The 53,429-nt window shown below is 54.3% G+C and overlaps 4 protein-coding genes across 5 annotated transcripts in view; 2 read left to right on the top strand and 2 right to left on the bottom strand.

Moving 5' to 3' along the window:
• Window positions 1–3,158: 3,158 nt before the first annotated feature.
• Window positions 3,159–11,656, top strand: ITPKA (inositol-trisphosphate 3-kinase A; the record flags this gene model as incomplete). The annotated part of the gene is made up of 7 exons (XM_082618014.1): window positions 3,159–3,647; window positions 9,511–9,607; window positions 9,690–9,906; window positions 10,047–10,251; window positions 10,490–10,591; window positions 10,889–10,960; window positions 11,064–11,656. The coding sequence occupies 7 exons, from the start codon at window positions 3,159–3,161 to the stop codon at window positions 11,265–11,267; spliced, it is 1,386 nt and encodes a 461-aa protein (XP_082474140.1). The 3' UTR covers window positions 11,268–11,656.
• A 409-nt stretch (window positions 11,657–12,065) lies between these two features.
• LTK (leukocyte receptor tyrosine kinase) lies at window positions 12,066–19,171 on the bottom strand (the record flags this gene model as incomplete). The annotated part of the gene is given in 21 exon segments (XM_082618761.1): window positions 12,066–12,356; window positions 12,458–12,477; window positions 12,480–12,547; window positions 12,623–12,663; window positions 12,667–12,754; window positions 13,074–13,128; window positions 13,131–13,174; window positions 13,374–13,545; window positions 14,337–14,489; window positions 14,883–14,929; window positions 14,931–14,979; window positions 16,139–16,295; window positions 16,531–16,549; window positions 16,551–16,662; window positions 16,810–16,973; window positions 17,586–17,634; window positions 17,637–17,703; window positions 17,707–17,750; window positions 17,848–17,869; window positions 17,871–17,992; window positions 19,168–19,171. Coding segments are annotated over 21 exon segments (1,788 nt in total).
• Window positions 19,172–20,470: 1,299 nt separating this feature from the next.
• RPAP1 (RNA polymerase II associated protein 1) lies at window positions 20,471–36,926 on the bottom strand. Of its 2 annotated transcripts, none has more exons than XM_082616720.1 (25): window positions 36,872–36,926; window positions 35,619–35,875; window positions 35,171–35,319; window positions 34,799–34,888; window positions 34,224–34,344; window positions 33,397–33,618; window positions 31,937–32,116; window positions 30,803–30,918; window positions 30,401–30,499; window positions 29,195–29,296; window positions 28,811–28,978; window positions 28,374–28,556; window positions 28,113–28,247; window positions 27,843–28,013; window positions 27,197–27,354; window positions 26,602–26,760; window positions 26,248–26,449; window positions 25,712–25,821; window positions 25,234–25,429; window positions 24,886–25,038; window positions 24,516–24,658; window positions 23,171–23,927; window positions 21,292–21,468; window positions 21,097–21,156; window positions 20,471–20,989 (listed from the first exon to the last, which is right to left on the bottom strand). In XM_082616720.1, exons 2-25 carry the CDS (start codon window positions 35,797–35,799, stop codon window positions 20,840–20,842), a joined length of 4,182 nt encoding a protein of 1,393 aa, XP_082472846.1. In that variant the 5' UTR covers window positions 35,800–35,875; window positions 36,872–36,926; the 3' UTR covers window positions 20,471–20,839. The 2 variants fall into 2 exon arrangements, with proteins under 2 accessions (XP_082472846.1, XP_082472847.1); XM_082616721.1 differs by having other exon boundaries at window positions 36,818–36,899.
• Window positions 36,927–44,806: 7,880 nt separating this feature from the next.
• Window positions 44,807–53,429, top strand: part of TYRO3 (TYRO3 protein tyrosine kinase) — an 18,090-nt gene continuing 9,467 nt past the window's right edge. The window contains exons 1-6 of the mRNA XM_082619052.1: window positions 44,807–44,958; window positions 46,677–46,860; window positions 47,097–47,197; window positions 47,972–48,142; window positions 49,570–49,656; window positions 50,441–50,556. Coding sequence (XP_082475178.1) covers window positions 44,817–44,958; window positions 46,677–46,860; window positions 47,097–47,197; window positions 47,972–48,142; window positions 49,570–49,656; window positions 50,441–50,556 — 801 coding nt within the window. The 5' untranslated portion in view covers window positions 44,807–44,816. The remainder of the gene's footprint in view (window positions 44,959–46,676; window positions 46,861–47,096; window positions 47,198–47,971; window positions 48,143–49,569; window positions 49,657–50,440; window positions 50,557–53,429) is intronic.

Raw genomic sequence — 53,429 nt, 5'->3', positions numbered from 1 at the left:
AATATTGAAAAAAAAAAAAACAAAAAAACAAAAAACAGATGGCCCATTCATCCTCTCTCCCACAGGTGAGAGGCCCTGCCTCGGGGTCTTGGGAAGCAGAAACTGGCATAGAGATGGTAAGTGGTGACCTTGCTCCTGCCCCTGGGGCCACTGGTGCTGCCCTGTGGGTTGCGTAGAGGAGGAACAAAGCTAAATGGGCAGGCTAGGGAATAAAACCAGAAGCACCTCACCTCACACACCCCATTCTTTAGGCGCCCCCTTCCCCAGCTTTTGTGCCCCAGGGTTGTTACCCCCAGGAGGGATGTAGCCCTCATGCATGATAAGTCCTGAAGGACAGGGAGAGGGGTGAAGGCTCAGACACCCCAGGATGCAGGCCTCTAGGGTTCAGGAGGATCCCTGAAATGAGAGGCCACAAGAAGAAGAAAGATCAGTTCTCTCCTCAGACACATAGCTGACCTTGTGGATAAGGGACTCCCATGGCCCATCTCAGGTCAGCCACCTAATGACCATCAAAACCGTGAAACATTCTTCTTTGCCCTCATACCTCTATTTTTTTGCAGCACACAAGAGGCCATTCCTCCACCTAGGTAGTAGTCAGCCTGATTTTTCCACCCCTCTCTACTCACATCCATCTACTCAGCTTCAAAGACTGGGAAAACTGAGGCACAAAAACAGGATTCTAGGATTTGAAAGGTCATTCCTGGCTCACCTAAGAGGACATGAGAACCCTTTGACCTTGTCCCACAGCTATATTGGGACCCCTAAACCCTGCCCCCTTATGCTTTCTGCCTGTGGTAGGTGGAGGCAGACTCTGCCTTCACTGGATAAGGAACTAGGGACTGAACTACAAGTTGTTAATTTAAGAAACTGAGCATAGCACAGGAATAGAAGTTAGGATACACTCTGGCTTTTCCACCAACTAGCTGTGTGGCCTTGCACAAGTGCCTTAACCTCCTTGGTTGAGTCACTTAACCCCTTTGTTACTTCTGCTGTACTGTGAGGATGATAGAGGCATCTAAAAGTACTTCCCACTCTAAAATCTATGAAATTAACTCTCGTTTCAATATGCAATTCCCAGGTTTGCCCTTACCTTCCCAGTGATGAACACCTGGGCAGGTGCGGCAAAGACCTCTTCTTTGGTTGCTGGCCTCGGACAAGTGCCTAATACAAGAAGAAAAAGGAATTGCCCTGAGTTTTCTTGTGGCGGCCAGATTGACACCAGCTCCCAGCCTGCTCATGCCTCCAACGTTGCCCATCCATTGACTGGCACACAGGTGTGGAGTACATGTTCCCTCCTCTCGCTTCTCTTCCCACCTTTCCAGTTCTGACAGGTCCTTGCTGACTCTCTCAACCCTGGATTTGCCCCCAGTCTCCTCTCTGAGGGCAGTACCTTCCCAGCTCCCACCATTAAGCAGGGTAGCTCTGAAGGAGGGAGAGAAGTGAGAGCAAGAGACATGGGTGTTTCTGGGCCTTCAAGCCCTTGAGTACTCCCCTCACCCAAACACCCAGGCTCCTGAAGACCTCTGTGTCCCAGAGAAATAGCCATGTGTCTTCCCAGGTTCTCCACAGAGGACTTAAGTATTCAGACTCCTGTATTTCCTTCTTTCTCTCACTCCTTCATTCCTTCAGTTTCTCCTCCTTTCTCCCCCTCCCACTCTTTCTTCCACACTTTACCTTCTTCATCAATTCCCCCCCCAGGGATCTTCTCCTTTCTTCTTTGCTGAAGGCTCCCACTGTCTCTCTGAACCCTCCTTTTCTCTCCTCCTGGGCCATCCTTGAATTCTGGCTGAAGGGAGATAACGAAAGTAAGCTCCTCCTTTTGGCCTTCATCAGCTCAGAGGCCGTCCTTCTCAGGGCAGTCTCCCCAGAAGTCCCCCAATAACCCCTAGGCACCGGGCACCTGATGAGGGATTCTCACTCATGGCATTGGGGGGAAAACAGGAAATGCTGTGAAATGCTGACTTCTACACAAAGCAGCCTTTGCAGCTCAGCTGACCGCTAACATGCGAAGTGACCAAAGACCCGCCACTATGATGCCACTGCTGAGAATGTTGCAGTGTATGAGATCCTTCACCACCATTAGCACCCTCTTCCCAGTTTCACAGCCACAACTCTGTGGGTCAGGTGAGGTTTTCCTACGTTTACAAGTAAGAAAATGGAACTTAGAAAGGTGAAGAGACTGCCTAAAATCACATCTGGGGTGTGGTGAACCTGAGGCTGGCTCTTTCTACCGCTCACACTAAAATTACCAACGTTTTAGAGATAGCACATCTTTCATTTCATTCTCACATCAATCCTGTGAGGTGGACAACAACCCTAACAAGGAGAATCAGCAGTTCAAAGGAGGTGAAATGACTTGCTTACAGCCCCACAGCAGACTCCAAGCCCCGAACTCCAAAAGGAAAGGAGGAAGAAGGGCTCAGCCCTCGCCAGCCAGCAGCCAGGGATGCTGCCCAGGTCTCCACCAGGAAAACCTGGAGAGATTCAGGTCCCGCCCCCTGACCTTGTACTCTGCCAGCCGGGAAGTGGGGAGCTGGAGGGGTAGGGAGGGAGAGAAGCCTCAGCTCGTTCCCAAGACAGAGTCCCCACTTGGGCACATGCCCTGGGGTGAGGCTTCTTTGGGAAGCCGAAGGCCTTGAACTCTGTGCCGAAGGGGCCCCGGGCGGAGAAAAGTCCCGGAGACCTGGAAGCCCTAGCCCAGGATGGGTGGAACGCGGAAAGGAGCCCGAGGGACTGGGTGCGAGAGCAAGAGCTGGATCAGTTCCTCCCCTGCGGGGTCGGGGCCCTTGGAGTTGCCAGGAGGAATCTCCCGGGGACGCGGCACGGCGTGGGGCGGAGCAGCCCCTCCAGTCTTCTCGAGAGTGGGCACTGAGAGGCCGCGAGGGCCAGGCCCGGGTTTTGTGTGTTTCCAGGAGGTCTGGGCTTCTCGGCCACCCGGAGGAGCAACCGGGAGCCTTCCCTTCTGGGCAGGAGCCCAAGGAGGCCCGCGCTTTCTCTGAAAGTGAAAGGAGTGGGCGGGGGGCGCGGCCGAGGCGGGGCCCAGGCGAGCGGCCGCGCAGGCTCCGCCTCGGGGCAGTCTCAAGCCTGAGGGGCCGAGCGGCTCCAGTACCCGCCGCGCCGCGGGCTGGTGGGCTCCCCGGCGGCTCTCTTGCTGGGAAATGACCCTGCCCGGGGGCCCGACGGGCATGGCGCGACCGGGAGGCGCGGGGCCCTGCAGCCCCGGGCTGGAGCGGGCCCCGCGCCGGAGTGTCGGGGAGCTGCGCCTGCTTTTCGAGGCGCGCTGCGCCGCGGTCGCTGCCGCCGCCGCCGCAGGGGAGCCCCGGGCCCGCGGGGCCAAGCGGCGGGGGAGACAGATCCCCAACGGGCTTCCGCGGGCTCCCCCTGCCCCGGTGATCCCGCAGTTGACTGTGACGGCCGAGGAGCCGGACGTGACCCCGGCCAGCCCCGGGCCGCCCAAGCCGGAGGGTGGCTGCCTCCCGGCCGTGGGCTCGTCGCACCTGCAGCAGCCGCGCCGCCTCTCCACCTCGTCGCTCTCCTCCACTGGCTCCTCGTCGCTGCCCGAGGACTCGGAGGACGATCTTCTGAGCGACAGCGAGAGCCGGAGCCGCGGCAACGTGCAGCTGGAAACGAGCGAGGACGTGGGTCAGGTACTGGCCGCGGGGGCGGGGCCAGCGCGGGGCGCGGGGGCTGCGTGCGGGGACCTGCGTTGAGCTCTCTGCGGACCGACTCCTGCCCTAAGCTCCCTCCCCGGCGGGTCCCATTCTCACTCTTTAGGAGGGCATTGGGGTCAAAGGGAGGCGCCGGGCCGACCCCTCACTTTTACAGTGGTCACCCCGGTTCCACAGGCGAGTCACGGCCCGGGCCCTGGGGCGTCTAAGAGAGTAAGGAGGAGTCTGCGACCGGCCACTGGGAGCGGGGAGGGGGCGGGGGGGGAGCGTGACTTGCTGGCTGAGAGATGGTTGGAGGGATCGGAGGGGCTTAGCGCTGCCCCACGAACTCTCGGAGAGTGGGGTCAACGAGTCTCCCTCTCTGCCTCCCCCTCTCCCGCGCCGCGGCCCCACCCCCCGCCGTTGCCACGGTTTCCCTCTCCTGAGTGGGAGTGGAGCCGCGCTCCAGGCTCTGCTCGCTAGCCGCCGCCGTCTGCTCCCGGAGCCTGCACCAGGCGTGGACGCAGGGAAGGGAGGGGCGCGGGACTGGGAGCTCTGGCAGGGGGCGGAACGCAGCCCGCCTCCGCTTTACTCCTCCTAATTCTGGCCCGGGAGAAGGTAAACTGAGGCCGAAAGGGTGGTACCAGCCTGCTGACCTCCGCCTCTGGTAGCCTGGATGTTCCGGGGCCAGGTTTGACCCTCGGATAACCCAGGCTAGGGTGCGGTGAAGTCATTCCCGGTGCCTGCCCCTCCTGCATGTGCCGCGCCTAGGATAGCCGTCTTGTTCCCCTGGTTTTAACCAAGGCCAAATACTTCACATAACTATCCGCGGTCAACGCGAAAGAGTTGCTCTAGATCCACGTTATGCAAGTGTCCCTGTAGTGGAGGGAGAGGCGAAGGGCGCCCCGCAGGCTCTGGTGGCTCGGGGCCTGCCCAGAAGGGCGGTGAGGGCGGCGGACGCGCGCCGGGGTTGCCGGGGCCTGCTGGACCTGGGCTCCCCCCGCGCTCGGATTGGACGAGGCGCGGGAGTCACTGTAATGACTTGCCGTGGCTCCGTGACTCAGTTACCCCTGAGACTTACATTACCCAGAGGGCGGCGTGGTTTGTAAGTGACACAAGAGGAAGAAGGGAAAAGTCTCATAGAGCAGGAACACACTCCGCCACCAGGTGTAGGGTGCGGGGAGTCCCTCTCTCCTCCCCCGGCGTACCCTGATCCCCGATCATTCCTGGTGCAACCCTGGCGCCTGAAAGGAGGCGGGTGCCGCCCAGTGGTTTCTAAGGCGGTGATGTGGGGCAGTGAGAGTACTCCTCCCTCCCCACCTCCGAAAACCCAGAGCAGTAGCTGTGGGCCTACCGCTCCCCCGCTCAAATCTCTGACAGCTGAGAGGCGGGCGCTGGAGGAAGGGAGCCACGAGGGGAGCCCCCAGCTTCGCTCTTCCTCCCAAAGGCGGAGGAGGTCCCGCGGCCCAGGACCGTGTACAACGTAGACAGGCCAGCCTGGGTCAAGACTCCGGGGACCAGTCGCAGCTCTGTCTGGGCGTCTTCGGCCGGCCTCTCCCACTCTGGGCCTCGCTGTCACCCGGCGCGGCAGGAGCTGGAGCAGATGGCCGTTGAGAGCCTTTCCAGCTCCAGGGCGGCGAGTCCCAGGCCTTCCCAACCCCCAGCACGCCGGGGCCTCCCCGAAGGCAAACAGCCGAGGCAGCGGCGGCAGATAAGCCAGGGGCTGTTGACAGAGGCCGCCTGCGTCTGCGTGGAGGGCCCGGCTCGGACTTTGCCTCGCGGCCAGGCCGGGAGCAGCACAGTGCGCCCGCCCAGGCTGCCTTTAGGGCTTCCCCAGGTAGGAAGCAGAGCCCATCGGCTGGCTGACCGTGAAGGATGCACCTGGGAGAAGGGTGCTGAGGCAGTGCTCGGCAGCTTCCAGCTCGCCAGCCCCTTACAACTCAGGCCTGGGTGGACAACGGGAAGAGAGGGGAGGCTCTGCCCGGCTTGTACATCCTTCACTTCTCTTCCTAGGAGCTACGCACAGTCTTCCCAGAGCCTGGAGCTGGGCTCCCCGCAAGGTAGTTGGGACTGGGCAACCTGCCTCCCTCCTGGGTCCTCTCCTACGGTAGAGGGAAGAGTCATGGGCAGGGAAAACCATACAGGCCAGGAGAGGAGTTGGGGCCCTATCCCCAAGGGTGGCTGGCATGACTGTATTCTTAGGCCTTGTCTGCCTCTTAAAATAATTTTGGGGTGTTGCTCTAGCAGAAGAGAGGGTGTTTGACTCTTGTTCGTTTGGTTCTCTTCTCTCAGTGCTCCAGGATGGGTAAGGAGACCTGGATTCGATCCTGTCCTGGACCCAGAATTCCCACACTTCACTTCTCACTAATTATAGAGCAGAATTTAGGTTAACAGGCTTCCTTTTTAAAAAGCAAATGCCCCTGGGAGGGTGAAGTCGTGGGTCACTTATACCTTAGTGCAAATCATCTTATAAATTTAAACGGATTGTTCTCATCACCACCGCCACCAGGAGTGCTTATTTGATAGAGTATTGGGAACATGGTGAGGGGGTTGGGTGGTAGAGAGCTTTAGCCAGAGTCTGGATGGCTGGAGGTAGGGAGCAGAAGTCAGGAAGGATGGGGATGAACACCAAAGACGAAGCAAAGGATCCGTTCTGGCAGAAGATACACTGAATATCTGGTGTGATATGAGAAGGAGGAGAGTCCTCAGGGCTTCCAAATAGAGCTCAGACAAAGGAGGGTCTGAGGCTAGTATCCAGCTAAGCCCTGCCCAGAGAGAGATGCTCCCTGTCCAGCTCCATGAGTGAGGAAGTATCAGAGGGTCCTCCTGTGACTTCATCAAAGACTCTTTCACATGGTCAGCTCTCCTGAGCTTTTTGTCCCAAGATGTCTGGGTAGCCTCTTGGCTGTGAGTGGCTTTCCCAGACTTCTGTGGTGGAATAGACTGTACCAGAGGATGGAGTTTTAGCCCTCTTTTCAGCTAGATTTCACTCTGTAACATAATGAATCTGCTTTCTGATATTCATACAATAAAAGCCTTACCTGCTCAAAAATATATTCCCTGCTGTTGTTCGTGTGCCCAAATCCCCACCCACCCACCAAAGAATGATTCTCCCAGAACCTTTTTGGACACATGCATCTTTCTATGCATTATGTTCCCTGGGGGAGGTAGCTCCCTAAGATGGAAGACTACAGAGTTCCATGATACTTGCATCAACTCCTTCCATGTTTGACCATATGCATTACTGGCAGAAGAACTAAATCCTGTCATTACCAACCAACCTCAAGAGGTGGCTGAGAGGGCTGAGATGGCATTATGGGTGTGAAAGCCCTTTGTAACCCACATGGCTGGAGCCAGCCTTAGTCTTTGCTGCTCTTCGCTGATATGGTCCTCACAAAACTGTGGTGGGGAGAGTGGAGAGATGACCCCATGTTACCTCAGCTTGGGAGCAAGTCAATGCTATGTTATCACACATCAGTCAAGTGTCAGTAGCCCAGGACTGCAGGTACTAAATCCTCTTCTACCAGGCACACCTTCCACCTTCCAGCCTCACTCACTGCTCCCACATGATCCCAGAAGAAAGGATGATGCCGTTCTCCCATCTCACCTAACCCAAGGCTGGTTCCTTCTTCTACTAGGGTGGCTACAGAACTAGATGTACCCTCTGATGAAGTCCATTCTGGTCCCACTGTCCCCCAAACTCTGCCAGTAAGTCCCTAAAGCTGCCCGAAGCCCCACCATTAAACCCATCCCTTTGGATGAAGGGAAAGTGTCCAGCCAACAGAGAGGGGTCCCCAAACAGATCTCAGTGTTTCCTCAGTGATTAAAACATACCAGCTTGTGGCTGCAAATTGCTTCATCTTGTACAAAACTCTTTCTCCTGCAGGGTCCCCTTTGACCCCTAAAGGGAGTCTGGGTGGTAGCATGGATTTTGGAACCTGCTGGGGCAATTGAAGCATGAGGAGGGGGTTGAACTGGAGCTTAAGGCAGAGACTGGGGGCTGGGAGCAGGGATGGAGGGGATGTTAACTCTCTGAACTTTGATTGCCTTCCGTAAAATGGCAATAATTACCACCTCATGCACTTGCTCTGCATGTGCAGCAGCATAACGAATCTCAAACTGAGTGTGGGGGAAGAGGGATGGTGCCACTCAATACACACAGCACATACATCTTCCTGGAATTTTATTTGAGGATTTGGAGGTGGGAGAGTTTTATAATAAAACTTGGATTTATTATGCAGCATAATGCAAACCTTGCATGTATTTAAAGAGTGAAAAAGGGAGTTTTGAAAGAGATGTCATGCTTCTAGTGGGCTGCTTCTGGCTACACCCCCAGATCCCCAGGGATTGGAAAAGTGATCACACCCTAGTGTGCCATGTAGGGACTTCAGTAGGCAAACAGGAGCAATGCTGTCTGATGGAGATGAGAAGTGCCTGGCATGCAGTAGGCGGTCAGTAAATGGTGGCTCCTGTTATGGCAACAGCTAGGTCCAGAGGAAACAGGCTCACACAGATGAAATTCTCCCTTGGGTTCACTCAGATAGAAAGTGACAGAGCCAGGACTGGAACCAACTCCGGACTCCCCATCCAGTGCTCTGTCACTAACTTCCATCTCCTCCCCATGGAAAGGGGTTTTATGGTCATCAGCCTCCCCTGCTTAGGCCAGCATGCCAGTTCTCCCTCTCCCTGTTAGAACACCCTCTGGTCAGGGAAGCTGGATTCCTGGGTTCCACGCTTGTGGAGGCACACGTGTAACGCCTCTAAAAGGCAGGCACCCTGGGAGGAGGCAGCAGACACACTGTTTGGAGGAGCAAACCTCTGCACTTCAGTGGGTAGACACAGGACTGATGAGTTTGCGGTGGGAAGAGGAAAGGTCCAGAGGATGAGATACTCTCAGGACTGGCTGAAGGCTAGACACAATGGTCAAGAGGCAAAAGGTACACCAAAATCTACATTTCCCTCCCAATTTCATCTAAGATGACAGACCCTCAGCTCTGTATCCCATTTTCAAAGCCCAGGTTTCTGGGTCCAGATCAGGACTAAGGGTGCCCTGGGCCTTTTCAACTGGCTAGGAGTGAGATGGCCTCTAGGGATAGCAAGAGGACCTTGGGGAGCCCAAAGCCACTCTTTCTCCAGGCCCTACCAGGCTGGCCTCCCTGCCCTGGGCCTATGTAATGGTTTGTTTCCATGTTTGTCTTTCTCCTTAAATGAGAGGAACCAATGGTCCCAAGTAAATGAAACAATAATCCAGATTTGTCCAGCTACTGCTTCATGCCAAGGAATGGGTTGGGGGTGGGGGCATCTGTCACACTCAAGCCTCATTTACTACTCACAACAACCCAGCGAGAGTGGTTATTTCCCCATTTTACAGATGAAGAAACTGAGCTCAGAGGCTTCTCAGGCCGCAGAATATCCGGAGGCATTGGTAGAAATGCACATTTTTGGTCCCACCCCAGACTGCTCAGAATTTCCCTGTCGTGGACCTGAAAATCTGCATTTTTTTAAACAAGAGTGACCACCGTGTGATTCTCATGCTCACAAAAGTCCTAAAACCTCGACAGAGCAGTTTAGTAACCTGTCCATGCAGCTTTGGAGCAGCAGAACTGGGGTGCAAACGTGAGCTTTCTGACGCTGAGCCCAGGGCTCTTTTCAGCACACTGAAGAGCTGGATGTCTGTCAACTCCATGTGCTTGTCTCAGGGTCCGCCACACAGGCTCACAATAAACTTTCCCTGAGCGAATGAATGATTGACTCATCAGGCCCTAGCTGCTTATTGTAAGGTTGGGCTGGGCGAGACCACGTTCCAGAGGAAGGAGGGCTTATGCAGACGCTAACTTACAGACCGGGACCGTGTCGCTTTCAGAAAAGCCACTGGCAGAAGATCCGGACCATGGTGAATCTGCCCGTCATGAGCCCTTTCAAGAAGCGCTACGCCTGGGTGCAACTGGCGGGGCACACGGGTGAGCACGGGGCAGGCACGGGGGAGGTGGGTGGAGGCGGGGAGGAAGGGACTAGGCAGCACTAACTAGCGCCTGCCCGCAGGGAGTTTCAAGGCGGCGGGCAGCAGCGGGCTGATTCTGAAGCGTAGCTCAGAGCCCGAGCGCTACTGCCTGGCACGGCTCATGGCGGACGCGCTGCGCGGCTGCGTGCCCGCCTTCCACGGCGTGGTGGAGCGCGACGGCGAGAGCTACCTGCAGTTGCAGGACCTGCTCGACGGCTTCGATGGGCCCTGCGTGCTTGACTGCAAGATGGGCGTCAGGTACGCGTGCCCTACCGGGCAGGTGGGAACCTGTAAAGGGCCCGGGGCGGGGACGAGCTCTCTACGCGTGCCCAAGGCCGCGCTTTACAGGGTCCGGGTGTGCGCCCGCGCAAGCCCCGCCGCTGTCTGCGCCTCCGTAGGACTTACCTGGAAGAGGAGCTGACCAAAGCCCGCGAGCGGCCCAAGCTGCGGAAGGACATGTACAAGAAGATGCTGGCCATAGACCCTGCGGCACCCACCGAGGAGGAGCACGCGCAGCGCGCGGTCACTAAGCCGCGCTACATGCAGTGGCGAGAAGGCATCAGCTCCAGTACCACGCTTGGCTTCCGCATCGAGGGCATTAAGGTGAGCCAGGCCCACTTCGCCTTGCACCTCCCGAGCCCTTCCCCCGCCCCAGCCCCACTGGGCGGTGTCTGTCCTCCATGTTGACCTCCCACCCTGACAGTCCCCGGAAGAGGCAACCTCTGGCGGCAGTCTCGCTGTCCCTGGCATTCAACGTCCCGGAAGGTACCGCTGCTCTGGCCTGATCCTCTCCCCTCGGGCGGGCACGGGACCCCTGACAATTTCTGCCCACCTCCTACAGAAAGCCGACGGCTCCTGCAGCACAGACTTCAAGACCACGCGAAGCCGGGAGCAGGTGATTCGCGTCTTCGAGGAGTTTGTGCAAGGGGATGCCGAAGTGCTGGTGAGTGCGGGATCCCAGAACCCTGAGGTGTTGGGGAGCCTGATACCTAGGGGTGTCCCCAGGTCAGGTCAATTTATGTAGCACCCTACCCTATGTGACCCCCATCATAGCATTTATCGCATTGTGTTGTAATTGCTTTACATTCCTTCCCTTCTGGCTGCGCGCCACGTGGGGGCCTGTGCCTTCCTCACCACGGTATTTGCCAAGCCAAGCATGCATCATGGCGCTCCTCATATTCGCAGAGGTTCAACTGGTATTTAGTTAATTTGTTCTCCTCTCCTACTCTACCCTCTCCAGAGGAGGTATCTGAACCGCCTGCAGCAGATCCGGGACACACTGGAGGTCTCTGAGTTCTTTAGGAAGCACGAGGTAAGAGGAGTAGGCTCAGGTACCGGGTCTGTGGTCTGTGAGGGAACAGGGTGGAGGGCTTCTCCGGATTAGAGCCGTAGCCTGACGGTGTGGGACTCGGCAGGTGATCGGCAGCTCGCTCCTCTTCGTGCATGATCACTGCCACCGCGCCGGCGTATGGCTCATCGACTTCGGCAAGACCACGCCCCTCCCCGACGGCCAGACCCTGGACCACCGGCGGCCCTGGGAGGAGGGCAACCGAGAGGACGGCTATTTGATGGGGCTGGACAATCTCATTGGCATCCTGGCCAGCCTGGCTGAGAGATGAGGCTGGGCCCCGTCCCCACGGACCGGAGGGTCTGACAGAAGGACGTGCGCCTGCATCCCCGCCATGCATGCAGGCGAGAGACTGAAACCCCGCGGTGCGGGGCGGTTCATACGGTACTATAGGGCCAGGTGCCGACCACTACAGGACACACTGCACGCGCAGGGCCTGGCCCCCATAAAAGCCCCAGTGTTCCCAGAGCTGATGACACTAATTTACCGGGCGAGGGAGGAGTAGAAGTGGGATGAGTGGCTTCTTCTTCAGCCCAGCTCTTCTGAGGGGGCTCCATACCTCTCCAGAGAAGCCAGATAATGAACTTTATTTCACAGGTACTAGATCTATTGGTCTGACCTCCCACACTACAATGGACTCCCCTTCCCAATAAAACTCAAAGACACCAGCTTTGACTCATGCCTCATCCCCTCCCTCCTCTGGTCCCTTCTTTCTCAGTTCCCTGGCATCCCTCACATCCACTCAGATCACTGGAGGATATGAGAAGAGCTCTTTATTACAGGTATCTGTAGTGTTGGGGGCTGCCCAGATGGAGGATGCTAGTGGGGTAAAGGCAATCTAGAGAAGGCTTCCTGCAGGAGGCAATTTCAATTCCCCACCTACACCTGGGAGTTGGGGGAGTACCCTCTGGTCCCAAATATCAAAGGCTGGGAGTGGCCAGACTCTTGCCCAGGAGGCCTGAGACTGGTTTCCAGGATGGAGGGTCCATGGTGCCAGGCCAGCCCTAAGACAGGCCCAGACATACAGCACAGGCTGTGGGGGACAGAGGCTACTTGGAACATAAGCCACCTAGAAGCCTGGGGAGGAGTGCAGGGAGGAACTGCTACCCTCAGTGCCAGAGTCCTCACCCTCAGGGCCCTTTGGGACCCAGGAACCATAGGTGGGATTCCAAAGGTTCTGAGGTTGGAGACCCCTGGATTTGGAGGGCTTGAGGCCAGGGGCCAAGGAGGCTCCCTCCCCAGACTTGGTTCTTGGGTCTGTGGACATCTTAGGTCCCCCAAAGATAGGGTCCCCAGCCCCTTCCTCCTCCAGGATGGGTCCCAGTTCCACTGGAAGGGGTGAATTCAGCACATCAGGGTTCTGTAATGGGATGGTAGGGGAGCAGGGGGCCACAGTGCTGTTTTATGGCTTCCCTCTTGACCCCCAAGTCCAGGGTGGTCAGGACAGGTCAGGGGGCACACCTGAGTGTGGTATTGAAGACCTCCAAGATGCTGGCAAAACTAGGGTGAAGTTCAAGCTGATGCTGCCAGCACTGGGTCATGATATGGTACCTGGGGAGAGGCAGGAGTTCATGCCAACCCATGGCTGTGAAAGACCTCCCTCCTGAGGCAACACTCCATACTCACACAGGCCTTGGACAGCCCCTGAGGGGGTCCATCCACCCCCCTCAGATGACAGAGTCCAGCACCTCCTGATCGGTGTGCCAAGAGTAGGGCATGTAGTCCAGTGAGATCTCCCAGAGCAGCACTCCAAAAGACCTGCATCAGGGGCTTCCCTGGTGGCGCAGTGGTTGGGAGTCCGCCTGCCGATGCAGGGGACACAGGTTCGTGCCCCGGTCCGGGAGGATCCCACATGCCGCGTGGAGCGGCTGGGCCCGTGAGCCATGGCCACTGAGCCTGCGCGTCCCGAGCCTGTGCTCCGCAACGGGAGAGGCCACAACAGTGAGAGGCCCGCATACCACACACACACAAAAAAAGACTTGCATCATAAGTGGGAGGAGCTAAGTGAAGCCCATCAGGCACAGCTTCCCTTTCCCTCACATGAGGTGGCCCAAGGCAGGGGAGGGTGTGTTATCACCAGGAGTCTGTCTTGGATGTGAAGATGCCCTCCAGGAAGCCCTCTGGGGCATCTACTTGACAGGCAGCAGAGCCTGGCTCCCCTTGCGGTAATAACTGGCCCTACATGAGGGAGGAGAGGAGTGATGAAGTGTTTCAATGGCCCAAAGGTGCTGGTAAACTCCCTACACAAGGGGTTTGGACAAGATGTTCTCTGGGATCCATAATTCACCACAACAGGGAGCAGGATGGAGGGTGGGGATTCAGAGCGCACAGGTTCTCAGAAGGAGGGGAGGACGCAGCTGAGCAGAATGACATTTACTGGAAAACCTCTGTAAGCCCTGGGGGCAGAGGCCAGGACTGGGCTGGGCCAAGCCCCACCTGGAAGTAGTAGGGGTTGGGGGTTGTCCTGATGGTGGAGGTGAGCTTGCTCCGCTGGAGCTCAGGGCCTGGCAGCCTCATCCACCACAGGCCCTGCCACTTCTTACGGTTCACTGAGGGTGGGAGGAAAAACGGCATACTCTCTACCTGGCCATCAGGCCCGCCCTGACTTGCCCCCTTCCCAGGACACCTCTCCAGATGCCCATTAAGATAAATGTTGTCCTCAGGCCTCCCCAGCTGCTTCTACTCTTAGAACCCCAGAGGAGTCCACCACAGCTCTGCTGGGAGTAGAGGTCTTGAAATCAGCCACGTCTGCCCCTGGGACCCCACAGAAGCCCATCAGTTCAGTGGAGAAATCAGCCATGCTTGCTGGATGCTCCATACCCAGAATCAGGACCCCACACACCATAGGGAGTCTCAGTGTCAAGATCAACATCACAGCCACCTTCAGAATCAAAGGGTCTGAGGGGTGGGCAGCTCTAGAGAGAAAGACACATCTCCAGTGGGAAATGCCTCTCTGTCCCTCTACCCCAAGTTTTGCCCATGCCTCAAGACTCAGCTCAAGTGTTAACTTTTCCATGATGCTTTCCCCACTTATCCTAAATGAATGCAGCCTCTCCCTCCTGAGAAGCCCTAAAATACTTTACACCTCCCATGGCAATTGTCACTATGAGATATATCTAGGTATAAATGTAGATGTATATCTAGAGATAGTGATAGATATCTCCCCTCACACACTAGACCACTAGACTATGTGCTCCTTGAAGGCAGAGTTGCACTTCCAAATCCCCTGCCCAACACCCAACACGGTGCCTGGCACACAGCAGGCATCCTTCCCATGCCCTACTGCTCCCCACAGCCCATGGCCCCAGGAGTCCAGACCTCAGACACAGGCAGGACATACCCATGCAGGTGATGTTATCTGCAGCCAGCTCCATGCCCTCTGGGCACATGCATCTGGCCAACTGGAGCTCTGCCTGCCATTGGCAGATTTTCAAAAGGCAATGACCGCGATTGAGGTATAATCGAATCTCCACCTCTCCATGGCTCTCCATGACTATGAGTAAAAGAACTCACATTGCGGGGTGAGCATGGGGGGCATACGTACTTTTTCCAGCCTCATGGTTAATTTTAGCCCTGGACTTTGGAACAAGGAGCAGTGCCAGGCATCTAGGGTGGGTGGGAGAGTTCGGGGGACTTCTGTCAAGCCTGTATGCTTCCTCTTCTGGGATCCTTGAGCTTGCAGGTAGCTGAAGAGAATTCATAGCAAGAGATATTTGACAAGCAGACCAGAATGCCCCATACCGGCTTTACAACTGACAGCCCAGTTCCCAAGTATTCTTGTGCTGTGCAAGAACAGGCAGTTCACGGTGCAGAGTTGGTGGCTCAGATGGGAGGGATTGAGGAAAAGGGCTAGGCTAGCTGAAAGGTGGGGGATAGGGGCCAACACCTGGCAGAGGCTGCAGGTAGAGCTCTCTGTTGGGGTGTATGAAGGACCCCATCTTCCCCATCAGCCCAGAGGATGTCAGCCTCTGAGGCATTGCCCCCTGGAAATTGAAAGAGGGTTTAGCTACAAAATGGGGGATTAAGGGGCACACAGCTGCCTCACAGCTGGGAAGCTGGCTTATGAACAGTGGGGAAGCTGGAGTCTCCCAGTGGAAACCCCAGTGTGGTCTTCTCTACACTCACATTACAGTACAGGTGCTGCCAGCTTGCATGTGGGAGCTGAGGGGCCAGAGAAGTGGGAAAGGAGTAATCAGCTGGAATCTGAAGGCCTGGTTCACGTCGGCTGGGATGGCTCCTTGTCTGTCTGCACCTCTCTAATCTCATGTCCTCAGCTATCAAATGGAAGAGGCTCAAACCACATATTCCACTTCTGTGATAATGGAGACGATGCGTATAAAGTACTTACGAACAGTACAGCCCAGACAGACACAAAGGCTCTGTTTCTTTATAGCAGTGGTTTCCAAACTCTGGAGTGTATTAGAATCACCTAGAGGACTGACTAAAACACAGATAGTGGGACCCTCCCCTAAAGTCTCTGATTCAGTAGGTTGAAGGGGGCTGAGAATTTGCATTTCTAACAACTTCTTAGGTGGTGCTGATGCTACTCGCTCAGGGACCACACTTTGAGAACTGCTGACTTAAACTATCCCTGCCTTTCTGCCTCCCTGCTCAGCCTGCTAACTCAGCCAGCTGTAAGTTCCTGGGACTGCTGCAGATCGAGGACGGGACTTGTGATGACAAAGGTCCTGGATGTAAAAGAAAATCGAGGGAGTCCTATCTGCACGTGTGATTTGCAACTTATGTGACCTCCTTTTCTAACAGCTATTACTCTACCTACTCTGACCTGAAGCGTAGCTCAACACCTTTCCTAACTCAACTATCTCCCGAGGGACTAGGTCTGTTCTAAGGCTCTAACCCCACTTCACTCTCGGGGCTGCCCAGATGCCCTCCCCAAAAGTTCACCTACCCGGGTGGCCGCCGCCGTCTCCACTGAAGCCGCCGGCTGAGGCCCAGCCAAGCGTAGCCCAGGCCTCCCTGCAGCCCTGGCCACCCTCCGCTCCCTTCCGCGGTGAGCGGCCGGCCGGCGGAGAGGGGGCCCGCGACGTCTGGCCGTCCCCTCCACCTGCAGAGAGACCGCGGGATGGCCGGACGCGGGGAGGGGGAGCACGGCCTCCTCCCCGCCGCAGCCCGCGCCCTCACCCGCCGCCCCGCCTCTCCCGCTGCTTCCCGGCGCCGCCGAGCGGTTCCGCAGTTTTTCAGGGGTGGCCTGAGTCCGGCCTCGGTCTTCCCGCCTCAGGTACGCCCTACCGCCTCCTCCGGCCGCCACCAGCAGCGGCTCCAGCTCGTGGGCGCGCAGCTACGCGCAGCGGCGTTCAGGGGCGCGCCCTCTAGCCGTCGAGCGACGACCCGGGCGCTGGGTGAGGGGCCCCGAGCCCCACCCCGGGGACTGGAGTAAGCGAAGGGGCTCTCAGCCAGGCCCAGGACTCTGGGGGCGCCAAGGAGCTCGTGTGCGTGCGCGCCCGCGCGAAGGTTTGCGACCTCAACGCTGAGCGCTGGAGGCGGGAGCGGCCCGCGCCGAGGCAAGGAAGTACCGGAAAGACGGCGGTGGCAATCCCCATCCGCTCCGACTCCTGCCCAGCTCCGCGACCCCGGAACCCCTCCGATCCCCTCCGTCGCCGCGTGCTCCTCAGCGGCCGGAGACTCTCCGAGGCAGAACGAGCTGGCTCTCCTGGCTCCCCGGCGGGCGTCCAGGACCGGAATCAGCGGGGGTCCGGGACCCTCCGCTCTCAGTGCTGAGGTCTTAACCCCAGGAGCGCCCTCTCCTTCCACCCAGCCCTCGCCCTGGGGCGCTTGAGCCGTCCCCCTCTCACTGGCTCCGCTTACTCTCGGACAGGCGTCCTCTCCCTGCTGACCTACGAGGATGTAAGGCAGCTCCCCGCGACCAAGGGGGAAAACGGCGGAGAGGAAGACTCCATGCGCCGGTGACAGGTGGTTCTTGGCACCTTTGCCGCCCGCGGCTCCATAGGCTGAGATCCTGCGGAAAGCAGGCGCTGAGTCCACGGCCCTTGACCATCGGTCCTCGGCCGCCCGCCTAGGGCAGAGATTGCTGACAGAGGCAGCTTCAGAAGTTCTTATCTGAAGGACTTGGAAGACGTAGTCGATTTTGAAGGAATGGGGAGACTTAGGTATGCACACCATAAAATTAGATTTTACTTTTTTTTTTTTTTTTTTTTTTTTTTGCTGCGTCGCTAGGCTTGCGGGATCTTATTTCCTCGATCTGGGATTGAACCCGGGCCCCCAGCAGTGGAAGCACAGAGTCCTAACCACTCGACCGGCAGGAAATTCCCTAGATTTTACACTTATTTCGCGAGGCTTAATGGAGACGGAGGGAAGCTCAAGCCACCCTTGGTGGCTGGTTAGGGACACTCCACTTGGCAGGAACAGGCTCCTGGGTACGGCTAATTTGGTAGCGACTATTGCCACCTTTCCCCGGTTCCGCTGGAAGAAGGGACAAAGCCGCCCTGGCCGCTTGTCACTGCGGAATACCCCAAGACGCAAAGTGGTGCGTACATAGCCTTGGTTCCCCCGACCACAGAACCTCAGATTCGCAGGTCACCACCCTTATCTATTCCGGCTCCGCACTTACAGAGGCCGGCCGGCGCCCGGTGCCCACCACAACTGCACGCCTTTCAGAGGCCTAGCGGCCCCACTGTCACCACCACACTGCTGCCGGTGTAGTCCCAGCCACACTGTGTGGGCCCGTGTCAGCTGCTGGCCCTGCAGGTGGAGAACAGCCAACGCCCCTCCGGGCCTGGGAGCAGGGAGGGAGGAAAGGGTCAAGAGCACCTGCCCCGGCCTGAGGGTCTGCGGTGGTGAGTGGAGAAGGGAGGAAGGGGCTAGGAGCTCACCTGGGGGAATTAGGGGAGAGGTCTGGCTCACAGTGGCTAGGCGGTGTGGTGATGTTCAGGTCCCAGGGGCTTGGAACTGGCAGGGGCAAGGGTGAGGAGGGGGGAAAAGGTGCCTGGGACCCCAAGCTGGAGCAGAGAATAGCACCTGAAAGGTGACAGGGCAACAGAAGGGTTGGGAGAGGGCACAGAGGTTAACAGGATGGGAGATGAAGAGAAGGCTGCCCTAGCCTCTCACAGCCACACTCCTACCCCCACCCAGTCAGGGCACACCAGCACCTGGAAGCGGGCCCCAAGACAACTCTGGTCGCTGAAGGCAGGGCTGAGGGAGGGGGGTGGAAAGGGTGGTGGTGCCCGCTTTTGTCTCTGCAAGTTTTTCCCCTGGAGAGCCCTTCCCAGTGGATGCCTTGGGCACCAAGCTGAACTCGGTCCTTCAGGTCCCCCGTCTTTTCTCGACTTACCTTGGTGGTTCTGCCCCCGAGGCGGTGCTGAGACCCTAGGGCCTGTCCCTCCTTCCCCAGCCGATATCTGGATCCTCAGATTCAGACACCCCTGCAATTCTCTGCCTGCACTCCCCACACACCGACCCAGGAGCTTTGGCTGCAAGAGTTCGAGGCCTCTGCAGGAGCCACTTGGGACCCCTTCTGTCTCGACTGTGGTCCCCAAGCCTAGGAAGGTGCCTCTAACATGATGGTTCCCTGACTGCCAAAAGGCACTTACCCACGGCTCTGAGCCACAGCAGCAGCCAGCTGAGCGGACTGGCCCACTGCAGCTAGAGTGGCAGAGTCAGACCTTGCGACTTCAGCCCAGATTGCCGCTTATAGGAGTGTCCAGTCGCTCGCTGGAGACCGCTGGGTCCTAAAGCCGGCCTGGCCACTCCCACCTCAGACCCCAGGATGCGAAGGATCTTAGGGTTCACCTCGTACAATTCCGTTGCCTGCGTCAACTCTGTGCACAACTTACTGTGGTTTTGGTGACTTGATGTCAGAGGACCAGAGCGCTAGTACTAGTGTCCCTAGTCAATTGGTTTTGGTGAAGAAATCACAACAGCTCTGAGACAGTTTCTCTACCACCTGCAAAACCATAGGAAGGGAAGTTTCTCTGTAAACCACAAAGCACCCGACAACTGAGAGGGCCACACAGCCGTCAGGTGGTTTTGTGTCTTCCTCATTCTTTTGCTCAAAATACCAATGTTAGTGGCTGAGGCCTGCTTAATATAAAACACTGAAAAAAAGAAGTTATAGTGGTTAGCTACTTGGTAACGTCTCTGAGTGTAGAGTGCCGGGTGTAGACACAACAGTGATTTTTTTAAAAGTTTGGTACCCATGCCTTATTTAACTCTCACTGTGAGGTCACAGAATTTACTTTGCAAGGTCCCTGTAAATCAATAGTTCTCCAAGCATGGTTGGTTCTGGACAGCAGCAGTACCTGGGGACTCGTTAAATGCAAATTCTTGGGTTTCACCCTAGACCTACTGAATCAGAAACACTGCTGGTAGGGCCCGGTGATCTGTTTTAACTCACTGTCCAGGTGATTTTTTTTCACATAAGTTTGAGAGCTATTGCTGTTTTGCAGATACCGGAGTTGCTGAGTGAAGCGTATTGTACGATTCTGTGTTCGGCAGCTCCGTTTATGGTGAGTGGTTTCTCTACCTACTGACAGCACACTGCACTCACCCTGACCTATAAACACAATGATGGTAAGTAATTCCTCACAGCAAATGACACTGTAAGAAAGCTTAGTGTTGGAATTCAGGCAAAAGAACCTAGAAACTACCAAAAGAAAGAAAGAAACCAATGAATCAAGAGTTTACGCTTTGATCCACTCCTCCCCAGCCTTTGCCTATCACCAATGAAGTCCACAGTGGAAGGGGTGTTGTAGAACAGCACTATAGACAATGTTTTCACTCCACCTCCCCTCCCGGCCCCCGCCACAGTCCCACCACCAAATTCATACATTGAAACGGAATCCCCAAATTGAGGGTATTTGGAGGTGGGGCCTTTGGGAAGTGAGTAAGTCATGACAGTTCCACCTTCATGGGTGAAATGGGATTAGTGCCCATATAAAAAGAGGCCCCAGAGAACTCCCTTGCCTCTTCTGCCATGGGAGAGCTGCCTGTGAACCAGGAAGCAGGGCTTCACCAGATACCAAATCTGCCAGCACCTTGATCTTGGACTTCCCAGTCTCTAGAACTGTGAGAAATAAATGTGTTGTTCAAAAGCCACCCAGCCTGTGGTATTCTGTTATAGCAGCCCAAACAAGTTTAAGATAGACAGCTACTGCACCAGTCTGATTTCTGGCTTCTTCTTGTCTCATGATCGCAGTTGATGGAAATAGGGGACCATAAGGAGACAAGATGCTAACCTCATTTAGCACACCTACACTCCAAGTGGACTGCTGAGAATCCTTCTAGAAGCGCCCCCCATTCCCAAGAGCACCGCCCTGGCCTGGCTTCACTCCAGAACTGGGACCCACGTTTTTGTTGTCCCAGATGTGGACTCAAGTTTTCACCTCCCATTCATGATTCCTCCCCCATGTCTCTCACAGTAGTCCTGCTTCCCCCAGAGATAACCCATTCCTCGATACCAATCCTGAACTAGTACATCTGAAATCAGTCCAAATCAAATTCCCAGAAGATAAAAAAAAATTCTTTATTTCAATGCTCAGCTCCAGTATTCACATGCCCTGGCCTGGGGTGGGGAGAGGAAGAGGTGTAGTTAGTTTGTCTTGTCCCCAAGAAGGGGTATATAGCTAAGTCACCCCTCACTCCCAGCACAGACCCTCAGAAGCCCCAGATCCTGAGCTCCAGATATCAGGACATAAGGGTAGGCTCACCAATCTCCAAAAAAGCTCAAAGAGCTTGCTCCTAGGAAGGCAAGCCTTCTGCTCTATTGTTTCCTGCACACTCTTAGGACACAAAGCCCTTCCCTCTGGCCAGGCATCTGCTGGTGAACCCCAGGAGAATGTATCCATCTCTTCCTCTGCAGCAGCTGTACTAGGTCTCTGAAACCCCATTTTGGAGCACCCCTGAGATCAGTTTCTGGAGGTACTGCTGACGCAGAGGGGGCAACTGGGGATACAGCTCAAAACCCTCTGGAAGGGCAGAATTAGGAAGCTTATAGTGGAGAAGGTGCTGCCGAAGACCCTGCAGAGAAGGAAGAAACTTTATGAAATGGGTAGTGAGATCCTGTTGAGATCTCTGTTCCCCAAGACCCTCTATTCTCCCACCCTCCAAGATGTACCCCGCCCTACCTCATCTGCTAGCAGCCAAGTTTTCTGCAACATGCTCCTGCGGGCAGCCTTTACCTCATCCTAGAGGCAGAAGAGGGAGAGGTGGCACCAGGCCACGGGCCTATCACTCGCCTGGCCTGGCCCTCACCTCCTCCCAGCTGGCTCAGTTCAACTGCAGGTTCCTTCCCTCCCTCTGGAGATGGGGACGTAACTTACCGAGCTCTTTGGGTCCTGGCAGAAGATGAAGCTGTTGACATGAGCCACGGCCACAGCATAGAGCACAGGGCACCAGCGTGATTGGAGCGCACCAGTAACCAGAGCCCGGAAGTAGAGCTGAAGGAGGGCCAGGTTGTCTTCAGGAGGCGCTGTGTAGCTCTCCAGGGACACAGGCAACTGTGACAGGGGAAATGAGACAAGCTGAGGGTCAGGGTGGAATGTGCATTGGACAACGAGGGTGGATGGTTGATGGTCACATGAAACAAATCATGAGGGCAGAGATCCTGTCCTAGACAGACATCCATCCCTCTCTATCGCAAGGATCAAGGTTAAAGACTAAAGAGCTCGAAAGCAGTGGAAACTGGGAAACTGAGAAGCAGCTGTGGATTTCTACTGCTACTACTACTTGCTTAATCTACTTAAAACTTTCAAAATGTCATGTTCAGCTGCTCAATTCTATTACCAAACCTTTCAAAAGTTTATGTTCTTTGGAATAGTAATTCTGTTTCTAAAAAAATTATTCTTAATTCCACGCAGAAATGATTATGAGTTTATGTCCAATGGTGTTTATCACAGTGTTACTTAAAATAGCAAAAAATCAGAAACAACTTTCATGCCCACTAAGGGGTTCTGATAAAATAAACTGGGACACACTTGCACGATGGATTATGATATAATAATAAAAACGTTGATTTCTTAGATTATTTAATGCTGTGAGAAATGCTTACTACCTAACATTCAATGAAGAAAACATTATGCAGTGATCCTAATTTTATAAAAATATACATGCACAGGGACTTCCCTGGCGATCCAGTGGTTAGGACTCACGCTCCCAATGCAGTGGGCACAGGTTTGATCTCTGGTCAGGGAACTAAGATCCCACATGCTGTGAGGTGCAGCCAAAAAAAAAAAAAAAGACTAAAAAAAGGTAAATCAAAATAATTACTACTGGGCAGTGGGATTATGGATAACTGTAAAGTTCTTTTTTTTCCTTAATCTATTCTTTTTCTGGCCACACCACGCGGCATGTGGGATCTTAGTTCCCTGACCAGGGATTGAACCCGGGCCCTTGGCAGTGAGAGCATGGAGTCCTAACCACTGGACCTCCAGGGAATTCCCTGTAATCTTCTTTTTAATTCTTAAAACTATTTTATATTTTCTTTTTAGTTTTTTATACAAAATATACATTTATATCTTACATACGTATATTAAAATGTTTATACTTCAAGCTTACCAATATAAGTTATAATGAAAATAAAAAAACAAATCTTAAAAAAATTAGTAAGTCTTTACAGCTTACACGTTTAACTCCTTAGCCTGATACCTGAGGCCCTCTAAGACTTTATTAGCTTTGTTTCCAACAAGTTCCCAAGCTGATATCTGTCATAGACTCCTTCCTCTTCCCATCCTGTCATATTCCTTCCTGCCTCTGAGCTTTTGCTTATGCTGTTCCACTATGTACATTCTATCTTTCTCCTTAACAATCCAAATTCTACCCAATTTTCCATGCCCAGATCAATCCCCACTTCTTCCACAAAGCCTTCTCCTCGTGGGAAGCCCACTTTCATCCTTCCTTTCTCTGAATCCTGACTTAACACCTAGAATCTGAATACCTGAGACCTATGTTGGTTTTAGTACATCTCTTATCTAGACTGTAGCACCTCATGAGCAAGGAGCCGTGCCTTTTTAATAATAACGAACACCTACTGTATGCCAGACACCACAGTAAACCCTTTTCACATATTCTCTTAATCTCCTCAAAGCCTCCAAGAGGTAAAATAAGGAACCTGAGGCCCACCAAAGCTCCCCGCTGCTCAGGACTGCCTCCAAGGCCCAGGACAGGATGCCCATGGTGGGCCCTGCTGGGCTGAGAAAGTACCTGGGTCAGAGGCAGGCCCAGAGCTCTCAAGGCTCCCACGTGCTCCCCAAAGAGGGCAAGGCGCAAGGTGACACTGAACCGACGCTGCAGGGGGAGGAGAACCAGGGCCCCAAAGAGGTGGTCCCCAAAAGACACAGCCTCAAAATGCTCCAGGAAGTCGGCATAGAGATCCGGGAAAGACGTCAGGCCAGGAAGTGGGCAATCCAGGTTGAGGTTTGGTAGGACTTCAGGCTGGCAGAGCCGGGCCAGGAGGGCTGCCACCAGACGTTGTATTGGGGTCTCCCGGAACAATTCACTGTCCACCAAGAACAGACACATGAGCCGTGCCAGGCGGGCAGCAGGAGGCACAGCCCGGAGGGCCTGGGGGCGCCAGCTCTCCAGGACCAGCACCCACTGCAGGGCCCGCATGGCTGTGCCCACAGTGTCAGCAGGAGGCAGCCCCGAGGGGCTGTCTGAGGCCCGGTGGTAGAGTTGAATCAATGGCAGGAACGGCCAGTCAGTGGGCAGCAGAGGCTCCTTAGCCACAGGGAGCAGCAGGGCTGGGACTCGCTGGAGCTCCCCTCGGTGCAAGGCTTGAGAGGCTAGCAAGCTGGCTCGGGCCAGTGAGCAGTGGGTCAGGTAGCAGCTGCGGATGCTGGGGAGGTCCTGGCAGGCCTGAGCTAGTAGAGTCCCTCGCCCACACCCAAGGTCCCCGCCGCTCCCTAAGGACAGCTGGTCAGAGAAGTCGGCTGCCTCCGGACCCCCTGATGCTCTTTCCCTGTAAGAGAACCCAAAAGCCAAAAATGAGGGCTAGAACCCACAAGGCCATGCCAGCTCTCCAGGGTTTCCCAGAGGCTCCTAGGTCCAATCCCGCTCCTCCCTGTTCCCCTAATAACCTTCCATGTAGTGTGTATAGCAGTTAAGAGGATGGGCACTAGAGCCAGTTACCTAGGTGCAAGTTTACAGAACTTCTCTGGGCCTCAGTTTCCTCAGAGTAAAGTGGGGATAATAATGATAATAATACACATCTCATGGTACAGGTAAAACAATTAAAATAGAGACAAACGGTTAAGGGAGTACCGGACAAGGAGTAAGCACTGGGTAACGGTTAGCTATTATAAGCGTACAGCTAGTTTATAACCATTTTTCAGCCATACAGTCACAGAAGTCTCATAATAATACTCTAGTGTATTATCCTAATCCTCACTTTACTAATGAGGAAATGGAAACTCAGACAGGTTAAGCGTAATCCATGGAAGAAAGAGAATGAAACCCAGGTCTCCTGGCCCCAAGTTCAGGGCTGCTCTGTCAACCACCACAGCAGCCTCTCAAAGGGCTCAGTTGATGCCACCAACCCTGGACTTACGGGAGGAACTCCAGCCGGAACACACAGCTCAGCAGTAGCTCATGGGCGAGGTGCTCGCTTCCGGGCAGCAGCCGGCTCAGCAGGGCCAAGGCCATGCCGTGATAGAGGGCAGCACTGGTGGCTGACACTGGCTGGAGTGCTGCCTGTGGACAGAAAAGGGGGGAAGGGGGAGGAGTAGGCAGAGGGGGTGAGGGGGGACAAAGCAAAGAGAAGTGAGGAAGAGAATATATGCTGATGGGCACAGGGCCTGGGCATGTCTGCAGGCAAGTAGAACTGCATGGCTTGCCAGAAGCAGCACAAGCTCCAGAGAAGCAGGATGGGGATAATGGGGGTGGGAGTGGGCAGAGGGATGGGGGTTGGGGGCACCCACCGCTCTCTGGGCCAGGGCGAGTGCCAGGTGCTGCAGGTGGTACTCATGGCGCAGGGCCCACGCGGAGAAGGGTGTGAGGTGTGGAGCAGCCACAGGAGCCACACATTGGAGGAAGTAGTTCTGCAGTCCTGGGGCAGCCAACACGGCAGCCAGCTGAGGAAAAGCAAGCTTCAGATTCACAAGGTGACTTTGATGCCCTCTAGGGCTCCCCAGCTGCCCCGTCCCCAGCTAAACTCAGAGAAATGGGTGCTGGCAGAAGAGGCCTCTCTTCCCCAAGGGGCACCCTTCCCCTTTCTGACTCCTGCCATCTTGGTCCCCTGCCCCCCTAACCAGGCGCCCAGCGCTCACCTGGCCACACAGCCCCTTGTGGATCCAGCCCAGGGTGTTGCAAAGAGAGAGGAGGGCCGTGAGGAATGGGAAGGGGGAGGCTGAGCCAGCCAGACTAAGAGGAGGGTGGCCTCCTGCACAGCCCAGTGACACGAGGCTGGGGAGAGCTTCAGGGGCCGGAGCACAGGACTGTGGGTTGCAGAGAGGGGAGCAGCACCTGGAAGCAGAATGGAGACACTGAGGGGGGCTCTGGCCTGACATGTGCCGGGCTGGAAACAGCTGCTTGGTCTGCGACCAAGGCTAGCGGAAACGTGGCCGTGCGGACAGTGCCCACGTTCCCTGGAGCCCCCAGTCGCTGCCTGCTAGGGATTCAGATTTCCCTCAGGCTGGGGGGTTCCACCTGGGATGGACCAGGGAGCCAGGCGTGGGAACCCCACAAGGAGCGAAACTGCCGCCTCCCCGCCCCACCCCCAGCTCCACAACCGCACACAGTACACACCCCAGCGAATCCCACAGTCTGCCCAGAGCGGGCTGGCTCAGCAGGGGCAGCAGCAGCTCCTCCGACAGGCGCTCCATGTCCTGAAGCCAATCCCCTGGGCACAAGCCTGGCTGGAAGACCAAGACACTCACTGAGCTGATGGCCCAGGACCCCCATTCTCCTGGACCCTCTGTACGCAGGCCAAGCCCATGATTCCGAGTGGCCAAGAGTCAGTGTTTAGAGGCTTCTGCCTTCTGCCCCTTCTAGAGGCAGAGGAGACCCTGAGGTTGCTCTGGCACCCACTGTCTAGGGTCTTGAGAGAGCATAAAGGCTCCAGGGAGGCCAAGCTGCTGTTTGGGGTTCTACGGTCCCTACCAACACGACTCCTTGGAAGCTCCACTGGACATGGAGGTGGAAAGAGGAAGAAAGGTAGGAGGGAACAGGTGGAAATGGGGAGGGAGGTACGGAGAGGTGGAGACAGAGGGAGAACGAGGGTGGAATGCTAAGATGAAGGCAGGGCACCCAGGGCAGCGTGAAGGCAGGCAGGCAACACTCACCTGCTGGCTCCAGGCCTGGTAGTAAGCGTCCAGGAAGAGCAGGCAGGCAGTGGGCACTGGGCCAAGGGCACTCCACATCTCAGGTCTGGGCAGCAACTTCAAGGTCTGTCTTAGACAAGGCTCCACGAGAGGCTGGAGCCCAGACACCTGCGTCCAAGTGATTGAGGAAGGAGTGGACGACAGACTGGCCTCAGCAGAGTCACTACAGGAGAGCCACAAGGGGCCACAGTGAGGATCTGGCTGCCTGGACTCCCCTCTAAGCTCTGGCCGCCCTCTCCCTCTGGAGGAGCACTCCCACTGGTCCCAGAGCTCCCGACAGGATGTCACCGCCAGCGGCTCACGGCTAGAGCCTACCTTCTGGGCTCAGGGGTGGTGCTACCGGCTGCTAGGGTCAGCTGGGTGAGGACGGTGAGCAGTGAGGCTGCCCTCTGCAGAGCCAGGGGCTGAGGGGAGGGGCTGCTGAGCTCCTTCGGCACAGCCTGCAGGGCTCGCGTCAACACGGGGTACAGCTCCCTGGTAAGTGGGGAGAAGGACCGCCCTTCAGTGTGAGAAGGGAGATGGAAACAGAAGATACAAAGCAAGGCCCGGCCCCAGGCATCTCCAGTCTAGCTGAGGAGGAGCAGGAGGGAGGCCCAGGGCTGGGAACTCTGGGAAGGTTTCAAGAAGGCAGGCTGGGGGCTGAAGGGAAGGAGGTAGCCCCTCAAGGCTTCCACCACAAGAGGGAATTTAAATCTGATTTCACCAAGATACCAAGCTGGGGTGCACAGAATGTGGTTAACCCAGCTTTGTTCCACTCTCTCCTGGCTAGTCCTGACTCCCAAATTTTCTTCCTTTCTCCCAGAATCACCTCTTTCTCATACTCAGCCTCCCTCCGAGCTTGAACCTTGAGCAAGGCCAGAGTGCAGAGCTGGAGGGGTCTGTGAGAGAGCCTACCCTTGTCGCTCCTCACCTGTAAAGGTCACCGCCCTGGCCGTAGGAGGCTGCCACGGCCCACAGACGGAAGGCCTCAGTGCTCAGTGTCTCGGCTTCCTCTGGGGGCAAGGCCAGATCCTGGGGAGCCTCAGCTATAAAGCGGCACAGGCGACTCCGGAGATCAAAGCCACTCAGCTGGGGTTGGGCAGAGAGTCTGGGGATTAGGATCAGCTGGGAGCCCGAAGTTCCAAGCCTCAGGTTCTCTCACTACAGAGACTGGCTCAACTCATCCCTGTTGAGGCCCCTCTGGTGCCAGAGGGTCATGGTTCTGGGCTAGGGTGAAACTATCTCGTCCCTCCCTCCCTTCCTCTCTCCTTCCCTCCTTCTTTTTAGCAAGCACTTGCTGGGCACCTTGGCTATGCCTATTTGTATGTGGCCCTTCTGGCCTGGGTCCAGGGAACAGGGCACCTTCCCTTCACATGAGAGCAGAGCAGGCCTACAGGATACACTAGGCTCCAGGTGACTAGCTTCCTGCCTGGGGGTTTCTGTTCCATTTCTAGGCAACTGGAACAGATACGAAGAGAAAGATGGCATGACTGGGCCACCCAGAGTGCAGGGGCTATGCTTAGCCCCCAACCCAGCCCTGTCTCAAGCCCCCATCCCTTGCCCTGTGTTCTGCTTACCAGCCGGGCAGCAATATTCCTACCAGCCGAGGCCAGGACACGAAGAAGTTTCATGGCAGGAGCACAGGGTACTCCGTGTAGACTAAGGGTAGGCCTCACCCCCACAGGGGACCAGCTGGTGGGCAGGAACTCTTGAATCACAGTCTCTATCAGCCTAGGGCACTCCAGGACCTGTGCCGGCCAGGAGGAAAAGGGAGGTAGGGAGGCTGAGGGTCAAGACCAGGCCTAGCTAGGCTCTTTGCCCAGTCCCTGCCTCCTTCTCTTTCTCACCCTTGTGGCTGACTCCAGGGAATGCCGGGCCAGGCGGATGAGCACAGCTAGGATGTCAAGGACCACAGAAGGTCCTGGGCAGGTCACCTCTAGCAAGTAGCGTAGCCGAGGCAGCAGGTTGGTGGCCAGGAGCCCCTGAGGATCAGAGACACAAACCCACTACCAAATGCAACTGCGCCCCAGGCCTTGATGACTCCTCCTGCCCAACATGTGCTGGCCCTGGAGGTCATGGGACCAGTGCAGCTGCCCCAGCACTTTTACCTTGATGACGTCATGTCGGGCCAGGTCAGATGGAGGCCGGTTTCCTTCCCCCGGGCTCTTCCTTTTTGCCTTTTCTGCTGGGGGCTCTTCATCCTCATCCTCGTCCTCCTTGTCCTCCTGGCTGGGCATCAGAGGGAACGCCAAAGCTCCATGGTACCAAGAGAAGGTGCTATCGAGGAGCTCCTGCCAGAGGAAAGAGTGTGAAAGTGGGAAGAGGAAGAAGGGATCAGGCCAGAAAGCGGGTCCAGAAGTAGAGGGCAAAAGCCACACACAAAGGACAGAGAGGCAAGGCTCCTAGGCTTTGGGGCCTTTAGAAGGTGGTGACACAGCCACCCCATTCTGTGCTCTGCCTGGCAAAGCCTCATCAACGAGGGCAGGCCCAGCAGGAGGCGTAGGGACCCTAATGCCTCGAAGCCTCATTCCTATGCCTGTTGTACCTCGTCTCCAGGAGCCGCCAGCAGAGCCCGAAGAGCCCGGACAGCAGCTGCGATGACCCCATCCACTCTGTCATCCAGAGAGAAGCGCAGCAGGAAGAGGAAACCAGCATCCAAAAGGAGGCGCAAGACACTGCCCACTAGCCGGTCTCCAAACTCGCCAGCCTGGGCCTTGAGGGCAGGAGGAAAAACCTTGCTGAATACGCCGAAGTTACAGTCTCTGTCCTAAACCCTTCACTTGTCCAGCTAGGACCCTGGGTTTGTCCTGTTCTCAGTGTGACCCACAGACAGCTGGTGTATGGGCCAGTGAGTCAGAGTGAAACAGGCAGGAGGTGGGAACGTCTAAGGGGAGGGGGGCGGGCAGGACGAGGCCAACAGTCCACTCACCCTGCCGATGACCTGGGCCAACACATGCAGCGCGAGTGCTCTCTGCTGGGGCACCTGGCTGCGCGTCAGGTGGAACAGCTCCTGAAGGGAGTACCCTGCTCTCTGGAACAGGGGCAAGAAGTCAGAAGGAGCCAAGACCCAGGGCAGCACCCACCAACAAATACGTGGCAACCCCCATCTGCCATGCACTGAGTCAGGTGTCAAGGGGAAGACAAAGAAAAGTTAGTGATGTCTCTTGCCTCTGCTCTCCGTGGAGCCTCAAACTGGTAAAGAAAATAAGACTGGCGCACAAGTAACCACAGCATAAGGCAGTTTGGGAGGAACGTAGTAATCGGTGTTTAATTTGCAACCAGAGAACAGGAGAGAGAGAGAAGGGGCACCTGGAAAAGTGATGTGGTCTCGGAGGGTGGGTAGAGCTCTGATGGCCCGGCAGGGAGCAGAGGGGAAAGGCGTTCCCTGGAGCGGGCTTCAGGGACTGAGCCCTGGGGGTCCTTGAGCACAGCGGGTACGTGGGGAGGAGGCAACAGAATGTGCAGCAGAAGTGAGGGACGCAGAGCTGTGGGGTCAGCAGGGACAGATGGTGGAAGGCTGTTCTGTTGTGCTGAGGAGCCAAGACCTTATTCTGGGAGAATTCCCTGAGCGAGGAATCTTTCTGAGGCAAGGGACAGCCTGAGCTGGGCCAGGGGGAATCACTACGGCAGCCCCGTTGGGGAGCGAGCGAATGGCATGACGGAGTGAGTGGAACATGGCGACTGAACAGACCAGAGGGGTCAAGGCTCTGATCGAGGAAGCACTGCGGGGAGGTGACAAACAGAACTGGCAAGTTCTGGTGACTGACTGGAATGTGAGGGAACAAGGAGAAAGATTTCAAGCCTAAGAAGTGAAAGGACAGGGACTTCCCTGCTGGTCCAGTGGTTAAGACTCTGCGCTCCCAATGCAGGGGGCCCGGGTTCGATCCCTGGTCAGGGAACTAGATCCCCCCATGTGGCAATGAAGATCCCGCATGCCACAAGGAAGACCCGGTGCAACCAAACAAATAAACTAATAAATACATATTTAAAAAAAAAAACTGAAAAGACAGCAAGGCCGTGAACTGGAATAGGGTGCACAGAAGGGCCAAGGCAGCTGAGCAGCGGTCCTTCTCCACATGGTTGTTAAAAGCACTTGCTGAGAGCTGCCCAGTACTCCCTGGACCCCACGCCTCACCTCCGCCTCCTCTCCATGGTGGTGTAGGCCCAGATGGGTGGGAAGGTCCACGCTGGGGGCCAGCAGCTCTCCCTGAAGACTGAATCGGGCCTGCATCCTCTAATGGGTACAGAAAGAGAATGATGGGCTGGGGGCACCAGCAACTTCCCCACACCCATTCCTCACCTGTAATCCCAGGCCTCTCAGGACGTAGGGCCTGACTCTACCTCTGACCAGAAGTGGGGCTCCTCTGGCCTTAGAGGCCAGGCAGGAAGAGGGGGGTGAGAGCACTAGGAGAGATGTTTCTCCAGCTCGGGGGAAGAGAAAAGCCTAAGTTCTGGGTGCAAGACAGCAGCCCCACTCACTGCCACCCCACCTACTGCCACCCCACCTTGCCCTTGTAAGCCAGCTGGCCCTCCTCACCTCCTGAGTCTGCTGCCGTCGGAGTGGAGGCAGGTCTCGGGTCCAATGGAGCTTCTCCAGCTCAACAGTGTCCATGTGCAGCCATTCTTTCTGGGGAGTCACGGGCAGCGCCAGAGCTGGGGAGATGGAAGCAGAGTAGTATTCCCTAAGGGGCTCAGCTCACTGATCCACTGGGGTCCCAGCCATCATCCAGAAGCTGCCACATCCACCTCTGCCCAAGGGTCTGGCAGCTTCTGCCTTCAGCTATGACTAATGGCACAGCCCAGGGGCTGGAATGCCTGATATGGCAGAACACCCCCCGTCCTGGGCTCTAGCCCTTTTCTGACCCCAAAGATCTGTTGGGAGAGGAAAGAGGAAGCGGAGGAGATAAGGAAGAGAAGAGAGAGGAAGCAGAGGAGGAAGGGAGGACCACATACAGCAGGGAAACCACAGTTCTCCACTCTCTAGTACCGACCTTCTAAAGGAGCAGGGGAGTGGGGACAATGAGGAGGGGGCAGCTATACTTCAGCAGAGCAAGATATGGAAACACACACCTGCAATATCCTCCTCCTTCCTCACCCCCACCAACCCCCATCCAACCTGCTCAGCTGGCCTAGAGTTCATCCAGGGGCAGGAGGTTCCTGGCTCTCCTAATTCAATTCTTCTTTTGTTAATCACTAATAAAATCATCCAGTTCCTGGAAAATGAGTGCTCCCACTGGCCTCTCTGCTTCAGGTCTGGCATGTTCACAAGACCTACGTCAGACCCTTCCTCTCCCACCACCCTGCCATTATCCTCCCAACACTGAGAGCAGAGGCAGAAGGAACTGTGGGATGGATGGAGCCAGAGCTGGGGCAGCTACTGCAAAGGCAGGGGGCAGATGGTCTGGAGGGGGAGGGGGCCATTCAGCCATCACATTGTGCTGTCTCTTACCAGGGAAGGGGGAGAAGGAGCAGTAACAGGACAGGAAAACAGGAAGCACGTGCAGGAAGAATATATGCATCAGCAAATGAAGACTGATTTCAAGCCAATAATGAAGATTAACGTTAGACATTCAAGGACAGAGAAGATTCTCTCTCTTCCCATCTGCCAGGCCTAGGAGAAGGAATACTTTCCTCTACTTTTGTTCCCCAGAAGTCCCCTCCTCCTCCAAACCTGGGGCTCCTGGCTCCGGCTCGTCTTCCTGCCTGGGCTCACTGGCAGAAGTTGGCATGATGGGCTTCTCTCCAGTGACCTCAGCAGAGCGACCTCCTGGCCTCTGCTCCCCCGTGGCCTTCTCTTCTGCCTGCTCACAGGTGCGGCTGTGAGATCTCAAGAAGGCAACCAAGCTGGGATCTAGAAGAGAGCGTGGAGGGGAGAATGGGTGGGGGCAGATCCTCCCCAGCCTCTGTACACCCGAAATCTGCTTAATACTGCCTGTCTGTGGGCGCCAAGGCCAAGACAAGCCACTTCCCAGCCCTGGCCTGAGCCCCCGGGGCTCTCCTGCAGCCTCGATGACCCATATCTGTCACTGGGACCTGCCTGCCCCCCTATCCCTCCACTCTTCACAGTCCCCTGGTCCAGGCCAGTCTGCCCATCCCTGTGCTTGGCTTCAGGTCAGAGGCCCAAAGTAAGTGGCTGTGGAATAAATGAATCAATGTTGACGAGGGCCAAAAAGAAGGCATTTAGGGGAATAGTTTCTCACTTTCAACTATTTCATTTATTTATTTATTTATGCACAAATATCCACTAAAAACCTAATATATGGGGACTTCCCTGGTGGCGCAGTGGTTAAAAATCTACCTGCCAATGCAGGGGACACAGTTTCAAGCCCTGATCTGGGAAGATCCCACATGCCGCGGAGCAACTAAGCCCGTGTGCCACAACTACTGAGCCTGCGCTCTAGAGCCCGCAAGCACAACTACTGAGCCCGTGTGCCACAGCTACTGAAGCCTGCGTGCCTAGAGCCCATGCTCGGCAACAAGAGAAGCCACTGTAATAAGAAGCCCGTGCACCACGACAAAGAGTGGTGCCCCAACTCGCTGCAACTAGAGAAAGCCCGTGTGCAACAATGAAGATCCAGAGCAGCAAAAAAAACCCCAAAATAACAACAACAACAAAAAACTAATATATGGTATGCTCTGTATAAGTGCTAGATACATAGTTTGGAACGGATTGACTTGGCACTATTGTTTTGGTGAACAGAAACTAGGAGTGAGGTGTAGTATAGTACAGCATCACATAATAGAGTACCCTGTAGTTGTACTAGAGTACAGCCAAAATACAGTGTATACTACACTACAGTAGTACAGTACACATGGTATAATGGTTAAGAACACAGCCCATGAGACCAGGTAGAACTGGGTTTATATCTCATTGGTGTTCATTAACAGGATGTGGTACCAGGCTGTGTGACCTGAGGGAGAATTTCTTAAAGTTTTGAGCCTTCGTTTTTTTTGTTTTTGTTTTTATCTTTTCATAAATAAATGAGGTTAGTACCACCGACCGCACAGGAACAGTTTGAGGACAAAATGAAATGCATTAAAGTACTCTGCCTGGCACTCACAGTGAGCCTTCCTCAATAAATGACAGTCCCTTCCTAGCCTGGTCTCGGCAGGAAAGGCTGGTACCCGTACCAAGCTGAGCCAGTAACCGCTGCTGTTCCTGCAGGATCTCCTCCGGAGCCATGGCTTGCAGTCTCGCTACGTTCTCTTCATGGATGGTCTGGGCTTCCTGCTCAGCCTCCTGGCTCTTGAGCCCCTTCCCTGTAACCAGATGGGGTCCCTGGAAGCTGTAGCTGTTCCATGGAAGCTGGCTGCCCTGCTCCCTAGGTGTGAGTGCCTCACAGGTTGCAGCACCTGGAAGAAGGATACGATCAGTTTCATTGCCTCACCCCAACTGGGCCTTCTGTCCCTCTTCTCTAATCCCATCAGTTCTGGAGACAGACGGAAGCCCCAGAGTTTGCCCAGGCAGAGTGGAGACCCCCCCTGGGTTTGGCACAAGACTCCAGGGCATCCTGGGGCTGGGTTGGGGTGACGACCTCTCTACTCATGTTTCCCCTTGGACTTAGAAGTTTCCCTCAGAAACATCCCACTTTCTGACTCTTCTCTTGGATGTCTAGGCAGCCGTCTGCCTCCAGGGGCCTGCCCCCAGCTCTTCTGCTAGTAATTTGCATCATTAAAAGAATCTTGGCCTACGTCTTTATTTTACAGTCTCTACCAGACACTTCTATCCCCTTCCTTTCTCCTACAGTCAAGGAATGACCTGCCTTCTCCCTGCACCTAAGACCCAGATGTGGACCCAAGCTGCCCATATTCAAGAGTCTAAGTGGAGATATCAGATGGCTCTTTAGATGGCTCAAATGCACTTCAGATTTGAGGCAGGGAAGATGTACGTCGAAAGATGACTCTACAAATGTGTATTACAAAAAGGCTGAGCCCAAACCTCTTCAAACCCTGCTCACCCTCTGGTGGGTGCAAGGTAGATGCAACTTCTCCAACTGGTGGGACCTTGACTTCAGATGCTCTCCTTGCTGCAATTTCCTGGGCAAAGATACTTCTCTTACCAGATGTTGCTGGCTTCCCCTATGGGGCAAAAAGAAAACCCAGGTGACTGATGCTCATTACCCCATTCTCTTCTCAACCTCTTTATACCAAGGTCGCTGGAACAAAGAGATACAAGAGACTTGCTTAATCTCCAAGGGTCACAACCCTAATCCTCAGAGAAAGCAGGGCTCTATAGAAGCATAGGTTTTGAAGTCTGACAGACTAGGGTTGGATTTCTGGCTCTTCTATCTATTAAATGTGTGGTGTTGCAAAAGTTATCAGTTTCCTTATCTGAAAAGTAGAGGTAATGATACCTATATTACATGGCTGTTATAAGGATCAAATGAAGTAATGCATATAAAGTGCTTAGTGTGGTGCTGTTTTAACAATGGAATTGCTTATCATTATTAAGATTATCTACCTGGGGAATATGCACCATGATGCTCACAAGACTGTCCTCCCCTGAACACCATCTGAGGTCACCTCTGCCTACCTGTCTCCCCTGTGAGCGATGGAATACAGGAGGGAAAGCAACGCCACAGGGCACAGGCAGATTCACAGCCACTGAACTTGTATCTCGTTCCTGCAGCAACAAAGTACAAAGCAGTGAAGATACAGAGATTTCCCCAGGCTGGACCCTATCCTACTAGCCTCAGCCCTATATGACTAGAACCTCACCCTAGGGAGTCATGAACCCATCTTGCTCCTTAAGTCACAGTGATTCTAAACCAGCCCCCAACCTGACTGCAGGGGGATAAAGTCCCATCTTTCTGAATCACTCTCTGCTCAATAAGGCTCACCACCCACATGCAACATCCTTTCTGCCCTTGGATGCCCTGCCCCACTCAACCAGGGTGAGACGCACAATAATCTTAGTCAAGACAGCAGTGATGTGCTTATCATGCCTGTTCAGCCTCTCTTCAGGGTCCTCATGTTCAGGCAGGGGATGGCCGGGGCTGGGCCTGGCTCTCTTTTGGGGAGCAGGAACCAAAGCTGGGGGCAAATCTGGGAGATCTGAGAAAGAAAAAAACCCAGATGTGAGGTTACTCATATCTTCCCAGGAAGAGACTGGGGCTAGGGGAAAGCCAAAGAAAGAAAGGCAGCTGCTGTGCAGCCCTGGCTCAACCTGTGTCACCTTGGGCAAGGTATTTAACCCCTTTGAGCCTCCGTTTCTTCATATGTAAAATGGGGCTGCAGCAACAGAGGTTACACAGTTCTGAAATAACGACGGGGAATCCAGCCACATCAGGAAGAGGGAGAGACCCTGAAGTTGTACCTCTCTCCTTTTCAACCTCATACCCACAGCCACTCACTGTCCAGCATCACCACATCCCGATGATCCTGCAGTGGAGGCCGGTCTGTGTTAGCATCACCACCACTCCTACTTCCTTTCTTCACCAGTTGTACTGCTGGGGCTGCACCAGCTGCAAGAAACTGACTCTGGAAGCGCAGCAGGTCCACCTCGGACTCCCCTGGCTTTGGTCTCGACAGCATCTTGACACTCCAGCTGCCTCCCTCGTGGGACTCTTTCAGCACTGCTTCAGTGTAGGGAATTCACTCTCATTCACTCCTAGAAGCAGTAAAGATGATGGGCCCTCTGCAACTGAACCCTGATTCTTTTTTTTTTTTTTCCCGGTACGCGGGCCTCTCACTGTTGTGGCCTCTCCCGTTGCAGAGCATAGGCTCCGGACGCACAGGCTTAGCGGCCATGGCTCACGGGCCCAGCCGCTCCGCGGCATGTGGGATCCTCCCAGACCGGGGCACGAACCTGTGTCCCCTGCATCGGCAGGCGGACTCTCAACCACTGCGCCACCACGGAAGCCCCCGATTCTCTTTTTTGTGCATCAGAAAAGGCTCCTTTTCCCTGGGTTCGGTGGACTCATTCCTCCTCATTCATACCTTATTGCCATTCCCTCCTTACTTAGCTCTCCCTGATGTCAATAGCCCAGCAACAATATTTACTGCCACCTTAGATTGCTTACAATCTGTGGATGATAAAAACTTTCAGGAACAACCATAGGGGACCTAAGGAAAATGTCATTAGGAGCCAGGCGGATAAATGTGTCATACCGGGGAGTGGTGATTCAGTAACAAACTGGTGGGAACATGCCTGGCCGAAAAGTATTCAAATTATTAAAAACCTTGGGCTATAAAAGATCAATATATAAAAATCATTTGTATTTCTATACATTAAAGAACAATCAAAAAACGAAATTAAGAAAACAATTCTATTTACAATAGCATCGAAAAGAATAAAATACTTAGGAATAAATTTCATCAAAGCAGTTCAAGACTTATATTCTGTCGGGCCCCACAACGGCCCCTAGGGCTCTACGGTCGCGGGCGCTCCTGAGCCACCCGCGTCAACAAAGAGAAATCACGGAGTCTCAGCCTATGCTGCCCGCGGATGGAGGGCCGTGCCCAGGATCTCCGCACCGACGAGGCCGCGGCCGCTCCTGGCCAGATCAAATACACTGGGGCAGACTCCGACAAAGAACTGGATACCCTGTACCAGAGCCCTCCGCCGGGATCTCCTGTAGTCCGTCCCGCTAGCCCAGCCACCTACTTGGCCTAGGACCACCTGGACGCCGCCATCTTGCCCCGCTGGGGCCGGGCTTCCGCCGCCACAAGTTCTGAGCTTCCGCCCCGCAGCCCGGCCCCGCCTCTTCAGGTCCTGGCTCCGCCCACTCTTGGGAGGGGTTTGCCCTTTTGGTGTTCAGGAGTCGTGAGCCTGAAGGTATTACGATTGCCGCGTGCCACCGCAGCGCTGAAGCTCTGGGCGGACACTCTGTACACATACAACACCCGTGACAGAGGCAAAGGGTTCCTCAGACGCCCTTCCGCATTCACCAGCCCGGATAACCACATCCTACGCTCCCAAGCTCAGGGACAGCACATAGAAACCTGCATACACTCGACTGTGACCTCCCCAGTGTGATTATGGGCGAGCAAGAAAATAACCAGGAAAAAGGAAAGGTGAGCCCAAGGAAAGAAACACTGCAGGAATGGTGATAGTGAGGAGATGAGAAAACAACCTCATTGCCTGCAAGGTGATTCACTTCATGAGCATCCTGCCTTTGTTCGTGTCAATGTCTCTTTTTCCTTCCATCCCACCCCAGTCTTTTTCTTCCTTTAAGGCCTGGTTGGAATCAGCTCTAAACTTTTGCTAACTGGGCCTACTCACTGAACTTTCCTTGGAATCTTCCATCTGCACCACTTGTGTGCCATGTTGGGAACATACTGCCCACTATCAACTGTCTCCAGTTACCTTTTCATAAGTATGTACCCTGTTCCCTTGTATAGACTGTGAGTTCCTTGGGGGGCATCAGGCCTTCTTTTTTGCATCCGTAATGCTCAGCACCCAGCATATTGCCATGAACTTAGGACCTTAGTAAATCATTGCTTGATTGAAGGCCGTCTTAGGGCAGCCAGTGTTAGTCCAGGAGTCCATCAGAAACACCTGGAGGGCTTGTTAAACCAGATTTCTGGGCCTCACCTGAGTTTCTGATTCAGTAGGTCTCCAATAGGACCCAAGAATTTGCATTTCTAACAACTTTCTAAGTATTCTGAAGAATCCTTCTTTAGTTCTCTTGGTTTCAAGTGCAGCAGTAAATTTCAGCTACTAGGATTTAGCCAACCTTGGGGGTCCAAATTGTACTGGCTGTTCAGAAGTTATGGTGAATGAGGGAGGGAAATTGGATCCAAAAATGCAGGAAGAATGAATGTAGAAAATCACTGTTTGCAACCACTAATCAAACAATCGCTCCAGACAATAATCATCAATAACTGATAAAGCTATTAGGTAAAAGGTTGATGAGAACTTTGTATGGATGGATCAGGTGGTCAACTTTTTAACCTACTGATGAATCTTAACATCACTAAAAGTGGGGCCACTGGACATAATGTGCCCCCTGATATGATGCCACTGAAAGTACAAAACATGTCCTAGGAAGCCTTCATGCCAAAAAATTGAAGCTGAATCTAGTCAGGCATCTAGATCTATCATCTCTAACTACATTAAGAGATTATCAATTAAACATGTCGTCCTTGTTTGTATCCTGATTCAAACAAACTTATAAAATGACGTTTTTTTTTTTTTTTTTCTTTCTTTTTTTTTTTTTTTTTTTGCGGTATGCGGGCCTCTCACTGTTGTGGCCTCTCCCGTTGCGGAGCACAGGCTCCGGATGCGCAGGCTCAGTGGCCATGGCTCACGGGCCCAGCCGCTCCGCGGCATGTGGGATCTTCCCAGACCGGGGTACGAACCCGTGTCCCCTGCATCGGCAGGCGGACTCTCAACCACTGCGCCACCAGGGAGGCCCTAAAATGACGTTTTTTGAGACTGTTTGGGAAAACTGAACACAAACTGAGTTTTATATGATATTAAGTATTTTTTCTTTTTCTTTTTTTTTTTTGCGGTACGCGGGTCTCTCACTGTTGTGGCCTCTCCCGTTGCGGAGCACAGGCTCCGGACGCGCAGGCTCAGCGCCCATGGCTCACGGGCCCAGCCGCTCCGCGGCATGTGAGATCTTTCCGGACTGGGGCACGAACCCGTGTCCCCTGCATCGGCAGGCGGACTCTCAACCACTGCGCCACCAGGGAAGCCCGATATTAAGTATTTTTAAAAGATTTTATTGTGTATGGGGAGTTCCCTGGTGGTCTAGTGATTAGAATTCGGTGCTTTCACTGTCACGGCCCAGGTTCAATCCCTGGTTGGGGAACTGAGATCCCGCAAGCCAAGTGGTACGGCCAAATAAATAAATAAATAAAATGTGTTTAAAAAAAAGGGGGGGGGGTTTCCCTGGTGGCGCAGTGGTTAAGAATCCGCCTGCCAATGCAGGGGACACGGGTTCGAGCCCTGGTCTGGGAAGATCCCACATTCCGCAGAGCAACAAAGCCCGTGCGCCACAACTACTGAGCCTGCGCTCTGGAGCCCATGAGCCGCGACTACTGAAGCCCGCATGCCTAGAGCCCATGCTCCACAACAAGAGAAGCCACCACAATGAGAAGCCCACGCACTGCAACAAAGAGTAGCCCCCTCTTGCCCCAACTAGAGAAAAGCCCACGCGCAGCAACGAAGACCCAACGTAGACCCCCCCCCCAAAAAAAAGTATTGGGTATGGATGTGGTTCTTTTTGGAAAATAAACTTTATTTTATTTTTTAAATTTATTTATTTATTTTTGGCTGCATTTGGGTCTTCGTTGATGCGTGTGGGCTTTCTCTAGTTGTGGCGAGCGGGGCTACTCTTTGTTGGGGTGCTCGGGCTTCTCATTGCAGTGACTTCTCTTGTTGCAGAGCCCAGGCTCTAGGCGCGCAGGCTTCAGTAGTCGTGGCTCATGGGCTCTAGAGTGCAGGCTCAGTAGTTGTGATGCATGGGCTTACTTGCTCCGCAGCATGTGGGATCTTCCTGGACCAGGGCTTGAACCCATGTCCCCTGCATTGGCAGGAGGATTCTTAACCACTGCATCACCAGGGAAGTGCCAAATAAACTTTATTTTAGTATAGCTTTAGATTTACAGAAGAATTGCAAAGAAAGAAAGCTTCCATTTACCCCAAACACAGTTTCCCCTGTTATTAGCATCTAACATTAATATGGTACATTTGTTGGAATTGAAAAACCAATATTGACCTACTATTACTACTAAACTCCATACTTCATTCAGATTTCCTCAAATTTTCCCTAAGTCCTTTTCCTGTTCCATCCAGCATACCACATTACATTTAGTTATCATGACTCCCTAGGCTCCTTTGGCTGTGATAGCTTTGTAGACTTTTTTTATTTTGATGGCTTGGACAGTTTAGAGTAGTACTGGTAGGGTATTTTGTAGAATGTCCCTCCATTGGGATTTGTCTGATGAGTTTCTCATGATTAGACTAGGGTTATGGGTTTTAGGTCCTCCCCCTCCTTTTTTTTTTTTTTTTAATATTTATTTATTTGGCTGCACCGAGTCTTAGTTGCAGCACGTGGGATCTTTGTTGCAGCATGAGGTATCTAGTTCCCTGACCAGGGATTGAACCCGGGACCCCTGCATTGGGAGTGTGGAGTCTTAACCACTGGACCACCAGGGAAGTTCCAGGTCCTCCCCCTCCTTGAGGCTGGAGTATCTACATAAATTATTTGTAATTCTGCATGGGAGATTTGTCTATGCTCTCCATGAATTAACTTATTAATGTATAATATACTTTTTAATTATTAATAAATTATAACTTATTCACTCATATATATTTATATTTGACCCTTTGATAAACCCCATCATTTTCTGTGTGGGGGGGAGGTTTTTTTGGCCACACCATGTGGCTTGTGGGATTTTGGTTCCCCTTCTCCCACCAGAGACTGAACCCAGGGCCTTGGCAGTGAGAGCGAGGAGTCCTAACCACTGTCTGGTCCTAGAATCAGCCATTTCTCCAAGGACCCTTGGTTCTTTTTATTGGAAAATGGTATTGGAAACCAAGATTTGGGTGCTAGGTATACTCATTGCTACTGGGGTGTATTGCTTTTTGGCCCTCCTCAGCTGACAAAGGAAATATATGTGTATACTGTTATATATACACATATCTATAATTACTTCTGTATGTAACCATCTGAATCTATATATGGATGAGGTTTTTTTAAGTCTGTTACAGATACACAGTGTAATATTTACAGCTGAAATTAATTATATGGCTAAGATTTGCTTTTAAAAACTCCAGCAAAAGAACAAAAAAAAAATTGGGGATAATACAACACAACTGGCTAAGATAATCATTGAAGCAGAATGATGGGTACATTTGGGAGTCATTATACTCTTCTGTCTACTTGTGTGTATGTTTAAAATATTCCATAATAAAAAAGGTTTTAGAAAATAGCCTAAATTGCCATGTTGCTATTATAGTGGGTCAAAAAGAGCACTACAGACAGCCAGATATGTGGCATTCACACAAAGATACATTTTTTCTCTCAGGGCCATCCCTAGGTGAAATTTTGAAGAGGACAACTGTTTTTCTTCCACACGTTTGGACCCATCTGCTGTTTCAGAAACCCCAAGCTTATTGCTCTCTTCCTACTTCCTAAATCTGCTTTTGGGGAAAAACCTGATCATTTGAAAATGCCCCTTTCAGAGTGTGGTCTTTCCTAGGAACTTACTTTCTGCTTCATCATCAACTGGGCAAGGAGTGACATTGTTTCTGGCTTAGGGATTTCAGGCAAGGGGTGTTTGGCAGGTACAGCAATAGTCCCCAGCACCCCTGACATCACACCTGTATCGTAGTTTTGCTCCAAGCCCCAAAGTCACAGATTCCCTGCATTCTCTAAGGTGATGAGGAACACAGACAGTCTGTGGTCTGCCCCATTCCTTAAAGGGAACTTCCCAACTCTTACCTCTTTAACCAGTAGTTGGGAAAGAATATAGCCTTGATCACAGGGCCAGTGAGACTGCCATGACCCCATAACTCACGTTGGTTCCCCACCACTCCCTGAGGTGGGGACAGGAGATGGAGTCCTAACTCTGAGAAAGCTGAAGCAGCTACTTCCTGAGACTGCTGGAAGTTGCCATCAAGGTGTTCTGCTGCTATGGGCAGGTGGTTCTTATTTCCAGTTTTGTCTTTGTCTTCTCTGGCTCCTTGGCCTCCTTGGACAGTCGTGGATTATAAAAGGCAGAGAGTGGGCAAATACTTATTTCACAGGGGTAGGGTGATGCCAAGGCCCAACCTAGCTCCACCCATAATAAGGGGCTGCTGCTGGCCCTTCCTCTCTCCTGGGATAGATCATAACTGGCTCTGCTTCTGTTCTGAGGACAGGAACTCCTAGGACATCTGCTCATACATTAGGTCAAATACATTTCCTGTTGATTCGATTAGTTTCCTTCCAAGCAATGCATTTACAAAAGGAAGGGAGATTTTTGCAGGCATGTATTTGCAAAGGCAGCCAACCTCCTCCAGTCACACACACACATCTTCTCCCCATCCACCCACAAAGCGTCAGTCACATTTAGAGTTTGCACAAATGCACACCCTCCCTCATACATCACAATGCACACCCTCTCACCCACCTACACACCTCTTCCACAAAATCACACCTGCTCTCATACCCTTAAAGTATGTTCCTTTACTGTGCCCAGAGAGAGAGAGAAAGATGGGGGGGATGGGTATGAAGAGTGGGTTGCGAGGGCTCAGGAAGGCAAGCATGCTGCGTAGGAGCTGGAAAGTCAGAAGACCAGGACCCCACAGTCCTCTCTACCCTGCAAGTAGAAATACTAGGAATCGAGAGGGGTTCAGAAGCAGGGGTAGAGGAGGCAGGCACTCAGGGTGCCAGGCCCCACATGGACAATATTGCTGCCCCAGGGTGAGAGTGATGTGCCTCAGCCCTGCAGCTGAGGTAGGAAGTTTGTCAAGGCTGTGAGTGGAGAATGCAGAGGTATTCATGATATGTTCCAGAAGCCCATTTTGCCTGGTAGCAAAGGATGGTCCTTGGGCTGGGATTCTCATCAGAGTTCAGGAAATGGGTTTCGGGGGGAGGGTTGGGATAAGGGGTGAAAAGGAAGTGAAAGGCTGGGTTTGCACTCTGGGTTCAACACCTTCTAGGAGGGGTCTTCCCAGTGTCAGCCAGAGTCAACAATTTCCTTTCACTGGAAACTTGAAGTCCCCTCCAGAGAGGAGAGGTGGGGGAGAGGACCTTGAGAAATGATAAGTGCTCAAGTTCAGGGCTGCAGCAACCGCACTGCCGCAGTAGCCATGGCCCCGGTGAATCTGGCTTCAGCCCCAGACTGTTGTCTGCCTGCCCTGATCCGACTCAGCCTGAGCTCAGACACTGTGGATTCTGGAATGGAGCAAGGCTTTTCCTTTAGGAAAGAGTCCTGAAGCTGACCCACAGCACCCCAGAAAATTGCCTGAGCTCTCAGTGAAACGGAGGCTCAGGCCCCTGCCATCCAACTCTGACAGCGCTTCTCCCTGTGATGCCGCCTGGGGGCACCCCCAGCTGGGTCTGAGGCTGCCGCCGCATACTGCTACTGCTGTTATCATTAGTATAATTAATAAACAAGCACTGATGGGGCCAAGAGGAAGAAGAGGCAGGCCCCTTCTGCTCAGGAGAATGCTTGAGAAGATCCAATGAGGCTGCAGGGAAGTGGAAGGTGGGTTGGAGGGGGCACTGAGTGGCTTCTCCCTCCTCCCCAACCCGGACTTCTGGGAAGGGCCCTTTGGAGTAGGCTCCTGGGGACAGTAAAGGCAAGGGAAAGAGGAGGGGAACGTTTGGTAGACTGGATTTGGAACTAGCTCTTTCGCTGCCTGACAGGATGTCTGTGGGCACGGCCATCCCCTTGATTACTGGTTGTGGGGCAGGCCAAGCTCTGAGGCAATTATACATTCATTTAACAGGCATCTGTCTACTTACTTATGGCGTGCCTACTGTGTGCAAGGTGGTCTACTAATAATAGCTAATGTTTTATTGGATATTGTGAAGACACAGCCAACTTTCACCCCACTTCCTGGGGCATGGAGGCGAGAAGCAGAGGAAGCAACTAGGGAGAATGACAGCCCCAAAAGATATGGGCCATTGGGCTTTGACCTATGTAGTGTAGCAGTGGGGATAGCAGATAAAACCTGAGTATTACCAAGATCTCAGAAAACTCAAGACCCAAGGCTCAAGGTCTTGGAGATAAAGGGGTGGGAAATGGAACGTGAAGATGGGGAATTTGGGCAAAAGGCTCGTGAAAGAGGCAGGAAGGTGTGCTGGCATATCCCGTGACGGGTGCGCCGAGTCACGACAAGTTCAGGGGGCCTCATGGTTGGGAGTATCTAGGGGATACTTTCTGTGTTGAGAGGAGGGTGCTGGGTTCTGTGATCAGTCTGGACAGAAGTTGGGGTGTGGAAGAGGCTTCTAGCAAGGTTTGGAGGGGAGGATCTGGAGTGTTGGGTTTGAAAAGATGCTGGAGTCCTTAGGGAAAGGAGGGGCGCGGCTAGGGTGCCCGTGCAGGGGACCGAGCCAGATCCTCGGATCCGGCCTTGGGGTAGCTGGGGCAGGGGGTGCCGGCCGGGGCTGCGGAGGTCTGCGGGGGGAGGTCGGCCGGAGGCCGGGCCGGCAGCGGCCGGGTTGGCGGTCGGAGCGAGCCGCCCGGGGCTCCGCGGGGGGGCGGTACGAGCTCCGGCTGCCGGCGGGCGGGCCGGGGAGGAGGCGGCGGCGGCTCGGAGAAGAACATGAATCAGCGGCGGCGGCGACGGCGGCGACGGCTGTGGAAGGAGCGCGGTGGCCCAAGAACGGCCACAGGACCCCACGCGGCTGACGGCCGCCGCGGCGAGTCGCAGCGGGTGGGGGTCTCGGAGTGCTGGCCGCAGCACCGCCCCTCGGGCCGAGCACCGCCCCTCGGGCCGGCCCCCGCCCCTCCCTCGGCCCTCCTCCCTCCTCCCCCTCCTCCTCCTACTCCTCCTACTCCTCCTCCTCCTCCTTCTCCCTCCTCCTCCTCCACTCCCTCCTCCTCCTCCACTCCCTCCTCCCTCGTCGCTCGCGGGCCGGGCCCGGCATGGTGCGGGGTCGCCGCCGATGGCGCTGAGGCGGAGCATGGGGCGGTCGGGGATCCCGCCGCTGCCGCTGCCGCCGCCGCCGCCGCCGCCGCCGCCGTCGCCGCTGCTGCTGCTGCTGGCGGGTCTGACCGCTCTGCTGCTCCCCGAGCCCGCGGCCGCAGGTAGGGGCTGGCCCGGGGGGCGGCGGAAAGCGGGGTGCTGCGGAAGGGCGCGGCCGGGGTCGGAGCCCGGGGACGGCAGCCGAGCGAGCCCCGGGCCTGGGCGGGCCGGAGAATTGGACGGGGGGCTCCAAGCTGGAAGGCCGAGGCTCGGGAGGGGGGAGGGGGCTCAGCGGCGCGTTCGCCGCGGGATCTCGGGTCGCGGCCCCCACCCCCCAACTTTCTCGCGTCCGAGCTCATCTGGCGGGGTTGTAAGGAAAGGAGCGGGGCTGCGGGCCGAGTGGTCAGCGGGGGGTGTTTGGGATTGGCGTTTCCCGCCTCGACGTTCCTAGCTGTTTGCTCTCCCCTCCCAGTCCTGGGGACCACATCTGCCCACCCCACACAAACGAAGGTCCCACTCCGAAGCCACAGGGGTTGGGACTGAGCACCCACCGGCACTCCTACATCATGTAGGTACAGGGGCTTCGAGAGTGCCCAGTCACAGAAAACACCTGGGCGTACTCTAGTCGCGGTGCCTTCTCCGAGCTTCCTGAAACTGGGCGTGTTGGAGAGGATGGTCTGGGGCAGGGTTGCTGGTCTTTGCTCAGCCTTGTGTTCCCACATAGCCATGAGGCATTTGCCAATGGCAGGAGTGCTTCTTGCAGCACCGGGATCCCCAAGTTCACACTACACACCCCTGGGACTGCTGGGTAGGTATGGGGTGTAAGGCTACCCCTCCTTGCGCTGTGGCTGGTCCTGAGAGAGTGAAGGGAGTAGGAAGAGACACAGGGCAGAGCAGCAGCCACCCAGCAGGCACCTTCTTTTCAGACATATCAGCATCTCAGGGAAGGAAAGGGAAGGGAAAGAGTGACAAGTATTTCCAAGCGGAAGGGTGTATGTATCTTAGGATCAGAGCGCTCAGGATTTGCCTTGCGTCACACAGCAAAGGGCAGGAAGAAGCAGAACTGGATTTCAGCTGTGTTGATAGTTCACCTGCCTCTCTCTGAGGGTGTGTGTGTGTGTGTGTTCGTTCAGAGGGTAGCGCCCCTGTTGGTGTGAGAGTAGCTCAGGGGTTTGGGGCTCCCTGTTCAGGGCCCCTCCCCTCCCTTCTACCTCCTACCTTCCTAGCGCCTGCCTCTGCACCCATTCAGGTATTAATAGAGCGGCTGGCTGCCAGGAAGGCTGCCATGTGTTTTCTGACGTGGTTTTGCAGCCATATGTTCTCCACTTCAGGGGAGCACCCCCTCCTTCCCTTCCTCAGCCTCCTTACATTTGCTGGGGTAGAGTGCAGGGGGATGCCAGCAGCAGTGCAGGGCCTGGGCTGACACCTTGGGTGGAGAGCTGGTTGCCTGTTGCACTGACTGGGTGCAGCAGTGATTCCCAGGGCAGTACCTACCCCAGGTGTATGAAAGCGCCCCACTGTTGCAGCCTGGCTTGCTTTCCTTTTGGTGGAAAGGACTTAACATTGCCCAGCAGGGAGGTATGGGGAAGAAGTCATTTCCTTATAGCTGGGAGGAACTTGGCAGTGGCAGAAATGGTGCCTGGAGAGCTTGTCATGCTCCTTCCCCCAGCCCGGGTCCAGGCTACCTTCCCTCCCACACTGTCCTGCCTCTGCTTCCTTGGCCATTGGCTGAGAATGAGCCCCCTGACACAGAACCTAGGTTTTGGAATAGGATGGGGGCTATTTCTAGAGACAGGGTCCCTCTCAAGCAGAATGACACATTCTCCTTCCCACCTCTCAGGCCTGAAGCTCACGGGAGCCCCAGTGAAGCTGACAGTGTCTCAGGGGCAGCCGGTGAAGCTCAACTGCAGCGTGGAGGGGATGGAGGAGCCTGAGATACAGTGGGTGAAGGACGGTGCTGTGGTCCAGAGCGTGGACCAGGTGTACATCCCAGTCAGTGAGCAGCACTGGATTGGCTTCCTCAGGTGCAGGACTGTGGGGGAAGGTGTGGGATGCCAGCCTGGGGACACGTTGTGTTCTTTCCATGGGGTTTGGGAGCTGGGGGCAATGCTGATGCCCAGAGGTCTGTGGTTTTTTTATTAGGCAACCTGTGGAGACTTCCAGAAGTGGGGGCAGCCTGAACCCATTGAATCTGAATCTCTTGGGCAACCCAAGAGCTGCCCCCCTTGACCCTGGGAGACCTGGTGTCCTGTTTCCACAGCCTGAAGTCAGTGGAGCGCTCTGATGCGGGCCAGTACTGGTGCCAGGTGGAGGATGGGGGCGAAACCGAGACCTCCCAGCCAGTGTGGCTCACGGTAGAAGGTGAGGAGGCAGAGGCACGTGGGCGTGTTGGCCTGGAGCAGATGCTGTCTGCTAGTGACCACCCTATGCCCAAGAAATCTCAGTGGAAGCTGGGCTGCCTCACTGCCCTCTGGGACCTGATTGCTCCAGACTCCAGGCCTGGCGCAGCCATGGAAGACCATACCCACTGGAGTCTGGGTATTTGAGAGCCAAAGGGGCAACTAAGACCCATAATCTATGGGGTGCAGTCAAGTTTCAGTTTTCTGACAAACAAGCCTCAAGCACCCATCTGGGGCTGGACCCTGTTCTGCCAAGTGGCCAGGCCAGGAGGGGGAGGGATGGGGGAGGGGAGGAAGGATCCGCAGCTGCAGGAGCTCAAAGCTGTGCAACCCCGGAAAACAAAGTGACTAAGAAAGTAACAAAGGGCTCTGAACGGGATCTGGGGCCTGCCAGCAGAACTCTGCTAAAGCTCCCGCCCACTCCCCCTCCCTTACTGCCCCTCCCCCAGCTCCCCACCCTCTGCCTCTTCCCTTGCTTTGAGAAGGGCTGTTAGAGCAGGTCTGGAAAGGGAGAATCTGTCAGGCCCAAGGGTACAGCATAAAGGATATCCCTGAGGGGGCCAAAGAAGAGAAGCTTCCCCCCCTCAAGCTAGATGCCTGTTCTGCAGTTGACCCAATCATAAGGGCCCGTGGGACCTTCTGCATAGAGGGCTTCAGATGGTAGCAGACTTGTGGCTTGGGCAGTCGGAAGCTGAGAGTGGCAAGGCTCACTCCCCACCCGCCTTTTTCCCCCTAGGTGTGCCATTTTTCACTGTGGAGCCAAAAGATCTGGCAGTGCCACCCAATGCCCCTTTCCAACTGTTTTGTGAGGCCGTGGGTCCCCCAGAACCTGTTACCATTGTCTGGTGGAGAGGAGGCACGAAGGTTGGGGGACCTGCTCCCTCTCCTTCCGTTTTAAATGTAACAGGTGAGCAGCCTCAGGAAGGGCTTTGAGCAGGGGTGGTGAGGCTGGCAGAGTTCAAATCTGCTTAAATCACTGAGCCCGCGGTCGTGAGTGTCCAGAGTGCCTGGGTACATGAGCTGCACCCACCATTACTAAGCTCATTAGTCAGGTGTGCTAGGCTGGCCAGGTGGGCTGATTAGTGGTGATCCTGCTGTGTGTGCCTAAGGAGATGCTGGAGCCTCTTTCCTTCGTTCACAGCAGTCTAGGCCGTACACAGCTGGCCCTGGAAGATGAATGTGTGGGACCAGGGGCACCCATCCCCCCCACCCCTCCCAAGGGAAGAAGCCAGGAACCAGCCCATGCAGAGCTAAGAGGAGTGTCTGGCAGACTTGCCTAGAAGTAAAGAGTCTCAGGCTGCAGAATGGGGAATGGCAGGAGGAAGGAAAAGGGGGAGGGGGAAGCCAGCACAAAGATACAGGGGCCTCCTCTTCTAATGGCCTTTGCCAGAAATCTCCAAACCTTTCCCAAACAACTGTATCTATCCACACCTCCACACAGTTAGACCAGAAGCAGCCACGCCTGCCCACCCACCTGGACCCCAGAATCCTCAGGCACATACCTTACACACTTGTGAGACTTGCTAATCTGTGAAACAAAGTTAATGTTTCTGGTCAAGGCTTGAACTGGCCGAAAAAGATGGGAGTCTGAGCTTAGTCTCATGTACTGTAAGGTGGGAGGGACGGACTCTGATCTGCCAAGTCCCTTAGGAATACGCATTTTCAAAGGAGGTGGACTGCAGGATCTGATCCTGTTCAGGAGGCGCTGGGTTGGAGCGGATGAGAAGGGAGGTTGCATTCAGTTCTCTCTAGATGTGCATGGTTGGGACCGTCAGGCAGCCAGCTTGAGAATAAGCACTCACTGAACTCCCACTCCACACAGCACACTGTGCTAGGCACCACGGGAGATCAAGGGAGTACAAAGGAAATAGAAGCCATCGGTCCAGCCCCCCAGGAATTAGTATAACTGGGGAGACAAGACACATGCATAAGGAGCAGAGAACTATTGAAAGGCAGCGACTCTGCAGATAGAACAATGATATGGCACAGAGCAAATAGAGAAGGGCCCTGGAATGTGCAATAAAGGAGTGACCAGAAAAGGGAGGCAGCTTTGTACTGTCCGCGGGAGACGGGATTGTGGTTGGAAGGGCAGTATAACATTTCTCAAGTGCTTTACTGTGTGCCGTGCACTTTACATATGTTGCATCGGTTGGTTCTCACAATCCTCCCATTTGGGAGATGAGAAAACAGAGCCCCAGCCCTGGGATTTATATCCAGGCCCACACTGGCTGGATATTGTAGGATATTCAGACCCAGAGCCTGACTATCCCCAATCCCAGACTGAGTGGGACTTGATGCTGGGGGGCGGTGCTGACTGAGGTTTTCTGGCCCCAGGGGTGACCCAGAGTACTGTGTTCTCCTGTGAAGCTCACAACGTAAAAGGCCTGGCCTCTTCTCGCCCAGCCACTGTTCGTCTTCAAGGTAGGAGGACCCTGGGAGGTGAGGGGCGGTAAGGCAGGGACGTTCTCAGCAGGCTGTGGGTGAAGTTAGAATTGTTTGGTGTTCCAGCTCGCCAGGGTCCTGCTGGGATCTGAGGGATGAGGGGTTAATTGGCATGGCTCCATTCCTAGTGGGAGCACCTGAGACCCTGCCATGGCTGAGATGAGAATAGAAACCTGACGTCACAGTAGATTTCCCATCACGAAGCAGAGTCCTTGGGAGGGAAGGAGGGAGGGAGCCAGCAGGAGATGGTCAAGGCTCACGCCCAATCTTGCTTCTGCCAGCCCCTGTCGAGGGAATGGGGGTGGGGAAAACAGCTTAGCAGGATGATAGAGGAGACCCAAAGGGCTGCTGTGCACAGCGGGCAGGGTGGAAAGGGGGAGAGAGCCGGTGTGTGCAGGAATGGGCTGTGGCCGCAGGGTCAGCTGCCTCTCACTGGTATCTCCTAAGGCCGAGGTGCCGTGCTCCACCCCCCCCCACCCCCCCCCCGCCAGACACACATTATCTTACCCTATTCCTTGGTCAGACAGGGCCCCTGATTCAGGGAGCATTAACCTCTCGCCACAGCCTAGGCACTCTCTCGGGTATGAGCAGCTGTTCGCTGCCAGTTGCTTGACTTGTGTATTACTGTGGTCCTGGGAGTGCTGAGTAGCCATCTTAGGTTTTCTTGGAGGGAACCCTAGGGAGGAACTCAAGGCTCGACTCCCACGCTTTCTCCCTCTTTTTCTATCCCCCCTGGGCACTGACTCTAAGTCCCCATCCACAGCACTGCCTGCAGCCCCCTTCAACATCACAGTGACGAAGCTCTCCAGCAGCAATGCTAGCGTGGCCTGGACGCCAGGGGCCGATGGCCAAGCCCTGCTCCAATCCTGTACAGTCCAGGTAGGCTGAGAGGGCGGACAGGCCCTCCTGGCTGTGCTTCTGGCTGCCTCGGTGGCACTTTGTTGACAGTGGTATCACGTTTACCTAGTCTTGCCCATGGGGCTTGGTCTCCAGCTCTATTCAGGTGACATTCCCTTACCAGGAACAGCCCTAGCCACTGCCCCTTATCATAGGGTGCTCTAGCAATCAAGTGACGGCAGATCGGCTCAACCTGTGCATTCTTCAGGCTGGAAAACAGATGACTAGAGCAGATTGGGGATATCTGGAAGAGTTTTTCTTATGTGGGTGAAAACCCAAACCTTTGACTTATCTGATACCTGCATTCTTGTCCCCCAACCTCTGACCCATGCCAAAGAGAACAGGGGGACCAGAAGAGGTCCTAGGCCCCAGACAGTGGGAAAGCTGGGTAAGATGATACTAAAAATGAGGCAATTCAGGCTTGTTCATTTTTGTCTGTTCACTCAAAAGGTATTTAATGAGCACCTTTGACATGGTTCTAGGGAGTTCTCTTGGGCAACAAAGGCCCCTGCTCTCGGCTCCACCCTTTAGAGGTCCACCCTTTAGAGGACCCCACTCTGGCCCTCCTTTGGTTGCACCCTTCACCCCTGGGCAGGGAATCCATAGGGCCAAGGGAACACGCCCATCCAGCTCACCAGGACACACCCCTCTCCCCTTAACCTGAGTCTGCTTCTGGGGCCTATATGGGCCTCTCCCTGGTCTATCCTCCCAAGGATGGATCATGCTAAGGTACGTGCACCTCTAAGCTCAAAGGGCAGCCATTTGAGGGGGAGTGGGTATGCAGGCAGCACTGTCCACAGCCATGCACGTGATGTCCCTCATGTTGCAGACCTTTGGCTGGAGGCTGGCTCTTCTTGTGCCACCACATTCTGGCTTGGGACTCCAAGGATTTGGAGAATTATAAATGCAAACCCAATCTTCCAGGTTGTTTTGTAGCTTTGTTTGTCAATACATTAAGATAGAAAATATTTTACTTAATAGTCTGTTCGCTGATTCTTAACGTTTAAATATTTAGTCATATGGTACACTGGATCTCCATTTGTACTCTTGCCCTGGGTCCCCAAAATGTAAGGAGCAGGCTTGGTTCATGGTGCCCACAGGCTCCCAGTTACTTTGCTCTGAGAGTCTGCATTGGCATGTAAACAGTTACAAAGAGTGGTATCCACTCTAACATAATTATGCATCAAACAGAAAGGGGCATGGATTTTCTCGAGTATTTGAGAAAGGCTTTCACAGAGAGAGTGGTATTTGCGTTGAATCTTAAAGGATGAGTTGGACTTTGCTAGGAAGGTTATTCTCAGCAAAGGGAACAGCGATTGCAAAGACATGGAGGTGTGGAACCTGGTGTGGCGGAGGGTGGGAAGGGGTGGGTTGCAAGTGTCTGCTGATAGACTTTTTTAATTGAAGTATAATTGATTTACAATGTTGTGTTAATTTCTGCTGTATAGCAAAGTGACTCAGTTATATATATTTTTTCATATTCTTTTCCATTATGATTTATCACAGGATGCTGAATATAGTTCTCTGTGCTATACAGTAGGATTTTGTTGCTTATCCATCCTATATAATACAAGTTTGCATCTGCTAATCCCAAACTCCCAATCCTTCCCTCCTCCTCTGCCCTCCCCCTTGGCAACAACAAGTCTGTTCTCTGTCTGTGAATCTGTTTCTGTTTTGTAGGTATGTTCATTTGTGTCATATTTTAGATTCCACATATAAATGATATATGGTATTTGTCTTTCTCTTCCTGACTTACTTCGTTTAGTATGATAATCTCTAGGTCCATCCACGTTGCTGCAAATGGCATTATTTCATTCTTTTTTTATGGCTGAGTAATACTCCATTGTGTATATATGTACCTTTTTTTTTTTTTTTTTTTTTTTTTGCGGTACGCGGGCCTCTCACTGTTGTGGCATCTCCCGTTGTGGAGCACAGGCTCCGGATGCGCAGGCTCAGCGGCCATGGCTCATGGGCCCAGCCGCTCCACGGCATGTGGGATCTTCCCAGACTGGGGCACGAACCCGTGTCCCCTGCATCGGCAGGCAGACTCTCAACCACTGCGCCACCAGGGAAGCCCATACCACATCTTTTTTATCCATTCATCTGTCAGTGGACATTTAGGTTGTTTCCAAATCTTGGCTATTCTGCTGATAGACTTGTAGAGGCATTAACTCAAGTCCCCCAACCATCCCCCTACCTGTCCCATCTTCCATCTCATCTCACATGCCTAAGAAACCTCCCTGCCTTACATCATTAATTTCCTTTATTTAAAAAAAATTATTTATTTTTGGCTGCATTGGGTCTTCATTGCTGCGCGGGGGTTTTCTCTAGTTGTGGCGAGTGGGGGCTACTCTTTGTTGTGGTGCACGGGCTTCTCATTGCAGTGGCTTGTCTTGTTGCGGAGCACGGGCTCTAGGTGCCTGGGCTTCAGTAGTTGTGGCACACGGGCTCAGTAGTGTGGCACGCGGGCTCTAGAGCACAGGCTCAGTAATTGTGGCTCATGGGGTTAGCTGCTCTGTGGCACGTGGGATCTTCCCGGAGTAGGGCTTGAACCCGTGTCCCCTGCATTGGCAGGCGGAATCTTAACCACTGTGCCACCAGGGAAACCCTAATTTTCTTTTTTTTAAAATAAATTTTATTTATTTATTTTTGGCTGCGTTGGGTCTTCGTTGCTGCACGTGGGCTTTCTCCAGTTGTGGTGAGCAGGGGCTACTGTTCGTTGCGGTGTGCAGGCTTCTCATTGTGGTGGCTTCTCTTATTGCGGAGCACGGGCTCTAGGGCATGTGGGCTCAGTAGTTGTGGCACGTGGGCTCAGTAGTTGTGGCTCATGGGCTTAGTTGCTCTGCAGCATGTGG

Source organism: Mesoplodon mirus (assembly GCF_964341445.2).
Source record: "Mesoplodon mirus genome assembly, chromosome: 4".
NCBI classification, from domain to species: domain Eukaryota; kingdom Metazoa; phylum Chordata; class Mammalia; order Artiodactyla; family Ziphiidae; genus Mesoplodon; species Mesoplodon mirus.
The sequence above is the reverse complement of the archived record's forward strand: the minus strand, read 5'-3'. Positions and strand labels throughout refer to the sequence as shown.

What these genes read in the sequence shown, in the direction of transcription:
- RPAP1 (XM_082616720.1), bottom strand. Translation starts at nt 35,799, where the DNA reads ATGCTGTCGAGACCAAAGCCAGGGGAGTCCGAGGTGGACCTGCTGCGC. An exon ending in ACCACCCCTGAGCCCAGAAG is followed by an intron (nt 26,450 to 26,601) that starts GTAGGCTCTAGC and finishes GCTCTCCTGTAG; the next exon opens with TGACTCTGCTGAGGCCAGTC. An exon ending in AGACTGTGGGATTCGCTGGG is followed by an intron (nt 25,430 to 25,711) that starts GTGTGTACTGTG and finishes TTCTGCTTCCAG; the next exon opens with GTGCTGCTCCCCTCTCTGCA.